We start from the raw sequence: 71,753 nt of genomic DNA on the forward strand, positions 1-71,753 counted from the left end.
GTGTTGGTGGTCCTCTTTGGCACTCCCTGGTTTATAGCCACATCCACCTGGTCTCAGCCTCCCTCTTCCTGTGGTTGTTGTCTTCCCTGTGTCCCTGAATGTATCTTTTCTTACCAGGACACTAGTCACATTGGATTAAGATCCTCCCTGACTAAAGTATGAGATGACACTCCAGCACACTACATCTGTAAAAGTCCTGTTTCCTAGCAAATTCATATTCTGAGGTTCTGAGCTCAGAATTTGGGGTGGGTACCATCTGCAATGTTTTTTTCATTGTTGGAAAAGAAACAGGGGGTAAGGGAAAAGACGAAAGAAGCACACCTTTGATTTTAATGGGTTTATTGAGAATGCCAAGCTACCACACACACCTACAATCCCAGTTACTCAGGAGGCAGACACAGGAGGATCACAAATTCAAAGCAAGCCTGGACAAATGAATGAGACTTTGTCTCAAAATAATAAATAAAATAAAAAGGGCCATGGAGGTATGTCGGTGGTAGAGCATTCCTGATTTAATCCCACATAGTGGGGGGGAAAATGAGAAAATCAAGAAAGGACTGGGGTTGAGGAGGGCCTCAGAGGAAACTGGAGATTTCTGCTTTCACACCAGCCTTTATATTCTCTCTCCAACCTCCTCTTGGGATTCCTGGACCACCTGAAAGAAGGGACAGAGCTACTCATTTCTGTCACTGCTGGAAAACTGTCCTCAGTCTTCCCCCACCTGGGGAAAGCAGCCACCAGAAAACCAGGAGAGGCCTGGAGGAAGCGGCAAGCAAAGGGACTTGTACTTCGTGCCCTTTCGGTCTCCTTCTGTTTCTGTGCCATTTCCTTCTCATGGGAGGAGCAGTGTGCCAACAGTGCTGTCCATTCTCACAGCTCAGGATGCAAACCAGGGCTAACAAACCTAGCTCTTCTAGTTTTCAAAAGAAACCTGAAGTCTAAATATTTAGAAAGGTCTTCAAATAAAATTTAAACAATTTAATCAAAACATCCCCCACCCAATGATAGAGGCCAAAAAGAACTTGTGGCCAGAGGTTACTCTTGACTGTACCTCTTGCGTTGTGCAATTCCTTCCTTAGTCTTCAAGAATCTGAAACTCTCAAGCCATGAGGATCAGAGCAAGGTAGAACTCTGGTCTGTAAACTCAGGCCAAATTTATTGAACCCCCTAAAAAGGTTTAAAAAAAATGTGTCTGGCTGAACCATCCAGAACACCTTTATCCCCTTGTCCAACATGGCCCTAGTAAAGATAACGGATTCTTAACCCCAGTTATATCTCCCATCCTCTCCAAACATTTGCATAAGTTAGAGACAGAGAGAAGGGAGATCTGGGCAGAAGGACCATGGTTAAAATACCAGACAGGATTCCAGTCTGGGCCAATCTCTCTCTAAAACTATTTTTTTTCCAATAGTTAAGGTTAGAACTAGATCACTTCCAACTTTGAATGAAACTGGCACAAATTAAAGAAACATACATTTTTTCCCCCCAGCATAGCTTTAAATTAAGACACACAATTTGGTGAGCACAGGAAAGGTGACTTCTGCTGGATGCCCTTGTTCAGTAGACCCACTTGGGCATCGGAATGGCCTCTCCCTTGTGAGCTCATTGTGAGAATTAAATGAGATGTCATTTGAAAATTCTTAACAAGAATTGCTGGTAAATAATACTAGTAATTCATTTTTTACATGAAAATGTTTTTACACGAAAATGTTATTTAAAAACCCTACATTACATCAAGTCTGGGGGTCCACAAGTGATTTTTTGGAAGTGTGAGAACAGAGAATTAAATGAACTCTGAGTAGTACAAAACATCCTTTCCCTCTGAGATTCATTATTTAACCCCTCCAGTACTTGCTAATGACACATGCATGCACTTGAACCCCTATCAGTCCTTCCCAAGCAAGCGTGGGTGTTTAGCTATTTATATTTTAGAATGTCTTTTTGTAGTAACAGCCATTTGTCGATTGACAGTCGCAATATAGTTATACCAAATTTTCTTTCTAAAAACGTGTATTTGAGTTTCTAAAATGACTTAATTTAAGGGAAATCCTTAAATCAACAGTATAGAGGTGGAAGTAGAAGGCTCCAAATTTGGGAAGCTCGGCGCCAGACAATTCTACATAGGACCAAATCTTTACATTTTGCTTTGGAACTAGAAGTTCTGGGCTTCTCTAATGTATTAGTAGGAAGGGAGGAAGATTAGTGCAAATGTTGCTGATCAAGAGGTCTTCCATGTGGCTGTGTCTAGAACCTGGGCTCAAGGCTCTTTCTTGTGCGTTCCCTGGAACTCAACTCAGAGTTTGCCCCCTGACTTTCATGAGTCTTCAGCATTTTGCGAGGCAAGTCTGGGTAGTCTTATGAGCTCCCCTGACCTTGGCGAGGAACCTCTGCTCTCCACTGACCAAGGCGATTCTGTCCTTCCTGTAAAACCCAGAAGCCAGCGTGCCCCCGACTGCCCAGGACCTGACTGCAACCCTCCTAGGCCGAGGGACATAAGTGCGCCTTCCAAGATTAATGAGGAGCCAGCGGGGCAGGGTACATAATGCGGCCGTGTTTGATCCCGCGACGTGTCGCTGGGAATCGCAAACAATTTATCGCCATTCGACTACGTCCTCAGGCACTAATTTCCTGGTGGCGCCCCATCTCAGGGCAGGGCTCAGAGGCCGGTAGGTAGTGGACACTGAGTAACTTCAGCGAGCCAGCGAGCGAGGCAGGGGTTCCTGTAACAAGGTTCTCATGAAGGAAGCACGACCAGCCTTTGTGGAGAAGCGGGGAAGGCAGAGGCCCGGTCCTGCCCTAGGCGAGGTCATTTCCTCCCCAGAGGTCTAGAATCTGTGCGTCCCTTGAGAGGTGGCTGCTGGACCCTGCGCCCACTTCAGGTTGTCCTGGGCCCTTACCACCCTCCCCCGCTCCAAACTGCTGCAGGAAACGCAGCATTTCCATGCAACAATGCAAACGCGCTCATTACCATATCCTCAATATGCATGAAGAAAATGCGCGACGCTGACCGTGCCCCATCACCCAGCTCTAGCCTAGGCATCCAATAAGGCGACGTATTTATCTCCCAAGACGGACAAGGTGGGGGGAGGGCTCAGGGAGGCCGATCCAAGGGGTGCGGGGCAGACCATGGAAAGGGGAAGAAGAGGAAAGCCTGAGAGACACCAAGGAATCCAGGAAGGAACTAGGAAAGGGTTGGGACGAGAGAGACAGACAGAGACAGACAGAGACAGAGACAGAGAGAGACAGAGACAGAGACAGACACAGACAGAGACACAGACAGAGACAAAGACAGAGACAGAGGCAGAGACAGTTGCAGGTGAAGGGGAAGGGACACTATATAAAAGTGGGAGAGGGATAAAAGGACATAAAATAAGAGAAGGACGGAGCAGAACTGATAAAAATGAGCTAAATAATAGTCCTGAGAAAAAGTATAAAACAGAATTAGGGAGCAGAGGACGGAAAAATGAATGAAGTAGAAACCGAATTTACGGAAAGCGCGAGGGACAGGCAGATGGACAGAGAGTAACAAAGGAAGCCAAGGCAGCGAAACTGCTCGGCAGGTGGGAAGGGGTAAAGGATGAAATCCTGCGCGCTAAGGGTCTGGATTTTCCATCCAGGCCATTGTTCCGGGCGCTGCGCGCGCTCCGAGACCCCGGGTAGCGAGCCTGGCGCGGGAGTCGCGGGGACAGAGCAGGGGAGCGGCCGGTGTCTCGCGGGGCGCCCTGCCGCTGCCCGGTGCACAGGCCTGGCTCGGATCCCTCCCTGGGCCTCCTGGTCCGCGGTCCTAGCAACCACTTGGGCTGCCGGCCTCTTCCGCGCAGAACACGAAGTTGCCAAAGTTTACCCCAAAGTTTCCCGTCACTTGTCCGGACCCAGGGGAGGTCTCCCAAGACCTGGCGTCTGGCTTGAAGCAGCGGCGCGTTCCCGGGGGCTCGGCCGGCCCCTGGCCCGCGCCTCGTAGGATGCTGCGAGTCTGGATTCCCGGCCAAGTCTGAATCCCTCCCTGGGCGTCTGCGAGGCCACGCAAATGGGAGCCCGCGCCGCTGCTAATAGCGGAGAGACAGATCGAGAAAGGGAGAAAGAGGGAGAGAGAAAGCGAGAGGAGGAAAAAATATTCTCAGCTCAATTTAAGTCTCATGGAAAGGGCTTACAACTGTAATTAAATCATTAAATTCTTGTCTACGCTTCACAGAGCGGAGAGAAATTAACTTCCCACCAACCTCATTTTCTATTTGAACATGAAATAATGATTTTCTGCCCGTCTAATTACAAAGCCAACATCTGATCAAGCCAGCATCCAGGGGGGATTATCGCATGCACGAGTATTAGACCTCATTACCAGCTTGAGTGCAAAATTATTACATCTTGTAATTGGATGGTGAGATTTATATACAGATCGGCCCGGTTTCTGTAAGATTGTAATTACAAGCTTCGTTGGTTAGCTACTTATCAGAACTTTGCAGGAAAACAAAACAAATGACTGAGGAAAACGAGCATTTCATTAACCTGTAACCCGAGCGGGGGGAGGGGGGAGCGCGCCTCAGCGCCTGCAGGAAGCCAAGGGATAGCTAACCTGCACCGCCGCCGGGGACGCGGGGCCTCGGAGGAAAGGATCCAAGGTGGGCCTGGCTAGGAGAAGGAGAGCTTCAGCGGCTCTCCACCCCAACTCCCAGCAGGGACGTGCACTCCGCAGGGCTGGGCAAAAGGATCGAAAGGGGGCCTGCGGGCTCCGGGTTTGCGTGCAGCGCGCCATGCGCCTCCTGAACCTGTCGGGCCTTGGGCCCTGAGAACACGTCGGGTGGCGGCTCCTTGTGCGCGTTGAGCGCGCTCTGTGTGCGCCACGCGTGTTCGGCGGACAGCGTTTGTGCACGCTCCCTGAGCCCTGGCCGCGTTCAGAGAGCGTCCACAGCGAGTCTCCAAGGTGCTTTGTGCGCTGGGAATGTTGGAAGGGGAAACGCTAAGAATAGCTGCGTGCAACGCGTTGGGGCGCGCAAGCCTTCCCCAAACCAACTTCCAGTGCACCTGTTTTACCACGCTGGAAGAGCCGGTCACTTTGACCTAATCTTTCGGATTAAAACTCCATGGAAATGGTGCGGCTGCTGGCGGGCCCGGGAGTTCAGTTCAGAGTCGGGTTCTCCTGGCTGGGTCCTGTTGGGGGACTAGCACCACATCGGGGCTTGGCTCCCCCGGACGCCGAGTCCAGACTTGGGGTTTGGATCTCGGGACCAGGCGGAGGCCGTTCCCAGCGGGAGGTTAGGTTAGGGGAGAGTGCTTCTGCTTGGGGCCTAGGGAGCCTGGAGGGATCTAATCAAGTGAGGTTCGAGAGTTCGAGCCTGGGTCTGGAGGTTTACACTCCGAGCCAGGGGCGGCCCCCAGCTGGCTTGACTGGTTCCTGAGTGCAGCTCAGCCCTTTTCCAGTCTCTTTCCCGCCTCCTGTAATCCTCCGCAGCCAGGTCGATAAACTGGTTAATGCAGAAGGAGCATCTCGTTGACTCGTGATTTGTTTTCTGTTTTGTTTTTTTTTTCTTTCCTTCTCTTTTCTTTGCTTCCCACCCCCTTCTCCTTCTGGAAGAACTGAATCTTTTCAGTTTTACCCAAGTATTTACAGCAGCGAAGCCTCTGTCCTCCCATCCTATAATCTGGCTCTCATCCCCCCCACCCCTCGTCTGGTGCTACCATTTTGTACAAATTTTAGGACTGCAGGGCTGTCGAAGCTTAAGGGACACGCCTAGAAAAACATCCTGGGAAGTAATGTCACCTAGAATTTTTCAATTCAGATTATTCCAAGATGAGCCTAAGATTCTCTAGGTCATGTTCTGAGAGGTTTGCCTAGAAACGAAATCAAGCTCTGGGGACACATTTCAAGGCCAGAGCTGCCCCTGAAGTCGCCTCCTATAGCTGGGTTCGCCTAAAGCCAATGCCCAGCGTCAGGTGGAGGCAAGTGTACAGAGGAGAGCAAATCAGCTCAGACACAATTTGGGGAGATTCCTTTCCCCCCCGACCCTAAACCTGGTCGTTTCCAAACTTGCTTTGACATACACACACCCTTAGTTTTCTCCAGTTCAAATCTGCTGGAGCCACAGATCAGAGAGGAGAAAGTGGCAAGAAGGGGGTTCGATTAAAACTGAGTGTTCAAGGTAGGAGCGGAAGAAACTTTTTTTTTTACGCCCGAACTGTGCTCCCCCCCAGCAGCTGTGATCAGACAGCCGGGGCCAGGACCCTTGGATTTCTCCACTCTGGTGGAATTCAGATTCAATTCCTCCATCAATCAGTGCTGGGTGCCCGGTTTCCGCCTCTGAGCTGGAGCAGGTCACTCTACGGAAGAGTCGCCGCCCCGGATCTGTCCCCAGAGCAGGCCTGACACAGGCCAGGTCCGCGCGTGGGTCCTCAAGCCGGCCTAAAAGCGCTTGGCCCTGATCCACAGCAATTCCCGGGGATTTCAATGCCGCTCTCAACAGCACGCTGTAATCCGCGAAGGTGGGCGCTTAGATACTAATAACTTCAAGTACGATTTAGAAAATTTTCTAGCATAAAACCAAAAGTCTTGCTTCCATGCCCCCCTCCCCTGGCAGTGGGAGGATCCTTGCAGAAGTAAAACGGGTTAGCACCAGAAACTGGGAGCAGAGAAAGAGGTTGCGAGAGAAAAGAGCGCAGCAGAGGAAAGGCCACTATGGAAACTTCTCCCTGCGCTCTCGGAAAGTTACTCGGGCCTCCGCCGTCCCGCTCCCTGCTGCTCCCTGCTCTCCCTCATTGCAAGCTCACAGTGTTTACTAACTCTTCCCTGCTCCCCAAGACCTCCGGAGCCTTCACCCTTTGGTCCCCAAGCTGAGATCCCCTTTTCTAATACAGGCATCGCTCCCGGACACAGGGGAGGCGTCACATATGGTAAACTGCCCAGTTAGGCTCTCCAGGGCAGGACACTGTCACCCCACGTTCTGGGCAGTGAAATGGCCTTTTAAAAGGCCATTCGGGACACACTCCCTCACCCCTGTTCACTCTTCCAGCTCCGTCCTTTAGTCACAGAGAGTGGCCCGTGGTCGCGAGGTGCGAAGGGAAAAGGGCTCCGAGACGCAGAGGAGCCCCGAGCCTGCCATAGCCCGAGGTCCGGGCCGATCCCGGCCTGTCGCCGAGGCCAGAGCAGAGGCTCAGAGGAGCGGGAAGCAGGGAGGGGCGAGCTGACCCAGTCCTAAACAGCGTGCCCGCGCCTCTCCTCCCCCCTCCGGGCGCGGGCAGGAGGAGGCGGGCAGGGACTCGCTGCGCCCGGCCCCCGCCCCGCCGCGCCCCGCCCGGCGCGCGTTATCCGCGGGGGTGGGCGGCCTCGCCGGGAAGGCGCCCCGGCGATTGGCGACTCCGGGAGGAGACGCGAGGAAAAGTCGAATAAGAGGGCGCGACGTCAGACCTGAGATTTAGGGAAGGGCGAGGGAGGGGTGGAAGGGCGGGGACGGACAAACAGACCGGGACACACACCCCCCGCGCAGCGCCCTAAGTGTCCACAACTTTAGGCCGCCCAAGCCCAGGGCACAGAGGGCAGGAAGGTGGAAGGAGGAAGAAAGTATTGTGAGTAAAAAGAGGGACTGAAAAGAGGCGTGAGAGAAGAAAAAGTGAAGAGAACAAAAAAGAGGACAAAAGGCAATAGTGAGAAAGAAGGAAAAAAGGAGAGTTTCCTAGTGTCCAGGACGGGGACAGCGCCCGAGGAGCGGAAGCCATCCTGGGGGGCCAGAGGGACGCGGCGAGGGGAGGGGAGAGGAAGGGAGAGGAGGGGGCGTGAAAAGTAGAGGAGGGCGAGAGGAAGCGAGGCGCGACAGTGCTGGGCGAGGAGGGCAGTGCGGAGCGCGGCGCGGGCGCAGGCCGTCCGGCTGCGGAGAGGAGGGAGCGCGGCGCCGAGAGGAGGGGCTTCGGCCCGTGGAAATGTCAATCAGAGCCCGGAGCCCGGGGAATCTCCGCCAATCTGTTCGGACCTGACCTGGCTCCTCGCCGCCGCCGCCGCCGCCGCCGCCGCCGCCGCGGAGCAGATCAATAGGCGAACGCGGAGAGCAGCGCCGCGCAGCAGGCAGCGCGGCCCCAGCTCGGCCCAGCCCCCGATGCGCGCCGGAGCCCGCGGGCGGCGCTGAGTAGGGCGGCCCCGGGGTCCGGGCCCCCTCTCCGTCGGTGCCCCGCGGGCCACCATGTCCTTCCCCCAGCTCGGATACCAGTACATCCGCCCGCTCTACCCGCCCGAGCGCCCCGCAGGCGGGGGCGGCAGCGCGGGGGCCCGAGGCGGCCCGGGAGCCGGAGCCTCGGAGCTGGCGGCCTCCGGGTCCTTATCCAACGTGCTCTCGTCCGTGTACGGGGCGCCCTACGCCGCGGCCGCGGCGGCGGCGGCTGCTGCCCAGGGCTACGGCGCCTTCCTGCCCTACGCCGCGGAGCTGCCCATCTTCCCGCAGCTGGTAAGAGCAGGAGCAATTCGGGAAGGAGGGTTTGGAGCCGGGGCGCTGGGCGAGGTGAGCGCGCGGGAGGAGACTCTGAGGGTCCGGGCCAAGAGGGTGGAGGCAGCGACGGCTGAAGCTCACCCGCGCTCCCTCCACGCGTGTCCCCTTCCTTTCCCATGTGCGTACAGGGCGCGCAGTATGAGCTGAAAGACAGTCCCGGGGTGCAGCATCCGGCCGCGGCCACCGCGTTTTCGCACCCGCACCCAGCCTTCTACCCCTATGGCCAGTACCAGTTCGGGGACCCGTCCCGTCCCAAGAACGCCACCCGCGAGAGCACCAGCACGCTCAAGGCCTGGCTCAACGAGCACCGCAAGAACCCCTACCCCACCAAAGGCGAGAAGATCATGCTGGCCATCATCACCAAGATGACCCTCACCCAGGTGTCCACCTGGTTCGCCAACGCGCGCCGGCGCCTCAAGAAGGAGAACAAGATGACGTGGGCGCCCCGCAGCCGCACCGACGAGGAGGGCAATGCTTATGGGAGCGAGCGGGAGGAGGAGGACGAAGAGGAGGACGAGGAGGACGGCAAACGCGAGCTGGAGCTGGAGGAGGAGCTCGCGGGGGAGGAGGAGGACACGGGGGGCGAGGGCCTAGCAGACGACGACGAGGACGAGGAGATCGATTTGGAAAATTTAGATGGCACGACTGCTGGGCCTGAGATGGCCTTGTCTGGGGCGGCACGGAGGGACGGCGACCTCGGCTTAGGACCCGTTTCGGACTCCAAAAATAGCGACTCCGAAGACAGCTCCGAGGGCTTGGAAGAGCGGCCGCTGCCCGTCCTGAGTCTGGCCCCTGCGCCACCGCCGGTAGCCGCGGCTCCGCCGTCTCCGCCCTCGCCTCCCTCTGGCTTGGACCCCTGCGTTCCAGCACCAGCTCCTTCCTCCACCCTGCAGAAACCCAAAATCTGGTCCCTGGCCGAGACGGCCACGAGCCCGGACAACCCGCGTCGCTCGCCTCCTGGCGCAAGGGGCTCTCCTCCCGGGGCGGCCGTCGCGCCCCCAGCTCTGCAGCTCTCTCCGGCCGCCGCCGCCGCCGCAGCTCACAGACTCGTCTCGGCGCCGCTGGGCAAATTCCCCGCTTGGACCAACCGCCCGTTCCCAGGTCCGCCGCCCGGCCCGCGCCCGCACCCGCTCTCCCTGCTCGGTTCCGCCCCTCAGCACCTGCTGGGACTTCCCGGAGCTGCGGGCCACCCGGCAGCAGCCGCCTACGCTCGACCCTCCGAGCCCGAGGGCGGAACAGGTGATTGCAGTGCGCAGGGCGCAGAGGGAGGAGGTCGGGGGTCGCGCTTGGGTTTGGGGGGATGAACCGGGTGTTTTCCTCTTAGCTTCTGCAACCCGCGCCTGAGCCAAGCTTTCTAAGGGCCCCTCTGTTTCTTTCCTTCGCTTCCTCCAGATCGCTGTAGTGCCTTGGAAGTGGAGAAAAAGTTACTCAAGACAGCTTTCCAGCCCGTGCCCAGGCGGTAAGCCACCCTGAACCTGGGGAGGAGACGGGGAGATCGGGCAGAAGGGAGCAGTTTAAGAACGCGAAGCCAGACCCGTGGTGTTTTGCCCCAAGGGGGAACATAGATGGGAAGCATTTTTAAAAGGGAGAGAAAACTCACTCCATCACGTCTTGGATCCAGAAACTAATTGCTCTCCCAAGCCTGACGGGGCCAACAGGCCCTGAAGCAAGTGGCAGCTCTGTGACGCCCACCGCCTTCCAGTCCTGGACCTTGGGTCCTGACCTCTACTGCCCATCCTGTGGTTAACCGTCAACGCGAATATCCACACCTGAACACTGTTTTGCTTTGAGAGGAGCTTCCCTGCCCCTGGCCCCAGTCCCAGGAATGGTCTCCCGGCCCTAGGTGGCCTTGGCCTCCCTAAATCTCACCTTCTGTGCTACCACTGTCTCTCTCTTCCAGGGCCCAGAACCACCTGGATGCCGCTCTGGTCTTATCGGCTCTCTCCTCATCCTAGTTTGTTTTTTTAAAAAACAATTTTTAAATCGTTGTAATAATTGTAAAACAAACAAAAAAGCAAAGCAAAAAATCCCTCTGTATAGTTAACGACGTGTAAGCATGTCCATGTATGAATAACCCAAAAAGAGAACTTAAAGAAATAAAACCAGCCCCCCTCAGACCTCCCCAAGTCGCTTCTGTGCCACCCCACCTTGGCTGCGATTGTGAGGTGTGTTTGGTTGATGGGGATGGGGAGGGTTCCGTGAGAATAAGCCTATCTGACATTTTTGTATATACAGATAAATGTACATATGTGTGAACCAAATTGTACAAGAAAGTATCTATTTTTGGCTAAATAAATGAGCTGTTGCCACTTTGACTACACAACCGGCCTGTCTTCCCCGGGACGCCTGTTTGGTGGTTCTTTTGGCGATAGTTTTGGTTTCTGTTGTTGTTTTCCCTTCTGAGTTGAAGAATTTCCCAAGCCAATACGAAAAGACAGGACGAATGAGAGCCGACGATCCTGTGATCAGGGGGACAGCAATGGCGGAGGAGGCACAGAAGTGGCAGGACTGGGAGCGCCTCTGGGGTGAAACGGTGGGAACAGTTTCAGGTGTCTCAGAAATGAGGCGGAGATAGATTCCCTGCTAGGAACCGGAAGACTGGGTCCCACTCGCCAATCCGAGGGTGCCACTGTGAGGCCTTGGGCCTTCTCTAGCGATGCCACAGAAACACAGGAAAGCGTCTGGTGCTTGGGAGGTTCCGCTCCTATTCTATGATGCGCACAGTTGAGGTCTACCCCTTATGTGGAAGGGGCTGTGCAGGCCCAGCTTCCAGGCCCCTTCGACCCACGCTGCACCCAGATGCATGGCTGCAGGGTGGCGGTATGGGGGGGGGGCGGTGCGGGCCGAAAGGAGCCTGGGGTACCCATCCTTCCCGACGAGAGGCGCGTGCCTGCTGTCGTGGAGAGGTGGCGGCCCCAGGTGCGCTCTCCCTTGCGTGCCCGTCTGCCCTAGAAGGGACAGCTCTTGAGGTCTCTGCTCCGGGGTTCGCGATGTCCGGCTGCACCTTTGCAGCCGGGATTCGGACTAGATGGGGGGGGGGGGGGTAGGCGGCCTAGGGGAGGGAACCGGGAAATTTGGGGCTGGAGCTCCCTCTACAGGACGAAAGGGACGCCCGGCGCCTAGCCTCCGCGGCCTCTGCAGCCAGGCTCCGCAGGCGAGCGTCGCGCCGTCTCCCCATCCTCCTATTCCTCTTTCAGTTCGCCAGCCAGTAGTGCCCACCTTTGACTTGAAGACGTTGTGGGGATGCTTGCCAGAGCGACGCCCAGGGGTTCCATATGGGGCATCTTTTTGCACCTTCTTCCCCACGTTAGTAAATAGAGAGGCTGGAGCCACGGAGCAAGGCACGGAGTTATACCGCCCGCCTTCACCTTCAAGGCTCGGCGGGAGCTGGGCAGTCTAGCAAGGTCAGGCCCACGCAGGCACAGCTGCCGGTGCCGCAGTCCTGGGGACCCGCACAGAGGCTGGGGCCTTCGGAGCATGGCAACCAGGGGTGAGGGGGACGAGGGTGTCGGTCCGTGGGTCCCTCTAGAGCGCGCACAGGACTGGCAAAGAAGAGAGGGCCCCCTGGCATGGGTACCCTGCAGCCAGGCTCCTGCTCCTCTGGTCCCTTCCCAGTGGCAGGAGACGCCTAGAAGGTCCCGTCCTCTTTCCCCTTGTTGTTAAAGGTGTTATGGAGGCTCAGCTCCTTTGGGTTTCATGGTATCCATGCACACAGCAAGCCCCAAAAGTGGAGCTGGCTCTGCAGGCGGTGAGAAAATTTCAACTGAGTCAGGACTCTGCAGCGGGGACTCTGGGACCAGGCTGGGACTTCCGGTTAGAAAAGTGATTATCTTGACAAGATCCACAGCCCAGACACTCCCCAGTGCACACCCAGCTTCCCCCTCTTTACCTTCTTTGAAACTGTGGGCAGATAATTAAGTTTTCTGTGCCCTTACTTTCTCTTCTAAAGGGTGAGGGCAAGGCTGCCTGCCTGGTAGGTGATGGCTGTGGCAGTAAGAGCACAGCATGCCCCATGCTGGGTCTGCCCCAGCCTTCCAAATCCCAGACCCCACTGCATACCCTCCCAGCTGTATTCCCAACAGCCTCCTGCTAGCCAGAAAGCTGAGGTGTCCGCCTTAGGGCTGCTCGGGACTCTCTGCAGAACCAGATCCACCCAGGGAGAAGGCGGTGAACAGGGTCCTGTCCGCAGAAGGCAGGCAGCCTGGCTCACCAAACACCCACCCAGGGACCAGACAGGCATGGAGATCAGGTGGAAGTTGGAGAGGTCTGATTAAAGTCCTCAAAGACTCTTGCCAGGGGAGACCATCTCTGACCATCACATTCTAGGGATAATGATCCTTAGAAGAGATCGATTCTAGCTTCTACCCCAACGCAAGAGCAGCAAATGTAGGTACCAGAGAAGAGCTGACATAACTCTGGGGTGACTCAGGGGATATCTTCTCTTATCCCACACAATATTTGGGTTCTTCCAATGGCACTAAGTTGATCCCAATAAAATCATCTCATCAAAACAAGGCGGTCTTGGCTTTTCAGCAATGAAAGATGAGCAGACAGCTCTGCTGCGTAGCTTTTGCATCTCACCAGGGACAGCAGCCTCATTTCTTGTTTTCCCAGGATCTCCCCCTCAGCCCTCACCTTCTCAGGGTGCCTCTGTCTCTTTTTGTTAGTTCTTCAAATGTAAAAGGAAAGTGGTGGGGGGATGAATATAGGTATATATGGGCCTGATTAAGCTTCAATTAGAAATAAAATATGTCAATCATCTGCCAGGAAGGGGTTTCTGCTGTCGGGGTTGGTTATGCAAAGCACTCAAGGTGTGTAGGGATAATCAATTAGGTCAGAGGAAGGAGTCTGTGGCTCTGTTTCCCTCATTATCTGCACAGAACTGGGAGAGGAGACAACTGCATCATAGGGCCAGGGAGGCAAAGAAGGTCCCTGGGTGACCATCCACCTAGGGGACCAGTGCGTTAATGGTTTCCATTTGAATTTGTTTCCAGGGGTAGAAGGTACTGTGGAAGGGAGGCCCAGGAACTGGGCACAGAGGGCCACTCACTACCAGGTGAGAAGTCAGAGGTGGCAGCCTCACCTACCCTACTGATGTTCTCTAGGGACCTGGAGACCAGGCAAGCCCAAGGCCCCACTGGCCAGAATGATTGAATGCTTGCCTAGGAAGGAAGTGGACCTCATTTTCTATTTGTTCACTGGTTGGTATGATTTGGTTTGGTTTCATTTCATTTCGTTTTGTTTTGTTTATTGAGAATTTTGGCAGTGACTGGATCTGGGTCTAAATGTTTGTATTAGAAATGTCCTCTATATTCTATAATTATTATTCCTTCCTATCCAGCAAAAGTGGGTCATTGCAGGTGTATAAAATTTATTATCTGTGTTTTGCAAATACTTCAGTGTGAGTGTGGATAAGTCTCTGTACTCTCTCTAGGCCTCACTTTTTTTTTTTTTTTTTTTTTTTTTTTTTTTTTGTCTTTTTCCTTTTTATCGGTACCAGGGATCGAGCTCACAAACTGCCTGCTTGCAAGGCAGGTGTTTATGCCACTGAGCTAAATCCTCCGTCCCTAAGCCTCACTTTTAATGTCTAAAAAAATGGAGGCGGTGTATTAGATGAATTTATAGAAACGCTCATACAAATCCAGTGTTATCCAGGACCAAGCATACAGATGAGTGTGTTCAGAGATGATTATGAGGGTAAAGGGCCCCCTATGCCCTCTGAATATTCCTCTTGGTTATAATTGGCTACTGTCATCTGACCCAGCAAGCCAGTGTGACCACATTAAAAATGTACACCTGTTGTGTGATCAACCTAGCTTTTATGTGGCTGTTGCTTCCTTGAGGAAGCCCCAGCCTCTCTGAAGGGCTTCTCCTCGGTATGAGTGGAAAACCACTGTAAGAACAGCTGGGAGAGGTCTTGGGAATAGTGTGGTCCTCAGCTAGGCAGTGCTGTCTGCCCTTTCACCCTGGAAACATTGACAATGTCTGGAGATGACTAGCATCAGGGTGCCACTGACATCTCGTGGGTCAAGGCCAGTGACACTGCTCAAGGTCTCAGAACACACCAGACGCTGTTCCACCACAAAGAATAATCCAATCCAGCAACCACTTTGAACCCACTTGATGTCCCCAGCCATCAGGTCAGGCATGGTGAGTACTTAGGCTGAAAAATCATCCAGCCCAAGGTGTCAGTAGTGCTGAGGTTGAGGAACTCCAGACTCAAGAAAAGACAGGTGTCTGGGACAATCAACAAGTGGGTTCTCCCAGAAGCCACAGCTCTATTTAGAGAAATATTAGAGCAGAGCGCTAAGCGTAATGTTTTTGTTCTTTAAAACCTTGGCCTTGGAAGGAGGTGGTGCAAGACAGCCAACAGGAAGCTCTGCAAGCCTGGGGAAATGATGGAACCTTTCTGTCGGTGGAACCTTCTCCAGCTGCAGTGAAAGGGAGAACCTCAGCCCAAAGAGGATGCGGGTCTGCAGAGCTTTCTCCCTTGGACATTGACTTCAGGGCTCAGTGATAGGAAGGTCTTGAAGATAGAAGTTGGAGTCCAGTGGTTTTTGTGTTATATTTACCTCCAGCCCTAGACTGTTGCCAGCTTTTCTCTGCACATGAATTGTTATATTTATTTACTTGCCTGCTTGTTTTATCTAAGCGTGTGTGTGTGTGTGTGATGTGTGTGTGTGTGTGTGTGTCCCATATCAGGGAGCAGGAGGGAGACAAAGGCAGGGTCAGGTCTGACCCGCCGGCCTGGCTGGGAAGGCTGTGATTTCATGGCTTTTGTGCTGGGTGGCGAGCCCTGCATTCTCTCACTGCACTAGGCCGCTAACAAGTGGCCCGCAGCCCTCCAGGCCTTTGGAGTGCACTCATCTGGCAGATTGTGCTTCTCTCAGCCGCTCAGATTTATTTTGCCAAAGTTACAGGGCAATTATGGAAATGCGCCCTTTGAAGCTGGGCTGATTTCTCTTTATTTTCTTCTCCCTGACAAAGCAGCAAAGCAGAGCTTCCCTGCCTCTTGTGGATCTCTCTCTCTCTCTCTCTCTCTCTCTCTCTCTCTCTCTCCTTCCCCCCCTCTTTTTCTCTCTCCCTCTCCTTTCCTATCTTTTTCTGATTATTTTTAGATAGTGAGAGTTTCCAAGGATAACGTCAAAAAAGATCTTTTGAATGGTGGTAAAAATGTGTGTAAATTAAAATATTACTATTATTGTAATGTTATTTTTTTAAATGGGATTTTTGATGGCCAGGCATCCTCCCTGGATCATGGGTCCCTGGAACGCTCACCAGGCTGAGGCCTATGCTGGGTGAGGTCCATGCAGCCTCCCCAATCCTCTGCTACACCCCCAGAATCATAGCTCCACACATCTAGCAATTGAGCTTTGTTCCCTTACACCTCAAGAATAAGAGGCCCATACTCAACAGAGCCATTTCACTGGGCTTTGTATATTATTTATCACTGTAGTATGAAATCTGGAAGCTCTGTGTAAGCCAGCCCCACATACTTTTCTCTGGTCCCACCTTTTCTCTGGTCCACTGGGGTGTCCAGGAAAGTTGTTTGAAGCCAGAGGATGTTGACCTCTGTTGAGATCAGTGGAGGGGGTGAGTCAACAACCTGGATTGCTTGACAGAAGCAAGACTCAGTTTCTAATTTTTAAGGTGGCTTTGAAGTTTTCTTTGCCCATATTTTTGCTTGCTCCTGCCTTCCTCACATCCTGTATTGGGGGTGAGTGGTTCTTGACTCTAGACAAATACTGACAGGAAATTTTGTCCCCTGAGGAGATGGTGTCAGCCTCCGTGGCCTGTGGAGGCCATTTTAGTTCCTACTTCCTTGCCCTGCTTAAAATAAAATGGAGTTAAGTAAGTGCTTATGATTTGATAGCTCCTATGCTAAGCACTTTTCCTGCATTTTGTTTCATGTTCACAGCCCCCTGGGGCTGTCTCTCACAAATGAGGAACCAGAGCATAGAGAAGGGGGCAAAGAAAATGGAGGGTGTTGAGAAACTTCTAGAAACATGGAACAACATCCATTCCATAGAGTGGGCGGGGGGGAGCAGAAGCCTCCTTCTAGTGTGCTACATTTGTTTGTGTGAGAAACTAGTAAGAGTGGTTACCTCAAAGGAAGGATCCTGTAGCTTCGGATCCACAGCAGGTGGAATGCTCCTTTTAGACCATGTTAATGTAGTAGCTCTTCAAAACCCTTTTTCTCATTTGTTTTATGTAACTAAAATGCATGTGAGAGAAGAAAAAGGCAGATAGCAACTTTTCCAGTGTTAAAAATGATTCATTCACTGGATACCCAATACTCACTGTTAGCTTTGTATCAAGATTCTCAAGTTAAATAACTTAAAAGGGAGAGAGATTTATTTTAAGTCATGGTTTCAGAGATTCAACCTGTAATTGATTGGCTCCATTGTTTTGGGGCAACATCTCACAGTGGGGTCAGATAGTGGGACAAAGCTACTCACCTAACGGCAGACGGGGTGAGGATCTGCATCCCCTTCCAGGTCAAACCTCCAGTGATCTCGCTTCCTCCCACCAGGCCCCTCCTCTTGAAAAGTCTTTTTTTTTAAGAGCACAATATATTTATTCAGAGAAAGAAAGCTTCTGTCTAAGAGAGAGACAGAAGGGGTCCAGAGTAGGTTGTCTGCCTCGTGAAAATTCTGCCAGTTCTCAATAAAACCATCATCTGAGGACCAAACTTTTAGTTCATGAACATTTCAGCAGACACTTAAATTCCAGACTGTCACACTCACAGAGCATTTGTATGTGCCTGACCACACACTTCATGCAGGAAGCAAGACCCAGACTTTCCTGGTTCAAATCCTGGCTCCATCACTTCTTAACTGTGTGACCTTAGAGAACTACCTGCAACACGCTGATTTGTTCTTTCCCAAAGCAGGAAGAGTAATTATTATATTATCTCCCTCCTAGGCCATTGAGAGAATTATGGAAGTTTATTCATACTAAGAACAATGCATCCTGCGTAACAATTTGCCTTGTACTTAATAATGACCTAACAAACTATATTTAATAACCATAGTGACCACCTTAGGTGACAGACATTATTGTCCCCATTTTTATGGATGGGTAAATCTGGGTTCATCCACTTGCTTAACAGAATTAGTAAGTGGTACAGCCAACAGTCTGACTCAAGTCTGCCTGACCCCAGATGTATCCCATGCATTTATCTGCACTGAACTCTCTCACCATGTTATGAGTCTGGATTTGGAACAGATGGTCCTGCCTCATTCCCATGCACCCTGATATCTGACTTACCTATGTTCATGGGCCTGATCCTCGGATAAGCCAAGGTCATGGGCAGCTGCAGTCATGGACAGGTTCTCACTGCATCCTACTCAATTCTACTGTGGCCATGGCCGAGGAGTAACCTTGAATTTGTTAGGGTTTGGTTTTATTTTGTTTTATTGTTTTTGTTTTTATTTGTTCGTGATACTGGGATTGAAGCCAGGGTCATCAGAGTGAGCGCAATCCTTTTTTATTTTAAGACTAAATGTCTCAGGCTGGTCTTGAACTTGCAATCTTCCTTCCCCAACCTCCTACGGTTCTGGAATTACAAACACGCACCACTGGACATGTGTGCTTTTTTGCTTGCTTGTTTTATAAGGACAGGACAGGTTGAGGAGCTTTGTCTCTCCAAAATTGCTCCTCATCTTCAATCTTCATGGAAGGATCGTCATTCCAGGGTGTGTGCATTGAGGTTTTACTGTGCATGGCCATCTGTGTCAGCAGCAAAGCCTGCTTCTACTTCTGCATCTTTGCTATTCAACATGTTGTCCCTGGACCACCATCAGCAGTGTGGAGAGTTTGTTAGAAACACAGACACTTGAATCTCTCTCCAGACGCATGAGTCAGAATCTTCATTTCTGAAGGAATGTGACCAACACAGCTACAGATAAAAGTATGAGATGCCCTGTCCTCAGGATGTCCCACTGAAATATGTGGCCCCACCAAGATGGAGCCAGAATTGTCTTTGAGACGTGGGCCACCACACGAAATGCTGATGGAGCTGGGGAACGGTGAGCTGGGGAGATGAGGGGATGAAAGAGTGATGGAGGTCAAGCAGAAGGTATCAAGAACCAACTGATTAGGCAAGACGCAAGATATATTCTGCCTCCTTCACCACCTTTAAGCATGCTTATGTTTGGCTGTTAGGAACACTGAGGGAGGAAAGAAGGAAGGGAAGAGGGAGAAAGGGAAAGAGGGACGGAGGGGATTGCTATTTGAAATGGCACAAAATGAGTAGGATCCCCAGAGGGCCAAGACTCCAGTCACTTCTTTATATTCATTCACTCTTAGTCTATTGGAAACAAATTATTTAATAATATAATAATAATAATGTGTTGCATTTGCTGGATTAAAAGAAAATAGAATGCTATAAACATGCAATAAAGAGGAATCTAACCTAGTTTGGGGTGGGGTGAGGAAGGCAGCAGGTAAGGTGAGGCCACAAACCCATGTGCTGGTTTCCCAGGAGGCCTGCGGCACAGCAGGAAATTGGCAGATTCTGGACCTGGGCTACCGAATACAATAGCCATTAGCCATCCATGACTACATTACTGGGACAAAGTGAGATATGACATAAATGCAGAATATACTTTGAAATTCATAAATTTAGTATATTGGAAAAAAGAATGTAAAATATCCTAATAATTTTGTCTTTATACATGGAAGTAATATTTTGGACACATCTTGTTAAGTAAGATGTTTTATTAAGCTCAGTTTTACCTGTGTTTACATAGTGAGTAAATTTTTGACATAAATGGCTCATGCATATTTTTTCTTGGCAGTGCCACCCTCAGGAGCCTGAGATTCCAGAAGGCTGGCATTCCAGGGCCACTGCTTGCCAACTATGGCACCTTGAGCAAATCACCTTAGCTGCTCTGAGCCTCGTTGTCCACCTTTCTATCCTCTGTCACTTATTGAGCAGATTAAGAATGCTGAGCACATGCAGAAATTCATTCAATTTTTGTAAGTTCCTGGGAGATAGTCACTGCTGTTGTCCTCATTTTGCAGCTGGAGAAACTGATGCTCACTCAGATGTGACTCACTCAAATCTATATCCTCAACAAAGTGAGGGAAACAGATTTGGTCCCAGGTCATGTGGTTCCGGAGCCTGTTACAAAATCTCTGCATTTCTAGGAATATAGCCATGGAACCTGCTCCACAAGGCCACAAGTGTGTTAATGAGTTCCATGTCACAATAGCAAACACAAGACAATCAGCCTATAATGAGAAAAAATTTATTTTGCATCATAGTTTTGGAGGTTTCTGCCCATGGTCAGCTGGCCTCATTACTTTTGAGACTGTGGTTGGGAGCACATGATAAAGTGGAACTACTGATTAATGACCAGGACACAAATGAAAGAGGAAAGGGTCTGAAGTCCCACTGTCCCCTTTAGGGACCGGAAGTCCTCCTACTCGATCCACCTCATAAAAGTTTCCCTGTCTCCCATAGTGCCTTTCTGGGGACAAGGCTGTCACCACACAGTCCTTTGGAAGACACTGGAAGAACAAACTATAGCATATAGAGGGTTTTCATTGAGGTGATAACATATGCAAAGCCCTAGGCATAGTGCCTACACCATGTAAGTGCTCAGTAAATGATAGCGGCCTTCATAAAGAACTTTTTACCAAAAATAAAATAATAATAATCAAATAATGGCCTGCTTTTAGCAGGAGTCACATTAAGACACTTCACTAATTGTCTATTGCTCCACATGAAATTACCCCAAATTCTAGATGTATAAAACAACAAATGGTAATTAATCTCACAGTTTCTGTGCACTGGAAATTCAAGAGCACCTTAGCCAGGTCGTTCTGGCTCAGGGTTTTTCAAGAGTGGGCAGTCATGATGTCAACTGGCTGCTGTTAGCTGGAGGCTCCAACTGTTAGTTGGAGGAGCTTTCGCACTTCCAAGATGGCACTCACATAGCTGTAGTAGGAGCCCCCAGTTCTGCACACAAGGACCTCTCCACAGAGCTCCTTGAGTGACCTCACAACATGGCTGCTGGCTGCCCCCAGAGCAAGTGATCTGAGAGGAGGCAAGATAGAAGCCGTAATGCCACCATAAACCAGACGGGAAAGTCACATGTCATCATTTCTGCAACATCCTATTGTAGTAATACAAGTCAACTCTGGTCAGTGTGGGAGGGGATCATACTAGGGCACGAATGTGGAGAGCAGGAGTCACTGGGGTCATCTTGGAGATTGGCTACTTCAGTCATGGGCATATATGTGTGATTTAAGGTCTAGTTTGCACTCTAAGAAGGAATAATCTTAAGATGCTGAGAGTTGGGGTGCTTGGATGCAAATAACAGAAGCCCAACTCAAACTGCCTTTCCTGAAGATGGGTTTATTAATCCTTGTAGCCAAAGAAAACAATGGCAGAATTAATAATAATAATAATAACATCTAGCCTTTATTGAGCATTATTGTGTGCTAAGCACATGGTTTAACTCGATCCTCACAAAGACTTAATAAGGTAGTTACTGAATGTAAAGCAGAAAGCAACCCAGGGATCTGAGAATATCATTGGTACTTTCTTGTTCTTTCTAGCTTCCGCTTCAGTGTTCATCTTCTCTCAGATTTCTCTGGGTGACAAGCACACAGTCACCATGGTGTTTATGGCCATGGCCTTAGAGCTAGTGATTCAAAAGTAAAGAAGTAGTGTTTTCTCTCGTTCAGTGTCTATTATCAAGTTCTACCAAAGTCCTTCAATTGGTGAAGCTTAGGCGTTTATTGTGACACTAATCACAATGGCCATGGGCGTGACAAGAAGAGGCATTTCCTTGGAGAGATTAAGGGTGCTTAGACCATCATAAATGCGTAGGGGACATAATCATAGGCATCTACTCCAGTGCAGGAGGAGACTGGTGGTGGAAAGCTGAGGGAGAAAATCGATGATGAGGTTGGGAGGCAAGTGAGAATAGGGACGTAATCCATCATCTCACTAAAGACTGGCCATGCAGGTGTAGGGATGGAACAGCAGCCAATCTCATAACCTACAGTCTCTGTTAGATCACACACTGGGATGTACATGGAATGTACCATAACTTCTCAAGAGTACACTTCTTACTACCTCTATCTAGGAGAGACCCATACCCTGAAGAATCTGAGATAAGACTCAAAGTAGCTGTTCAGTTCAGTGGATCCTAAATACACAGGAAATTTTTGCTTCCTCTGCTTGCTTATAATAAAATCAGTTTTTACTCCAAGAGCTGCAGATAAAATGGATAATTCAAGACCCGAGTTATCCTGTGGCTTTGATACTTGCTGTGATGCTGTTAGGTACCTGAAGCTCTTAGTGTACTGATTCAAGAAGCTTGGGGCATAGTCAGTGGGCAAACACTGGACCCCAGTGGAGGCTGCAAAGGAAAGAAGGACCAGGATAGAGGGGGGAGTCCGAGGAGACCCAGGCGTTTCTTGCAATCACCAGAACTTCAGAACTTAACATTTTCCTCTCTCTTCACTGTCTTTTCAGCTGTCTTTCTCTTTTACACTTGAGCCTGAGCACTGATGCATGTCAGTGCTGGGGACTAGCTTGGCACTGGTTCATGTATCAGTATATATTCAGTAAATGTTCACTAAAAGTCCTGCTGCTTTGGAATTCAACAGTGAAGTTAAACTTTTCCTGAAGACCACTTGCAAGTATTTTATAAAATAAGGACAATTAAATATAATTACAAACATAATTTTATTAAAATATTTTAAAGTTATTGAATATTGCTAACTGCCAAGATTCAGTGACAAAAATGGAGTAATTTCAAAAGAGAGCAGGAGTTTTCCTGTGTTCGGGTTTGCTGTATGACAAGGGCTTGTCATCGTGTTTTCCCATACAAAGCCAGCACAGGAGTGTGCTTTGAACCAGCAGTCACTCTATTTTTAGTTGTCTGGTAACCTCTTCCTGCCACACCTGAGCACTCTAAATATATACTCAGCCTGTCCTGACTCCCACAAAAATATTAAGGCACAGTTGGGGCCATTTATGAGGTCAGCCAGTGAGGTTTGGGCAGGAACATGTGTCATATGCTCTCCGTAATTTTCCTAAGATGCTCCTTTTTATTTTGGCCATATAACACTCATGCCAGGAGGTCTCCACCCCAGATCTGTCCTCCCGGTAGGGCCCCTGACCTTTTGTGTCCTGGAATACAGCAGAAGAACAGGATGGCATGGCCCAGCTGGAAATAGTACTTGGGAAGAGGCCACCAACTTGACTGCTTGCTCCACAGCACGCACAAGAGCCATTGCCAAAAATATAATTATCCAGAAATGTGGAACCAAGACACTACAGGAGAGAGGGGCTGAACAGGGTGGATGGGGGAGGGAGGAGACAGAAGGCTGGTGAAAGCAGAGTTAGAACTAATAAGCAGGCAGAGAACTTTTCAGTGGCCCAGTGAGCTGCACCTGGGGAATAGAGGGCCCAAGGAAGACTGATCTGCAAACTACATACTTCTAAGGAAGCCTGACAGTCAAGAAACTATTCAGTTTCCCTGAAAGAGAGAGGTCCCTTTTATACTACAAAACTTATTTTTCAAAGGGATAGTCAGGCCATCTCCCCAAGGGTCACAGAGTAGGGATCCATCCCCATCTCCTGCATTCGTTCTGTGTAAGTCAAATCCCCTACTCTCCACAAATGGTCCCCAGGATTTTTGTGATAGGAGCAAAAGGTGGATGACAGTTTGGCCAATGGAGAACCTGCAGTGGAATATTTTTTTCTTGCAGCCTCTGAGGTCTTTGGCTCAGAAGCTCCTGAACAACTGCTATGTTCATTCTGGGTTAACATGCACTATTCTTTCTGTCCTCGCTGATGTGGTAGTTACAAAAGTACTGGCATTTCTCCTTACATTAGTAATGTCCCCTGAATGTACGTAACATGCTTATTAGTAACAAGTTATGGGATGTCTCTGACTTGATATCAGCACTTAGATCCCTGAGAATATGCCATAAAACACAACACATAAGTGTGGCATTTAAAAGATTTAACACCTGGGTCCTCACCAGGACCATAACTGGCAGGGTCCTGAGACCTCCAGTAATACCAGGCACTGACAAGTAAGCTTATGAGAAATGGAAATGTCCACAAGGCCCCAAGGGAAAACCAGAGCAGAAAAGGAAATTTAGGGTCCTCAAAGCAGCACAATGGTGTGGACATTCTAAAAACAGAGATATACAATAGAATGAAGTTTAATTCCTTCCTCACACCACACACAAATGTTAATTCAAAATGTATCATAAACTTAACTGAAAGGGCTAAATCTACAAAAAATCATTAGAAGAAACTGTAGGTATAAATTTTTGTGACTTGGGTCAACTAAACTCTTCTTAAGCATGACACTGAAAGCAAAAAGAGGACCCCTGAGAAGCCCACAGCTGCCTGCATCCCACCTCATGAGCCAAATATGTGTGCAGTGATTTCCAGCCTATAAGGAAGCTTTGGTGCATTGCTCCTAGCCAGATAAGATCCCCACCACCACCATCCCACATCACCAGATGACACACTGGCCTATTTGAGCCTAGCCCTGCCCAGTGTCCCACATTATTGGAGAATGCACCAGAAGTCCCTGTGGGCCTATTTGGGCCCTGCCCAGTGACCCCAAGTGGCTTGAAACTGCCTGCATTCCACCTTGTGAGCTGAAAGTGTGTGCAGCAAATTCTATTCCATGGGGAAGCTTTGGTGCATCACCCCAAGATGGGTAAGGCTCCGCTTAGCGACCCCAAGTAACTAGGAGTCATCTGGTAAAGTCTGTCTGAGGACCTCCAGTCACTTGGGGAAACTCCCTGAAATAGGGATAGATATTCTCAACCTAAAAAATAACTGACACCTTATCTTAGGGTTCCCTTTGGGAATACAGGAAAATGACAAAATGAAAGAGTAAAATGCAATTTCAAGCCTCCAACCCATCCAAAGCAAACCTAAGAGACATGGACCCAGAAGCAAATATAAGCCATACACCTGAAACTCCTGAAATGATAGCAATTGAAGTAAAGAAACAACTCCAGGAAGCTATAAAAGAACTCAGATCAGAAATAGTCTCCCAGGTAAAAGAAAAAATAATAAATGTAATGAAAGAAATGCTGAACATATCTGAAGAAGACATAGTAAAAAACAATTAAAGGAAAAATGTAAAGAGATGGAAATCTTGAGTGAACAATATAAGAAACAAACAATGTGTGAAGCAGATTCAAGGAGATAGACAGGAAATCAAAAATTCCATTGAAAGTTGGCAAAACCATCTCAGTGAAAGTGAAGATAGACTTTCAGACCTCAAAGACAAGTGGTAGTGAATCAGAAAGGAAAGATCTTTTAAAAATAACAAGGAATCAGGAAATAACAATTCAACAGCTGCAAGATGATGCAACGAAAAGCAACATAAGATTGAAAGGATAAACAAAAAACAAAGTGACAACACAAATGATATCAAGAGGCTATTTTCAGAAGTAATAGCTGAAAATTTCCCAAACATGAGACTGGAAACTGAGATACAGATTAGTGAAGCATATAGAACTCCCAATAGCCATAACCAAAATAAAACTACACCCAGACCTATAATAATCAACATCCCAGAAATCTAACATAAGTACAGAATATTAAAAGCTGTTAGAGAGAAAAGACAGATCACCTATAAAAGAATGCCTATTAGAATCACAGAACACTTCCCAACACAAACAATGAAGTCAAGAAGAGCATGGAGTGAAGTATTTCTAATCCTAAAGGAAAACGACATCTAACCCATAATGATGTACACTGCAAAACTGTCATTCAAAATGAATGGAGAATAAGATACTTCTATGACAAAGAACAGCTGAAGAACTTCATGACCACCAAATCAACCCTGCAAAGAATGCTAAAAGACATTCTAGATAGACATAGGAAAAAACCACTAATGTGAACAATTAAACACAGTGGAAAGTAAAGAAGCAACAGCAAAAAGATAACATGTCAGAAATAAACATATATATATTATAATCATTAATGTAAATAGCCTCAATTCACCAATTAAAAGAAACAGATTGGTAGAATGGATCAAGAAACAACATCCAATCATATGCTGTCTACAAGAAATCCATCTAACCCAAAAGGAAACTTACAGACTGAAAGTCAAAGGTTGGAAAACAGTACTTCACACAACAGGAACCACCCCCCAAAAAGCAGTGGTAGCTATTCTGTTTACAGACAATGCGAACTTCAAAACAAAAATGATCAAAAGAGATAAAGAAGGTCACTACATACTAGTTAGGGGAACTTCAAGAGAAAGAGATAACAATCTTAAATATCTATGCACCAAATTTGGGAGCAACCAGCTATACAAAATAAATACTAACAGAAATGAAAAATTAAATAAGTAATAACACAATCATAATGGGAGACTTTAGATCCCATTGACACAAAGAGACAGATCAACTAGACAGAAAATCAGCAAAGAAATAAGAGAACTGAATCACACCTACAAACAAATGGGCTTGGTAGACATAAACAGTGTTCCTCCCAACATCAGAATACACATTCTTCTTAGCAGCACATAGGACATTCTCAAAAATGGACCATGTACTAGCCCATAGAAAATACTTAAGTAAATGCAAAAAAAATCGAAATTATCCTATGCATGTAATTGGATCATAGCACCATAAAACTAGAAATTAATGACAAAAGAAACAGCAAAGCCCCCACAAACACATGGAAATTGAATAATACACTCCTGAGCAATCAGCGGGTCGCATAGGAAATTAAAGAAGAAATTAAACAATATCTACAAGCAAATGAAAATACAAATACATCTTACTGGAACCCGTGGGCTGCAATGAAAGCATTCCTCAGAGGAAAATTTATTGTGGTGAATTCCCACATCAGGAAAATAGAATCACACAAATAAACACCCTGATGCTACACCGCAAACATCTAGAAAATGAAGAGAAAATCAATCCCAAAGCCAAAAGAAAGGAGGAAATTATAAAGGTTAGAACAGAAATCAATGCAATGGAGACTAAGAAAACAATACAAACAATCAAAGAGTTGGTCCTTTGAAGGAATAAAGTTGATAAGCCCCTAGCCAACCTTATTTTAAAAGGGAAAAAAACCTTTAAATTCATGCAATAAAGAACAAAAAGGGTGAAATCACTACAGACCTTGTGGAAATACAGAAGATCATCAATACCTATTTCAAAAACCTCTACTCTCGTAGGCTTGATGACACAGAAGAAATGGACAGATTCCTAGAAACATATGAATTACCAAAGCTGGATCAAGAAAATGTAAAACTGCTGAATAACCCAATTTCAGTTAATGAAATTGAAAATGTAGTTAAAACCTTACCAACAAAGAAAAGCCAAGGTCCAGACAGATTCACTGAAGAATTCTACAAGAAATTCAAAAACTTAATGCTGACACTCCTCAAAGTCTGCAATGAAATTGAAAGGGAAGCAATTTTCCCTAACTCATTCCTGGAAGCAAGTATTACTCTAATACCAAAGCCAGAGAAAGACCCAACTAAAACAGAGAACTACAGGCCAATCTCCCTAGTGAACATAGATGAAAAAAATTCTCAATAGAATACTGGCAAACACAATGCAGCAAACCATCAAGAAGATTATACACCACGACCAAGTGGGATTCATCCCAGGAATTCAGGGATGGTTCAACATACACAAATCAATAAATGTAATATACCATATCAATAGATCCAAAAATAAGGATCACATGATCATTTCTATAGATGCAGATAAAGCTTTTGATAAGGTTCAACACTCATTCTTGGTAAGAAGCTTACAAAAAATTGGAATAGACAGTCTTTACCTCAATATGATAAAAGCTATCTATAACAAACCAACAGCCAGTATCATACTAAATGGCCAAAAACTGAAAGTGTTTACTCTAAAATCAGGAACAACACAAGGATGTCCATTCTCACCACTCCTATTCAATATAGCGCTGGTAATACTATCAGAGCAATTAGACAAGACAGAGAAATGAAAGTAATAAGGATAAGAAAAGAAGAAGTCAAATTATCATTATGTGTAGATGACATAACACTCTACCTAGAAGATCCCAAAAATGCCCATGAAAGACTAGGTATAATACAAAATCCTCAATAAATACAGTGAAAGGATAAGAATCTGCTCAAAGGGGAAAAATAGTATCTCAGGAAAAAGGAGGAAAAAGAAAAAGGAAGGGGAAAATATCTAAATTTGTATAAACACACTTAGGATAGCTAAAGTGATGGTGCTACAAAATCTGTAAATTCTTGGAACAAAACAGTTAACACTGATAGAATTGGAACACTTCTGCATGTTTGTGTCTGGTGACCTGAGGAACTCTTGAAGATCATTGTGTAAAATAACAACCCTAGTTATGTTCCTACCACCTTATTTGGAAGGCCTATATGTCATCATTTTGGGCTTTTTGCTATTATTATTTATTCATATTTTTTGTTCCTTGTTTTTCTAGTATTCTGTTTTGTTTTGTCTTCTTTTGTTTTTCCCTCTAATACAGAAAGGGTAGGTGTACGTGTAGAGGCTTATACATGCATAGAACTTCTCCTAAACAGTTTACACAAATCGATTATATAACGCATGATGCAACGAACAGCTGCTTTGAAGAAAAAGAGACATTATGGTATCCATTGCTGATTCTGTATTGTCATGCTGTGAAGTCCAGTAACGCTTTTATTGTTTGTTCAGAGCGGTTTTAGTCTGTTTTGTATTGTTTAATTTCAACATCCATGAAGGTATGGACACGTGTTTTAAAGAGAACAAGAAACATTATGGCAACCATTGTTGATTTTCCTATTGTCTGGTTTTGAAGGCCTGTAGTGCCCTCATTATTCTGTTCTGATCAGTTTAATACTATTTTGTTTTGTATGAATTCATTGTGGGTGAAGACACAGTCAACTATTTAGAAGAAAATAAGAAACCTTATGGTAGCCACTGTAGATCTCCTGTTGTCTTGCTTTGAAATCTGTGCCACTCACATTGTTTTCTTCTGATCTACTTTGTGCTGTTTTATGTTTAGTTTTACCCTCTTTAAAATAAAAAAGCAAAAGGAACAAAAGAAATTGATCAAAATGTAAAATGTGTGTACTACAAAAGATATCATCGAGAAAGTAAAAGAACAGCCAACAGAATGCAAACAAAAATTTGCAAATTACATACTTATAAAGGAATTATATCTAAAAAGAGAGAAATCCAGTTCAACTCATTAGTAAAATGTAAATAACCCAACTTAAAAATAGGAAAATTATATGAATAGAAATTTCTACAAAAATGATATACAAATGGACAATCAGAGAAATGCAAATCAAACCCACAATGAGATACCACTTCATGTCCATTTGTTTGGTTTTTGCTAGGTTTGTTTTGTTGTTGTTGTTGTTGTTGTTGTTGTTGTTGTTGTTGTTTTGTATCAAGGATTGAACTCACTACCTCGCATTTTCCAGGTAGGCGCTTGTGCTGCTCAGCTAAACCCCTGGCTACTTGTTTAGGTATAATAAATCACAAAGAAATCAGAAAATAACAAGAGTTGACAAAGAGAAGAAAGTCCACTCCTAGATATGTACTAAAAGAATGAAAGCACACATCCACATGAAATATTAAATGTAAGTATTCAGGCCAGGGATTTAGCTCAGTGACATAAGTGCCTGCCTGGCAAGTGCTAGGTCATGAGTTTGACTCCTGGTACCATAAAAAAGAAAAAGAAAAAACATAAGTATTCATAGCAACATTGTTCACAATAGTCAAAAAGTGGACACAACCCAATTGTTCTTCAACTAATAAATGATAAACTCTATGCAAAATAGCTGTAGAATAGATTATTTAGTTATAAAAATCAAAGTACTACTATATGCTACAGCATAGATAAGACATGCTAAGTGAAAGAATTCAGTCATAAAGATCACTTATTATCTGATTCAATTTATGTGAAATGTCCAAAACAGGCAAATCTACAGAGACAGAAGAAAATTAGTGGTTGTTTTGGGTCAAAAAGGAGGTACAGTGACTTGCTGATTGGCACATGATCTCTTTTTGGAGTGATGAAAATGTTCTAAAATTGATTGTGCTGATGGTCACATAACCTGAATATGCTAAATGCCATTGAACTGTATCACCCACAATGGGATGAGTTGTGTAATTATATCCCCAAAAAAACTGTTGTATGTGCCACACTGGTCAGTACACACTATCTAAAAACTCAGAATGAACACACACACACACACACACACACACACACACACACACACACACAACCATGCAGGCAAACACAAGAAACCAGGTCAACATAAATAGCTATGAGTATTTTGTCAAGATTAATAATGCATACTTTTGACATAGAAAGTCCATTGAAAATGCTTATGTTTAATTCTATCATCTGAAAAGAATAATAAAAACCTTTGTAGCATAAAATAATTATATATATATATGCATATATATATATGTGTGTGTGTGTGTGTGTGTGTGTGTGTGTGTGTGTGTGTGTGTGTTTCTTATTTGGAATACTGGAAATTTGCTCCACCTACTCATTATTACAGTAATAGAAATTCAAATGGCAGTATTTGAGGGGAAGCCTGGTGCTATTTACTCCACAAAGAGTTGATGCTTCTCTCTCTCCACGTCAGCAAATTCCTTCTGTCTGACTCCAACTAAAGAGAGGTGAGGGGAAAGGATGCACTCTGGGAAATTTCAGTGCAATGATGCCGTTTGTTCAGGAAGAAGGAGGATTTGCCCAGGACAGGTACTATTCAGGGAAACTTGGGAATATCTGGGCACCAGGCAGAGTAACCCCATGTTTTTATGAAGAGAGTCACTCACTGGTTAAATGCAACCCCATGGGACATGACTTCAGGCTCAGAAAACCAATATAGTGTCAAAGAGTCATTTCACTGCATCTCTGCTCTTGACTCCAGAGCAGCTGTACTGATGTCTCCCAGTTTTTGAGCACTATATTACTGAAGAGGATAACACTGGGTTCCATAAACACATACTTTACTTTTCTTGTATAAATTTTTACTTTGGTGGAATAATAACCATCTCAGTAGCTGCAGTGGGGAATACAAAATGCAATCCTTGTGTTTATCCACTTCATATAATGAAAGGTTAGATGTATGCATGTGTGCAAAAATGTCAAACCAGGATTTACACCCATGTGATGATCCATCTAACAGAGTTCACATATGTTTAGCTGAGTATCACAAGGATATAATACACCCACATCACTCTAAGACTTGTTCAAAAAAGTTTTCTGTTGATTTTTCTGGTAGAGGTAGTCCAGTTCAGTACAATGGCACATGAAAAACCAGATTTGCAAGTTTTAGAAGAGGTCAAAAGGGAATCATCAGATTATTCATGCATGGATGATGAAGATGAACCATTATGGTAAAAATACAAGTTTTCATAACATAAGAATGGTTTGGATGGATGGATGATGATGATGATGATGATGATGATGATGATGATGGTCATATGAGCCAAAGTTCCTGTGAGTGTGAAGTGGAGCAAGAGTCAACTGATACAGGGAATGCAGACCTCCTTGAGTCTGATGAGGAAAAAAACCAGCAATGTGAGTGCATATCTCACTAATTTAAATGGTGCAAAATGTTGCACAACCAAATGAAATGATCTGATGCTAGAACTAGTTCCAAAAATATAATAGTGGTCTTGGCAGGGATGAAACATTGTGGACAGAATGCCAGCAGTGCCATTCAACGTTGGAAATTGTAACAAACAAAATGCTAAAATATGCTATGAAACACACAAAGGCTGAAATGAAAGTACAATATTCTGTATGCACCAGTAGCCATATTAAAAATGTGGCCATATTTTAATATGGCAGTAGCCATATTAAAACTGTGATACCTTACTAGCTGAACTGAAAGCATTCACAGATCTGTTGTACTTATCAGGGGTTTCTCATGGTAATCATGGGAATGTAAAAGACCTATGGAAAAATGATGGAGCAAAAGATGACATAACATTTATGTCCTTGTAGTTGTGAAGACTTATGTTTTCTAAATTGAAATTTATCTGGAACTCAGTCATTAGGTCTTTATTTGTATAATAATAAACTGAATGATGTTATGAACAGATTTGTTGCTCCCATCTCCCAAACTAATGGAAATGTGACATTCAACAATTAGTTTGCAGGTTTCCAGTTGATGTTACACTTGCTAACAGGGTACAGTTGACCAGCACAAGAACTGTACACAGGAATAAAACAGGAATCCCAAAAGAAATGTTGCAATTTCAAAACAGGAAATTGTATAGTAAAATCTTTGGATTTTAGAAAGGTTTATATTGGCCTTATATATGGCAAAGAAAAGCAAACTGGTACTTCTCATGTCAACATTTCATCATGATGTAAATATTGATGGGGAAACCTTGACAAAATAGAAGCCTGAGATAGAAAATTTCTACAACAAAACCAGAAGCAGAGTAGATGTTGCTGATGAGTTATTCAGCAACTATAATGTCACTTGATATGCAAAGCATTGGCAAATGGTTGTGTTTTACTTGATTCTAAACATGTGTGGCATAAATTATTTGATATTTTACAAAAAAATAACAAGTGAAAATACCACAGAGAATTTTCTTGCAGGATTGGAACTAGTGCTCACTAGAGATGATTTACAGCAGAGGAAAACCAAATGTTTCTGCCCAGAGAACTATACAAAAAAATTGTGTACCAAAATGGTGAGCTGAAAGGTGAACAGGCAGATGCAGCATCACAAAGACCTACTACAACAACAGGGAAACTAAAAAGTGTCCACTGTGCCCTACATGAAAAGATAGGAAAACAAAGCACACGTGTTATCAGTGTAAGTAATACCAGTATATGGAACATGCAATTTTCATGTGTGATATCTGCCTTGAGTACGACAATTGAAGCAAAAATTATTTTTGTTGTAGAGTTCTATTGGTAATTTCACTGTAGTTAACATAGGTTTTTTAATATCCGATGTTACTAACACTTAGGTTCTGTAAGCAAACGAACAGTTGATAGGAAAATATTGATGTCTATTTGAAACACTCATTGCATATTTGCTATTGTATTTTATCGATATCTTATTTCCCTGCTAAGTGTACATTGTACAACATAGTAGGAAGCTCCTGGCAAAACAGGAAGAGAAAAGAGGTGAAAAGACTGGCCTGCCACATAGGAAAGAAAAGGTGCTGTCAGTGTACACGAGATGTGCTGTGGAACACATAGTTGTCATGTGTGACAACTGCCTTGGGTGTGGCAGTTGAAGCAAATATTATTTCTGTGGTAGACTTTTATTTCTGCTTACTATAGTTCACATAAGTTTTTATTTCCAGTGTTGTCCCTCAGGGTTTTTTTTAGCAAGTACACAACTGATGTGAAAATGTTGATGTCTATTCTAAGCATTATTACATATATAATACTTTATTTTATTGATGTCTTATTTTCTTATTACTTTGGTGTGATAATTGAACACCCTTTTGTAGAGTGCTATTGGTGTTTTCATTGTAGTTCATATAGGAATTTATTTTTGAAATGTAACATTTTATTTTTTGATATTTGTTCTTATTAAGCACTTATTGTTTAATATAGTAAAACTCAAAATTAAAATTAATAATTCATTAATACAAATATTCTAAAGAATAAATGAGGGTTTGACATACCCATTGTTATAGGCCTTTATGACAAAAAATGTGTTATGCTCCGTTAAGCACCTACTTGCTTAGCTCCTCGAATTTTCAAAGCCATTTAGTAGAATCAGGGTTATTATCATGGGCATTGTGCAGATGGGAACTGAGGTCCAAGGCCAAGTGAAGTTCTGAGCCCAGCTCTGCCTAATCACTTATGCTTCTAGAGTAGGAATACTAAACACAAGCTCACATAAGACAGGAAAAGCAACAGAGGAGGGGAGCAGCACAGTCCTCTTGTCCTTTGGCTGTTGTGTGGAATCATCCTTGAAGCTCCTGAGAACCAACATTTCAATCTTTTCTTAAAAAGAGTAAACAACCACGTTCCCATCATAAACATATTTATTACGTTTCACAAATATATACTAATAAGAAAAAAGTCCCCTCTGTCCTTGTAGTACTTTGGAACAATTTGGGGAGCATTCTCCCAGCACTGAGCCAGTTAGGAGCCGCTTCTTTTGGGGTTCTGAGGGGACCCTGGCTCTAAGGGAGAAAGCAGCCACATTGGCATTGGCTCCACCCATGGCTCCACCTAGGGTGTCCGGGACCTCTGGCAGCTGGCTCAGACCTGCCCTTCTGTGAGCCCCATAGGATTCCCACAGCTCCCTGCTCCTTACCAGAAGGAATGCAGACCTCTGAGCACCCTTATAGTGCCTTGGGGGTGGAGAAAAAGAGGGGAGATGGATCCTCAAGACACTGAGGATCTAAAGACCTCCCTCACGCACCTCCAGTTCAGATAACTTAGCTTTCAGGGCTGAAGACATTTTAAAAAGCAATAGTTCTCTAAGATACATAAGTCTCAGAAATACTATATGTCAGGATCTACCCCCAAAGTATACAAAATATAGCAACACCTTATAGGCCTGATAAATCCTGCATAAAAGAAATCTTTTTTTTTTTTTTTTTTGAATTCTGTTTATTTTTGCTTGAGTGAATGCCTCCCAAACTTACTGGCTATAAAGTATCCATTTCCTAGAACACCATGGTTGTTGAGTATATTTGGGAAAACATCATCCTTACTCTAAAGAAAAGAAATCATCATTCATAATTCTTTAGAAAAAGTCAGCTTTGGTGCCCTGTGACACACCATTTTAATGACCAGTTCCAAGACTTCAGAATCTATAAGTGAGGAACCTATTTTTAAGGTACCAAGAAGCTTGCTTTGCCTCTTCTAAGTGGGCAGTTTTTTGTTCTTTGAGTTTATCAACAAATTCTATGAAAGAAGTACCATATTTTTTAATTACATGGATACGTAACCTTACTGCAGGTCACTAAGAAAGCTCAAGCACAGCCCATTGTATAAATGCGTCTAACCCAGCTGATACAGCCAGAAGCAGTTGCCTAAGTGGGAGCTAGTCTATGTAACAGAAACTTTCCGTATTGCTCTCTACTGGAATTACAGTTTGCTTTTCATAAAAAAGAAAAGCTTGGGATTTCATTTGGTAAGTACTAAGTCTATTGACCAGTCAGCTATTTCTCATCTTTACTCTGCATTTTGAGTTGTCCTGTGATCACTTTGGAATACACAGTTTCTTTTTATTAAAATTCATTCCCTGACTAAAAAGTACCATGAAGTAGGTAAAATTTGTAATTAGTTCTATGAACTTGCGTTAAAGGACAATTGAAATAAATAAAATAAAAGTGACAGGGAAACTGACATCAACTAATTTTAGAGCCACACCCTCAAGATTTCATATCCTGTTCCCATGGTCTCTCAAAGTCAGTACTCCCAACTCAATTTGGTAACAGAACATCATGCTCTGGAACAATGCACTGTCCTCCCAGGCCCAGGGCATTTTCTTCACCCTCCACTCATTAATCCTCTTCTCTATCCTCTGTTCCCTGCATCAGGGTGGCCCGGGGTTTAATTAATTACCAAGCTCTTTAGATTTTATCTCTGTGATGTCTTTCAGCCCTTCCCGCCCCGGCACCCTCCCACTATGACTAAGCTGGCCTCCTGCCCCTCCTTGGTCCCTCCATCTCCCACACCTTTGGGACTGGTGACTATTCACCTGCTCACATCCAGGCACCTGTCTTGTCCTCATTCTTGTAATATTATGTTTAGCTGGCATATAAAGAAATTAAGGCACAGGAGGGGAGGTCACTTGCCATTATATTTAACAACAAGGGCAGGAGCACTTGCTTTGGGGCAGTATGGCACTTACAGGTTAGTGCTTTGCGCCCATGTGGCTCTGCCTCCCTTCCCAGTCCTGGCCTTGCTGCCCAGTTACCTCCTCACAGTACCAGCCAGTGGGTATCTGAAGTCTTGCTCAGCCGTGCCAGGCCGCCCCCTCTGGGCACCCCTCACCACAATCAACATCACTGTGACATCTCTGCCCAAATAACCAAGGCACTGAATCTGAGCTGAGTCTGGACTTGAAACCCTTGCAGTCCAACTCCAAACCTGTGCTCCGAACCCTGGGGCTCCGTCAGATGCATTCATGGCTTAAGATCAAGTGAATGCCATCTAAACTTGGCTAAGGGTTGGGCAATGTCACAAAAGCGCTGGTCTAGGGACATAATGGATCAAGGAAAGGCTCAGGGGACTAGAAGGCAGCATTCAAGATGGGACCTAATGGATAAGGGGTTTCAACAGACAGTGTTCTGGGGCAGATGGGGAGGCTAGGAGGAGGGGCAGCAAGAGAGAAGGCCTGGGGCAGGGACAGGCAGGGGCTACCCCCACCAAGCATCATGAACACAGAAGAAGGGCATGGAGGAGGCACCAGCTGAGTGTTGGGGAGGCCTGGGGGAGGGCTTCACCCAGCTGGCTGTTGGCCAGGAAGGCTTCTCATGGGACAGTGTGGGCACCAGGACCCACTGCGTCTAGCAGCTGTTCACATCTGCTGGAGCCAGCCCTTGCCCTTTCCCATTGGAGAAACAGCAGGGAACCAGGCAAGGATGACAGTTGGACCTTGCTCTGTGTGTGTTTTGCCTGAAAGTGTGACCCAGAAAAATCCAGCAAGCCTCAAGACTTAGGCAGAGTCCTAGGGGAGGACATATGCAGTGGCATTGCAGGGCAGATTCCTGGGCTTTTAGAGAGGTGACATCAGGTGGCAGGTATGCAGAGGAGGCTCCCTCACCTGCACGTAGTGACAGAAAGGGGCCGTCTCTCCCTCCCCTCTTGGGGTGAAAGCCATCTTGACTTTCATCATCCTAAAACACATGGCAACTTCTGCTGAGGAGGACCAGAATGCTCAGGTCAAGGAAAACAGGATCTTTTGCAGTTATTTGTGTCCAGATCACCCTTCTGTGGATCATCTGCGGAAAATCGCTAATCCTTTAATGGGCTCCAGAGCCACCCAGCTCGTTTCCCAGCAAACTCCCCATCACACACTTGGCCTGGCCTCCCAGCATGGCTGTCTGGCCTCTCCTGACATCTGTGTCTTCAGCCTGCCGGCAGCCGAGGCCACACAACTGCCCTCTCAGTGCCCCTGCACAACCTGCCTGGGCCAGGTCCACCTGGAGCTTCCTTCCACCGAGCAGCCTGTGGCCACTGCCTACTTGGCTCCCTGTCTGGCACCTAGGAGGTGCTTAGTGAATGAACACTGGTTTAGCAAAGTGACAAATCATAATGGGCCCTAGGCTAAGGGCCCTTGCACTTGATACCATGGTCTTCTGGCCTTAGGTTCCCCTCAAAGGCATATACAGCCCCCAGGACTTCCAGCAGTACCCCCAATATCACTTCTTTATTATGTTAAAATACACTTAACAAAATTTGCTGCTTCAACCATCCTAAAGTTTATAAATTCAGTCTCATTCACTAAGTTCACAACGCTGTACAGATGTCTCCTTTATCTAGGTTCCAGAATATTTTCATCATCCCCAAAGGAAAACCCCGCACCCCTTAAGGTGATGCTCCCTGTTCCCTTTCTTCCAAGCCTTAGGCAACCTGCCTGTGCAGGGCATTTCATAAAAATGAAATCATGTAATACATGGCCTTCTATGTCTGTTAGATGTTTTGGAGTTCATCTCTTACATAGTGTGTTTCTGTATGCTATTTCTTTTCATTGCTAAATAGTATGCCATTTTATATGGCTAAACCACATATCATTTCTCCATTCAGCCACTAAAGGACATGCGAATTATTTTCACCCTTTGGTCTTTGTAAATAGTGACACTGTGTACTTTCATGTATAAGCTTTTGGTCGTACACTATTTTCAGCTCTTTCAGAAATACAGGAAGTAGAATTGCTGGGTCTATGGTAATCCAGTTTTGAATTTATTGAGGAATTTCCAAATCTAATTACCATTTTTCCCTAAAAAGTGTACATCTTTATCATAAAGCATTTAGGAAAACATAAACAGGCAAGAGAAATGGTTAAAAATGACCAACAGTCCTGGTACTCAATGATAAATATTGTCAACCTTTCTGAATGTTTCCCAGCAGGACACTTTTAGAATGCTTAAAATCATAAATACTATTCAGAAACTTTCCATTTAAAAGTCTATATAAAAATGAGATTGGGGAAGTGCCACTTAGTGCCATACTTGCATGCCACGTCTCAGTGACAAACCTTTATGAAACTGCACTCCAGGACTCTCTCTCCCCTTCCTTGCTTTGTTTTACTCCCGAGCGCTCACTATCACCTACCTCCACTTGGCTGTGCTTAGCCTAAGTCTGTGAGTACTAGGATTGCTGTTTTGGTCACTGCCCGGCACACAGTAGGAAGGCAACCAGGTTTTAATGAATACTTGTGCATGAAGAAAAATGCTTCCCACTTAAAATCCACACTGTATTTGCAATGTATTTGCTGGCATGTAGTAGAAATTGTTGCACATTGTTATTCCTGGTTGGAAATCACCCATGCTGGAATCTCTACATCAGCCCTACTCACCCCTGAAATGTTCCTCTCTGCACATGGACTAGTGCCTGGGGAACCCATTGGCTAGAACCGGGGCCCCACCCACCTTCCAGCTCTCTGACTTCCTTTGGCGGGAGGCCCCTCAATCTCCATTCCAGACTTCTGGAAAGGGGCTGGAGTGTTCTGAAAATCTCCAACAGCCCAGAGCCCATTTGGTCCTAATTTCGCCATGGGTTTCCTCCGAACTCCAAGCAAAGCCAAGATTCCCAGAGGGAGACCATGTCTCTGCCTCCACCTTCCTGTCCATGTCAGAGCAATTCTCCCATCTACCTTGTCACGAGCCCGCTGCGCTGCTCATATTAGTTACAGATGATGGCAATTAGAGGCTGAATCTCCCTGGCTCCTGGTAGAATATTGAGACAGAACTATAGCTATTTTAAGATTTTAAGCAGATTTATACTTGGTGCTTCAAAGAAAGCCAGCCAGCAAGGAAAATATGGTAACTGTTGCTTTAAATTATAGCTATCATTACTTCAAAAGGATATTCAATCAGAAACCACTGAAGACTAAAACTATTTACATCTCCTGACACTTAAAAGCAAGCAAGCAGTTTTAGCCTGTCAGCCTTGGACATGTTGGCTACAAAGAGAGAGGTACCTCACCGCCCTACGAGGAAAACATTTTCCAGGGAGTAGGAACTGATAAGATACCCTGAAGCCCTTGCATCTCTCACCCACAGTCTAGGAAGGGCTGGGGGCCTGGGGCATTCGGCCTGCTCTGGTCTGCAGGCAATAATCCCCACGGCCTCGGAAAAGCAAGCAGGCTGCCCTTCACTGCCTGGCCTCTGGCCTTTGGGGCCTTGCCTGGGGAAATTCTGTCTTATCCCATTAATATATGTTCCAGGACAGGACTGTCCCCTACTTCCTCACAAGCCCTACTTCATGAACTGGACAGGAAGGTTGAGATAGGAATCGATCAGAATCGGAGCCAACAGAACCCTTCATTAACAGATACAACGGTCAAAAGCAAGGGCTTTAGACAGACTCCGTAGGTTACAGTTCAGGCTATTTAATTCAGCTGTTGTGTGACTTCAGACAAGAGATTTGTCCAAATCTGAAATTCATCTTCTTCATTGGTAAAATTGGAGTGATTAGAGGGCCAATTTCATAGGATTTTTGAGAATCTTAAATGAGATGCATAAAGCACTTTATTAGTTAGGGTGATACTCTACAGAGTAAAAATGGCTACATTTTCAATAGCATGGCATACTGAAACTTTCTGCCATAATCACGTAACAGTTCAAGTTAAGCATTCCTGGTCAAAAAGCAGCTGTGAAGATCTTTAGGGTTCAAAATTCTTCCATCGTTTCCCAGGGTTCTCTGCTTCCAGAGATGCCCTTTCTTCATGTTAGCTCGCACCTGGGTCCACCTGTGTCAGCCGTATGCACTGGAATGTGAACTTTGAGAACAAAGCCACAGTCTCTGTTGACTGTAGCCATATTCCAGAAGAACTTAGTGCCAGGCACACAGAAGGGATCAATAAATATTGGCTAGATGAATTTAACAATAAAATCCAGAACTCTGCCACATACCTACACATGGTTGATGGAGGTTAGTAAATGTTACAGAATAAGTCATTCATAAATAGCACACAAATTCAGAAAAAGGATATATAGGCATTCTCATACCAGGGCCTATGAACCAAACTCAGCCCTGTCTTTACAAATACAGATCCACTTATATGCAAGGAGACTGGGAAATGTAGTCCTTGAGTGAGTTATAACTTTCCAGGGAGAACTTCACACAATGGCAGGAGGAGCTCAGATCTTCAGGTCAGCCAGCTCACGCGGTGAGGAAGCTATCATTTACTGAAAGCACTTAGTACAGTGTTGCTGATTAACAATAACATTTAGTATTATTTTAACTTAGAGTTGTTTAACCCAACCTTCTAGGTGTATAAATGACATCCAGAGAGTCCAGTGCAAGCTCAGTTAGTAAGTGATAGAACCAGCATTGAAATAAAAGCTCTTGGTCTCTGACTCACCCAGTGAGGTAGGAGAAAAAAATATTTGTACTTGGGCTATTTGCTTAAATGGAAAGGCAGTTTGAAAGCTTTGCTTCCCAGGTTTTAGGAAGCCAACATTTCAGGCCTCTCACAAATTTAAAGGATGGAGGAAGCTCTGCTTTTCTCCTGAGTTCTGGAACCAGATCTTCCAACCTGCACTGCTCATCACCAGCTTACTGTCATTGCCTGCCTTTTGGGTTCAGAGCCTTCTTCCAGAAAGGAAGAGTCACAATAGGCACCAAAGCTGAGCTGCGGTCCACAGTTTCTGGGTGGGAGCCGGTGACGAACCATCCTGACCAGGAAGCTGTTCAAAACTGCCACATTCTCCCTCTCCTGAGCTGATCTGCCTCCATCTTGTATGTAGGGCATGTCACTGGTTTTCTTGGACATATCCCAGCTCTCCTTTGCCAGGAAAGCCTTGGGTGACCTAAGCAAGGCACACAGTTTGTGAAACATGCGGGATGGCAAGGCAGGGTGGTGCACGACATGGAAAAGTCACTCTCCCCCACACCTTTACTCCTGCCACGAGGCAATTCCCACTTGTTTTACTCGGCGGAGATGCAGAACAGTGTGCTTAGAAGTCTGGAAGCAAGACTATCAATGTCTTTCATAATAGATGTTTGTTGATTTTCAACCTCCTCCAATGAGTTCTATTTTCTTTTAATAACAGCATGTAGATCTCCTTTGCTTCAATGTGTATAGTCCTGGTGTGACTGTCAGTCAAATCAGGATGCCCACCTGGCTGTCCAATGGATATGTATATGACCCTAACTCTTCCCTGAGACTTTACATCTTGAGTAAACTCATACAGTATGACAGAATAGCAGGAGTATTTCCCACAGTGGGGCAGCCCACTTCCACCAGCACACACACACACACACACACACACACACACACACACACACACACACAGAGGCATTGAATCTTACAACATCCACAACTCTCTGATAACAGTTCGCCTTGTTTTCTCAACAAAATCAACTCCTTGGAGCCAGGAATACTATCTTACTGTTCCTCCGGATGTTTCTTTCCCCCAGCTAGGCCTACAGAGTAGTAATGTAGGACATGGTGCTCCATGACACCAGTGTCAACAAAGAGCAGGCTCACACTCCCATGGTGACACGGAACTGTGTGGCCTTGGGCAAGTGTGTACACACTCAGTATTTCTCTCCTTATCTCCATTTCATAGAGCTGTTCTGAGGATCAAAAAGGGAAAACTTAAGTAAACAAGTAAAAATTTAAATAAATGGCTTAATGCATGGAAAGAGGTTATTGCAATTATTACAATTATTATTCACACAATTATTATGCATGTTTTTTAGTTATAAAATGAATTCAGTTCTTTTCAAGACATAATCAGTATCAAGGAAGATTTTACCAAGAGTTCAGAAATCATAAAAATGATTTTTAGTCCTGAAGTCCAGATTACCCTGACCATTTCTCTGCACCTACTGTGTGCCAGCCTGGGTACTGCCAAATAAGTGATGTTTTTTCTCTTGAGTGCTGTCAGATATTGTTTTTGGTTTTTGTTTTGCTTAGTTTTATTTAATTTGTTTTTGCTTGGATTGATTTGCTTGTTTGTTTGTCTTTAGAGCCAGAAAGTCTAAGTAATAAATAATTCCCTTTCCTTTCTGTGAAGAATTAGACATGTGAAAGAAAGATTCCATTTTCTAAACAGGTAGGATTTCCATCTCCTTTTATGAAGGAATCTTTCATGCTTAAGGTCAGTCTTCGTAGGCTACTAGAGTAAACCCTTAAAGGCAGGCACACCTCTCAAGATCCAGCAGCTTTCTCTGCAGAGTACCTGACCAATCAGGGTCCATCAGGGACTGTGAGACTCAGCTGCCCTGAGCCCCTAAAAGAGCCAAAGCTGAAGGAGAAAGCAGAGAACCAGGATGAGTGGCCTCAAATTGATGGGCTACTGGCTTTGCTGGAGCCCCTTGAGGACTGGTCCTTGCCCACTTATACGTATCTCAGTGCCCTAGGGGACAGAGGACAATGCAGAGCTTTGGCAGGTGGGTAAAACAAAAAAACTCTAGAAAGAACCTGATGGTGGGACCTGACCTGTGTGTCCCTCCCCAGACCTGCTCCTTGTGCTCCACCTCTGTTCTGTGCCAAGAGGTGATTCCAAAGGTCAGAATCAAAGAGTTCCTGTGTGCACCCCAGCCACCCTCATCCCTGTTCAGCACACAGAGTCAGCAGGAGAGTTGGCCCCCAGGGAGATCTGGCCAGAGAACAGAGAGGGCCAAAAACAGAAGAGGAGGGAGCAGGGTGTTTGGCCTCAAACTTTTTCCTTGTGGGGCACCAAAAACAGGCCATGGACCTCAGCAAATGGCTCAAGGTCAGAGAATTAAGGTCATGGCCCACTCTGCTCATCGTACTCTTCTGATAATCACTCCTTCCCCTTAACACTTGGGCCTAGGGGTGACAACATCTCCACGGTTACAACCGTGGATTTCCTCATAGGTATAAACTGTTTTATGAAGATCTTTTCAAACGATCTTGACTATCACTTACTGAGACCCTGCCTGCTGAACTGATACCAACATAGACCTCATGTACCATCAGCTCCAAAACTGGAATCCTCAGAGGATCCCAGAGGTTGCCGGGCCCCATGCAATCCCCTTGGGGAGGCAGCTGTGAAGCATGCTATCTCTAGCAGGTAGAGGGGGAACAGACTAAGAATGTGTCCCCTGCAGTTAACAAGCATGGGTCTTTCTAGTCAAGATGCTGGCAGTTTTGACCCCAGTGTGCACTGGGAGGAGGGTGCAGAGCAGAGCAGAGGACGAGGGCTGAAGAATGTAGCCAACCTTTACCTAATTATCCTTCTCTAGGGAATGCTCTCTCTGTCCACGGGATGGTAAAATACTCACCTGATTTAGGAGGAAATGGTGACACAAGACACTGCTCCATGAGCACTTTGCACTAGACAGTCCTCATGATAAGTCGTGGGGGACTTAAAAGGTTGCTGACATTTTCCGTTATGTATCTTTTCATTAGAGGTAACTATCACTTTAAGCAAATTGTTTCAGGGCCTGGAATGTAGCAATAAGTGATCTAATTAGTGTAGGTTGTAATTTAGGAAGGTTCATTATGTCACAGACATTATGACTCCTGGGTATTACTAAAGAACTCATTTGTAGCCCTTGAAATGATTTTCTCATGAACACATATAATGTCACCCATAAAGCTAGAGTGGAGCCCTAAGAAGATTTGACAGATATGAAACTGCAGCCTTCTTTGGGACTAGATTTTGAGACAGTCATAAACAAAGGCACACATAGTGTATGTGCTGGACTATGTCCAGCTAAAGTAACCCTGATTCTGAGTAGAATCTCACTGGATCTTCAACTCTGTTACTCAATACCAAGTAAATCATTTAAGACAAAGGTGACATAAAGGACACCAAGAAGCCTGTAATATCTAAGTATTTTCAATCATATGGAACCAGAAAGTCCAAGAAATGGCTGGATTTTTCTTTTTTCTTTTTTCTTTTCAGTCCCCAAAAGAAAGCTCACCTGGACACCAGCAAGCAAGCACAATCTGGGAACCAGAGCCGTGCACAGAGGCTGCCACCAGACTGGGAACAGACAGATCCCAGCCTCTCCCTGTGAGTCAGCACCATTTGCGGACTGAGGGTAGAGAGAACAAAGCCACACCAGCAAGCAAGCCCAGTCTGGGAACCAGTGCCATGCACAGGCTGCCGCTGGACTGGGAACCAGCAGATCTCAGCCCTTTCTGGCACACAGGCTGGAATACAAGAAGTTCCAACATACATACACCCAAAAGGCAGGCTTATCTTGAGAAACACAGGCTGTGATGGTAGCTAGGGAGGTGAAATGCAATTGGATGCCTGTGGTGCTTTGGTGTCTCACTAACATTGCAGGTCTAGGGCCAGTGGTCTGAGCATAGGTTCAGAGCGTAGCAGCACACAGTGTGACATCTAGGGGGGATCTCCTTCTGAGGGTTGCAGCCATTGTTGATTCCCTATGGTCTTCTTTTGCAGTCCTATATTGTTTCCATTGTTTTGTTTGGTTGGGTTTTATTCTCTTTTGTTTTGTTTGAATATGTCAAATGCAATGGCAAGAGCAGTGATTTCAAAGACAGCAAGATATATTATGGTAGCCATTTTGGATTTACTGTAGGCTTGTTTTGGAATCCTTTATTGCATTCATTGTCTTTATTTGTTTTTATTATTTGTATTCTATTCTGTTCTGTTTGATTTTTACTATGTCCAAAGTTATCTGCAGCTATTTGGAAGACATCAAGAGGCATTATGGTAACTATTTTTGACTTCATACTGTTTTGAAGTCCTGTGTCTCTTACTCTAGTTTGTTCTTACTCTATTGGTTTTATTCTGTTTTATCCTCTTTAAAATAAAAAAAAGCACACCTGTGATTCCTGTGGTCATAGAAAGCACACAACTATGTGCTTTCCACTTAGCCACCAACTTGTAATTGTGTTACTAGAGCATAGCAGAAGCTAGCTAGTTTTTGTTTACTAACATTGCTTCCCCTTTTCTTCCTATCAACCAGCTGGACTATATTTCCCATCCTCCCTTGCAGTTGGATGACCATGTGAATGAGTTCTGGCCAATAGCATGTGTGGACAGAACAGATGTGTACTACCACTCTCCTTCCCAACAAGAAGGAGTTTCTTAGCAAGAAACTCTATGCTTTCTTTTCCTACCTCCTCCTGTCAGAACACAAAATTCTAATGTATGGGCACTCAACAGCTATTGGAGGTCGTGGAACCACCAGATTGAAAGAGCCTGTACACCAAGTCACCTCTTACCAACTATCAAGAGGATCTCAACATGAATGAAAGCTAAAATGCTGTGCATGTTCTGAGCCATTAAATATTGAGAACTATATTTTACAGTAGCTATAAGTAAAAGTCTAGGAGGTTATCCATTAAATTGGTGCTTTTCTGTCCTACCAGCTAAGAGTTTGTGGGACTCTATGTTCTGTAGCTTGTCATAGAAAAGGAATGAGTTTCTTTCAAATATTTTTAAGAGTCTTACAGAAATTTAACCTCCAAAACTCCTGACTTACAAGCATTGCCACACATGGACCAAGTTGAGCACTAGAGTGAAAATGTATAGATCTGCTCCACACAAAAAACAGTCATTTAGGTGGTGCCAGGGAAGTGAGTTTCTTTGTTTTTGACTAGGTTTGAGTCTGTAGCTCAAGTTAGAAAGACACTTGAATTTCAGTTGGCAGTGGCTAGGTCACATGTCCGTTCTTAGACTTCGTCAGTCTCCCCCAAACCAAATAGACTGACAGTTGGGAGGGAAAACCAAGATGCTGTTACCAAAAGAAAGGGACAAGGGATGCTGGGCAGGTAAAAACTAGAGATAGCAATCACAACCAAACTTCATGGAAAACTAAAAAGGAAACCCTAGGGACTTTCTCAAGGGCAAACAGCTAGAAAGGACAATGGAAAGAGCCATACTCGCCATGGCCACGGCAGCACAGGACAACTTACCCAGTGAAAAACCAGTTTTGGTGTGATAACCCCCAAATTGCCAGCTACTATGCATAATTATAACCCCGAAGGAACCATGTTTCCCTAATGCATGGACTATAAACCCGTCACTTGTCCTGAGGCTGCAGAGGGATTTATAAAAGGCCATTCATCTCATTAATAATTGGTCTGCTGCCAACTTAAGTGGTTTGGTGCTGTTAACTGCAAGTATATTTTTAATGTAAGGAACTTACTCCCATTAGCTGTCTTCTCTTTGGAAAATATGGCCAAGTAAAAGGATGGGATTTCACAAGTTGAGAGAATCACCTGGCATTAGCCTACCTTTTAAGACTTTACCTGGCCAGCAAGTTCATTCCAACACCAGGCTCCGGAGGACAAAACTCCTTGTTCATGGAATAAATACAGAAGGAGAATCCACAGTGGTGCTGAACTTTCCCATTTTACTTTGTTCCAGGCCTCCCTGTGGAAGCATTGTCTAACTCCTAACATCAGGGGACAGATGTGGACAAAGGCCTTCAGGGTGGTATTTCCTGGGTCACAGTATTGCCTTCATTGATGACAGGACACCTAAATCCTCTGTGCTTCTTATTGCAGAGGAACGTCTTGCAGACATAATGTTTGAGAGACATTTACATCTTGGTTTAATAAATATTTTGACAGTCCCAAGAGGTAACTTGGTAAGTTTCTTTCCCATGTGCCAGTTAACCTACAGAGTAGCCTGAAGCCAAGACAAAAACAAAACTTTCCTTAGAGGATAATGGCAGTCATTCGTTTCACTAGCCTTGTTCTTGGTGAGACTCAGAAGAGCCTCAAGAATGTTCTTCTGGACCAGTCGCAAATCTGAATTCCTCCAGCTGATTATGATTTAAAAATATGAGTTAATGAAATATTTAATTTGGTCCAAAGTTTGCATCAGTTGCTTAATCCGATGGATTTGAAGCAAAAAGGGGAAAATATGTAAAAATCCTCAAAGGACTTTTCCAGACCTTTCTTGGCTTTTGCCAGGCTGTGATCTAATCCTAGAAACCTCCTCAGGACTGTTGGGACCTAGTTAGTTATTTAAGCAGGTCAGCTGCATGTTTTAGCAAGTAGCACTCAACACCTATCAGTAGTCAGATACCTGAGCCCTAGACAGTTATATTTCAATTGCAGTTGTATTTTATAACCTCAAGGTTGTTTAATCCACCCTATAAACATTTGGAAGTTGCAGGAAAGTCCATAGGGAGAATAGAACCAGTTTGGGGAGAATCAATTCTGATAAATCATCTCTCTAAATGTGAAATGGATTTATGAAGATGTTAAGCATATTAGACATTTTCCCTCCAATATTCAGACAGAACCAGATAGACTCCAAGGGAAAAGGTCCCCACATCTCCAGAAAACAGAAACAACCCTCTCTCCTGGCCCAGCAGGAGGGCACTAGGGTCTGCTTGCATAGTGAGCACTGTGTCACCTCACAGGTATGTGGTCAGCAGAGGTGACCGCACCTTTTCTGCAGATCAGCTACCCATGATCCTGTCTCACCCACTCTTGTGTATCTGCAGGCAGATCCAGATGTTAAGCAGATCCATGTATTCTTTATAGTTTCTGTACTCTTTAAGAAAGAAAACAAAAACACTCGTGTGTCATCCACATTCCCCTGCAGTGAAGCTAAGCAGGGCACAGGGAACTTACCGGAGAATATAGTCCAAAGAGTCAGAGCCTGACAGCAGATGATGACGGCTCTGCAGGGCTGGGAACATCTGGAGTGTGGAGATGAGGTTTGTCTCTCCTGGAGCTAGAAAAACACACACAGCTGAGCAGCTGCCAGGGCCCGGGGAGGGAGCTGAACTTCTAAGCTCCCCCACCCCTCCCGAGGTCAATATTCCAAAGGCAAGGACTTCATTTGAACACCATGTTCTGTCATAAGCCCTCACTTTGCTGAATTACTCACTGGATGCTGCTTCTGCAGTTCTGAAGCCAAGGTCAGCAAAAGACCTGCAAACGAATGATAGTAATGTTTTTACACAGCCATAGCATATCTACCTAGGCCAATGCTTCCAGATGTATTCTCTCAAGTGTTTTCTTCAGTAATGTTGCCCACAAAGTCAGGACAGGGGCTGGCACCCCCCATTTTATGGTTGAGAAACCTGACACATAGTGATCACAGACAGGACCCTAAGGAAAATCTCTTGCCCTGAGTCCATGTTCCCCATGTTACCATTGAGGCTGCTGGGCTACCAACTCATCTTGATCACCAATAGCTGTGTGACCTTAGATGAACATCTTTTGTTTACTGATTTCAACAAAATGGGGATAATAATCATACTTGCCTTATAAGGTTTCCGTAAAATAAAACTCCTAACAGTGCCCGGCATATAGAAAGCACTGAGTAATAATGATCTTGATGGTGGCGGTAGTGATGATTATGACATATAGTCTTAAACATATTTCTAGAAAAGACGAGATGTAACATAAGGTAAACAAAGATGGTAATGTTTAAATAACACAATCATGTTTCATTTCTTCCTGAAGTTAAATATTTATTTTTTTTTTAAATTTTATTTAAGGAGAAAAAGAAAAAAAGCAGAAAAAGAGTACAAGTTATACAGAATTTCAGAAGACAAAATGAACAGTAGGAAATCACTAGTTAATGGATTACATATTGTCATCTTAGAAATATTTGTTCAAGTTACAAAATTAAAGTATATAAAGTGGACATTCAAACAGTGAGACTGCAAACAGTTCTGTTCAATGATCCAACAAAACTCAGTCATATCATTGTCTATCTTATACACTTAAATATACATGCAGATATATCGTTTAGACCACTTTCTTTTCCTCTCTTTTGTACAATGACTATTACACATTTTGGGTTTTATTACTCCCACAGTTCTTATTACTTTTTTGGAAGAGAGTAAAACCAAATGTGACATAACAGAACAGAGTCGGTCAAATCAAAAGGGTGGACATAATAGATAATGTAAAAACATAATACAAGGTGATCAACAATGGTTACCATAATTCCTCCTGCTATCTCAAATAGAATTGCCTCTATCATCAGTTATAATAAAATTGAACAAAACAGTAAAGAACAAAACCAAAACATTGGAGACATTACAGGTCTTCAAAAGTAGATAATAGTCAACCAGAATGGGCGTCATAATGAATCCCACTATCTTCACAGCTGTTGCCTAAACTTTCAAACCTGGTACTATCAAGCAAAACAGAATAGAGGGACATCAGTCAAAACAAGATGGTGAGAGCAATACAGGGCTGAAGTTAAATATTTAAAGAGATCAGAACACAGACTCTTCCATTTTCATTCTGGAATAGTATCCTGGTCAGACATGAAAGGTTCTTGGATTGCTGACCACACCACCTTGACCCCCTGACTAGATTCACAGTTGCAGTTGGAGGTAACATAGATAACACATAGCTACCTGTTTAGGGAATAAACCCCACTTCTTTCTCTTGATATTTAATATCTCACTGTTTCTTTGTGAACAAAAACCATCTTTGAGCCCAGAAGCTAATGTAGTTGTCACTCTCGAAGGTCCGTGTCTCCACTCTTCCCCAGACACGCAGCCACCACCATTGTTGGGTCACATGACTGAGTCCTGACTAATGGGATGTGAGCAGATGTGATGTGCTCCACTTCCAGGCATCCCCCAATTCATCCTTATTTCTCTCTTGCCCAGATGCCAGCAGAACGGAGAGGATGCCCTGGACTGGAAGAGGGCTGAGTTTCAGGATGGAAGGAACTTTGATCCCTGAGTCACACATAGAGGAAAGATGTCCATCCATCAAGAGTCATGAATAAGAAACAAATGTGAATTCTGTTAAACACTGACATGTGGGAGCTATGCTTTCAAATGTTAACTGGCCCTAACTAATAAAGGTCGCAGTTGTAGCAAACTCTAAAGCTGTGACTTAGCCAGAATCAGACAGTTAGCTAGGAATGCAGGCTTCAACTTCTTGTTCATGGCATTCACCATTAAAAATGCATTTAAAATGTTATCTATCAGCTCCTGACACATAACAGGCTTTCCAGGCTTGATGGACGGAAGGGGTGGGATGGGATGAAAGGATGAATGGATGTGGATGAATGCATGAACAGATGTATGAGAATAGATGAGAGGGTGAGGGGGTAGATGGAAGAATGCACAGGGAAACAGGTGGATGGGTGATCAGTGTGCATTGACTATTAGGTTATTTTCTGCTAAATTGTCAGTGTTCACAGAGGAGGACCGGGATGGATTTGTTTCCCCTGATACGAGGGAAGGAGCAAAGTGATTGGCCGAGAATTCTCAGAGAGATGAGTGATCTCGTTTAGGGTTGTGAGGCTGATCCGGTGACTGGATACAGACTAAAATTACCAGGGAAATTAGAAATTGTCCTTGCGGACTCGCAGGGAGTCTCCATCTTCTGGTGGTCACTCAGCTCCCCAAGACAAGACTGAATGCAAGTCCAGGCAGCTGAAGCTGGATCTTTGCCCTTTGCAGCCTGCTCGATGGGGGCTGGCCAAACACAAAAGCAGGGTAAGCATCAGGAGAGAAAGGGCACATGAGCCAGCTGGGACGAGCCCCGCCCACAGCCACCTGCTTATCTCCTTCCATGCCTGTCCAGCGGGCTGAAGGGCTACAGGTCCCTCTTTCTGCTGGGCTGCAGGCTGAGCCAGGCTCCTCTCTGCTCTCTGTGGGGATGGAGGCGACTGCCGGCCTTCCCTCCTCCCAGGGCCTCGTGAGCATCTCTGCCTCTGGCAAGCAGGCCTCTTAAGCCCGTCTTTATGTCCTTATCAGTGCTCCACGGCAGGCCCAGGTGCCGGGCCTCATTCACTCAATTACCGTCTTCGCAGGACACAATGCTCTCTTCTGTGCGCAGAGAGAGACACTTTCATGGCAAGGGTTCAGAGCTAAATCCTCTTTTGATACTGTCAGAAACTCCCTGCCAAGCTGACACTGTATGTTAGAGGGAAAAGAGCTCACCAGCACAGAAAGCTGAAATTAAATTAAACAGGATATTAATACCTAGTAGTTAAGGAAATGATATTTCCTTTTTTTTTTTTAATTTCTCTCTCTCAGTGCCCAAGCCAAAAATGCATCCCTTCTTGGCTGAGCCAGTCAAGCTCCGAGTTTTCCAAAGCGAAACACCCGCATGATTTCTCTGAAAAGAGAGGCTTCCGCCAGACTCCTCTGCCCCCAGCTGGCCCCCAAGCCCCAGTTCTCCCAATTTCCCTCTGTTCTACTGAAATGCGGTCTGCTTAATCCTCTGCTCTAGAAGGAAATTGAAACTCAGTTCAAGTGGCCAGATGATCCATGGTGTTTTTTACTTCTTGATTTTCTAAATCGAAAAGATGAATATCGCATGACTGCTCATATTTTTTAAAAAGAAAAAGGCATCCCCCTCGTCCTTCCTTTGAGCTGGCAGCCTGTGAGTTTCTCTATCAAGTGTTTGGCTACAGATCACTTTTATTAATACCAGCCCTACTATCATTACATCATAAAGGGAAATATCCCCTCAACACTTTGTGAGACCTTGTGCTAAGCACATCATGTGAATCCTTTTACCTGATTTTTGTGACAATTGTATCATTTTCAAAGTGAGTGTCTACTCATGTTGTGCTGTTAGTCACAATAGTTACAAGGAGTGGGAAAAAAACCAAATGTCCATCAACAGATCTATGAATAAACAAAATGTGGTATGTCCATACAATGGAATAGTATTTAGCCTTTAAGAAGAAGGAAAATCTGACACAGGCTATGGCATGGATGAACCTTGGAAATAGTATGTTAAATGAAATAAGTCAGGCACAAAAAGACAAAAACCATATATACACATCTGGGGTCCCCAGAGCAATCAGATTCTTAGGAACAGACAGTAGAACCGTAAAGACCAGGGTTTGGAGAGAGGGAGGAGGAAATGGATGTTGGAAAAGCATGGAGTTTCAGTTTGGGGCACCACCTCGCCAGTGTACTTAGGGCCACTGATCTGTACGCTTAGCACGGGCTAAAACAGCCCCTGTTATGTTAGGCTTATTTTGCCACAGCTAAAATAAATAATAAAAAAAATGATCTAAGGCTCAAAGAGGTGAAATAAGTGGTCACAGGCAGGAGTCAGCAAGTGGCAGAACTGGCCCCACGTGGCAACGCCCTGCCAGCCTGTGACCCACACAGGGGCCGCTGGGTGCAGCCGGTCTTATGCACCAGGCCTTGCAGGGACCCCGTCACTGCCTGACCTACGACTAGGCTGCAATGCCACTCGTCGGTGCAGAGGTACAAGCTCCGATGTGTGTGGTCACATGGACGCGTCTCAAAACTGTGCTGCTCGACCAGAGAAGCTGATAGAAGAGCACAGGCTTCACAGCTCCCACGAATGTGGAACGTCCAGAAAAGCCAACGTCGAGACCATAGAGTAGATCAGTGGTTACCGGAGATGGGGGCTGACAGTAAGGGTACCCCAGGGAGCCTAGAGGATCGTGATGAACATGCTCAAAAATGGACTTTGGGTGATGGATGCACAACTTGGTGACTTTACTTTAAGCATTGAATTGTGCACTTGAAAAGGGTAAATTCTATGATATGGAAAATATGTCTCAAGAAAGTTTTTTTGAAAATATAACCCAAGTTCTTACACAGCCTTATATGTTGCTTTACAGGGGCTTCTCTGATTTCATTCTCCCATCTCTTCCTCTTGCTCCCTCCACTCAAGTCACTGTGGGCTTCTCCCAGTCCCTGAACAGACCAGAGGGATTTGTGCCTCAGGACCTTTGCATCTGCCATTTTCACTCACTCACTCCATCCAGGTTTTCTTTTTTTGTTTTGTTTTTGGTTTTTTTATCGGTACCAGGGATCAAACTCACGACATGTGCTTGCTCCATCCAGGTTTTCATATATGTTTCTCCTAAGTAGTGAAAAAACAGCTCCTTCCCTATTTCCCTTTCCAATAGCCACTGCCATGTCCCAATCACCCCCTCTCAGAAAGTCTTACAGAAATCATGGACTTTAGCTGCATGAGAGAGTCCCCATCTGATTACTAGGAGGCCTGACTTTCTGATGGGTGTTTTGCTTTCCTGTACACTCAAGTCCTTCTCATCCTCGTCAAAGCCCCCATTGTCAGACCTGAAAGTTCAGAGCTCCCAGGTTGGCAGCTGGAACCCTGGCCCTGCTGAGGAAGCCACTGTGTCCGCCAGGGATGCTCTGAGTCCTGTAGAACTCCTGACTGCCCTCCGCCTGCCCTGCCCTCTCAGGTCACTGGATGATGAGTTCAGTGAAATGGTGACCTGCTCCTGGGCCACCTCATCTGTCCCATCTAGGCACAGAGGCACTGTGGAGGGTATGTAATGGAGGTCAGCACTTCCCTTAGTGGCTTCCTTCTAATCGTGTTTCCAGGGTGAGCTTCAAGGCCAGAGATACTGGAAACGCAGCGCATGCAAGGCTCTGAGAAGTCCTGCAAGGGAACTTGGGTTCCACTGTGTATCCCAAGCCCTCCTGAACACGTATGGCCACAGACCGCTTCTTCCTCATCCCTTAGCCTTTTTGAAATCTAACACATATTGCCAACGCTAGAGTCCCAGGGCAAATGCTGAAAAATGCTGCTTCCAGGATAAGAAATCCGAGTCCCAGCAAGGGAAAGGGTCTCATCCAAAGTTATAAAGCTGGCAGAAGCTAGATGCCTGAGGCCCCCAATCTCCACCTTTCATTATTAACCTTGTTTTGCATGCTCAGCACAGTGCTAGATACAGAAATGAGTAATGTGACCCTCTTTCCTGGCATTCACCCTTGAAGAGGCAGGGGAAGAGGAGCATGTGATTCTTTCTGCAGCGCTGTGACCTTTGTGTATCAGCCCACATTCATTAAGCACCTTTTATATCATGCACCAGCCTAGGAGGACTTGAAACAGGACTCCCAGGGAAATTACCAAGTTCAGAGCCTACATTCTCAGCCTCTGCAGTGCTGTGCCTCCTCGGAACCAGCTTTCTCTTGCCACTCACCATTGGAACCTTCCTGTTGCCCTGAAGTTAAGAATTTTGCAAATCTTCCTTGGTAAGCTGTCCCTGAGGAAAAGTGCACCTGAAAACCTCAGGGACAACTTCTGCATGCTCCAGAAGAAAGTGGGCCCTGCAGGGCAGTCAGGTGACCTGAGGAAGAGCCAAGACTTGAAGAGCCCTGCCCGCACCTGTCTCTGTGTGTCTTTTCAGTAATGGAAGGTTTAGAAAGTGGAGGAAGAAAACTGTCCTTTGGCCTCCATGGCCACAAGCACACTCTCTCCGTTTGCCTCCAGTCCCCCAGCCCAGTGAGTGCCTCTGACAAGCTCCTGGCACGGGAGCCTCAGACAGAGACCAGCAGCAAGATTGATCCCCCATAAATCAGCACAGTTCGGGCTAACAAGTAATTATGTGATTGCAACAAGCGCTGTCAGAGGGGCAGCCTGCAGCCTGCGCCCAGCACATCAGATGGTTTATATTTTTTCAAACAAAAATAAATCATCAAAATTCATGAAAAATAAAATAAAGCCTCAACAGGAAGGAACAGATGGAAAAAGAAGGAGTAGCAATAATGATGGGTTCAAAAGGAAATGAAGGGGTGGGGGGGCGGTCTCCCTTGCCAGCTTTTCCCCCAACCCCTCCTGCACACCCCACACTCCCCACTGCACCCCACCCCATCCTGCATGCCTCACTCGTTTCAAACCCCCACACTCCTGTTGCTGCCTTTTCTGACGCGCTGATGTTCTGTCGATCCTGAGTTTGGAGCACTGATTTTGATTTTGTAAAATATTATTTTGCCTGATGACTGAGTCTTTTGGCACCCACTTAAATCTGGCTTCACTCATATCATCCTGATTGGCCCTGGCTGAGTGCACGAATGTACTTGCTGCAAGACTGGCAAATGCAGAGTACTTCAGGGTTAGAGCTAGAGTGAATTGCTTTGCTCCTCAGGGTGGTGGATGAAAGAAGCACTGCATGAAAAGTTAAAGCCATCGTGTTACAGAGATAGCTGCACACGCGAGTTTATAAAGCAGCCCAGTCCCAATAGTTAAATTGTGGAAGCAATCTATATCCCAACACTGGGGAGAGAATGAAGAAAAAAATGTGGTACAGATATACAGTAGAGTACTACTCAGCCATAAAAAGGATAAATTTGAGTCATTTGTGGGAAATGGAAGTATATTGAAATCGTAATGCTAAGTGAATCACAAGCCAAGTATCACCTGGTTTCTGTAATATGAGAAATCCAAAATATAAATGATTTAAAGAGCAAAGTAAAGAGATATGGTACAAAGCAGGGAGGTAGACATGTGGAGAAGGAAAGGGGACCTGGGAAAGGAGGGGAGAGGGGTGTGGAGGGAGAGGAAGCAAGAATGATCAAGATGGTCAGGTGCGTGTACTTAATAGGCATCGCAAAAAAATACTAATTTTAAAAAGGAAGAGCTGCCCAGGGGTTTTAGCCCTACTAAGGGCCAGTAGCCCTAGAAAGGGACGCCTGGGTAACTCCCCCAAGCAGCCCCCAGGATGTGTGGCCTCTTGCTGCTTTGCCAAAGGAAGGCATGAGGTCGGGAGGTGAGAACGTGAGTGGCCCACTGTGAGCCATCGTTTCTGATGGCTCCCTTCAGACAGCCGGGCCACAGGGAAAGGAACCACGATTGCATCTGAAGGACAGTTGGACCCTGTACTCCCCTGACTGTCCTGGCATTAGTGAGTGGAGGACATCTAGACAACATTCCTAACAAAACAGCCGCCATGGGCTGAAGTTTGCCATCTCCTCTCCTAACCTCTCAGAGATAACTGGACAGGCTGACCCCACACCAGGCCACTGACCCCAGCTCCAGGGTACATGAGCACAGCTGGGCACAGATCTATGGAGCCACTGGGACTAGTGTGCTCCGCAGCTGCAAAGATGCTGATCTGGAGCTGAACAGCAAAGCCAGGCATATGGACAGCATTTGAGCCTTAAGTGCAGAAGATTGCACTTTGGATGCTCTTTTCCTTATTACTGCTTTTAACTCTACCAGTTCAGCAGTGACAAATGGCAACCCATTCCCAAGAAGCCCACCTTCAGCCTCTGAGATGCACAAGAGAGTTGTAATAGTTAATTTTGTATTCCAACATGCCTGGGCCATGGGATGCCCAGATAGCTGGTTAATCTTAGTTCTGGGTATGTGGGAGAGGGGGTTTGCAGGAAAGATCGGAGCTGGAATCAGAGTTGGAATTGGAATTGGTGAGTAAAGCAGGTTGTTCTTCTCAACGCGCGGGCGGGTATTATTTAATCCAATGAAAGCCTACATAGAGCAAAAAGATAGGGGAAAGTCATCCTCTGACTGATAACATGACCTAGGACATCAGTCATCTACCCTCAGCATCCCTGGTTCTCAGGCCTTTGAACCAAATCACCAGATATCCTGGGTCTCCAGCCTGTAGGACTTAGACTCTGAAATTGCATGAGCCAATGTTGTATAATAAATATGTATGTGTATGTGTATGTGTATATCTGCAGCTTGTGAAGACTGAATATGTATTATATATGCAGTCATGTATTGCTTAATGTCAGGGACACATTAAGAAATGCATTGTGATTTTATCATTATTCAAACATCACAGAGTGTACAAACACAAAGCTAGATGATCTAGTTTATCGCTCCTACAGTAAAAATCTGTACATGTCACTATACTGAATACTAGAGCACTTATAACCCAATGGTATTTATGTATCTTAATGTAGAAAAGGTCCTTAAAAATATTAGGCAATAGCCATTTTTCATTTTCACTGTAATCTGATGGGACCACTGCCATATATGCAATCTGTTATTTGCCAAGCAGAGCTCGGCATGACTGTACACATCCTTGGACTCTTTGGCTGGAAGACTCTGACCAGTGCAGGATTTTGGCCATCACAGCCCCTACCCAGATGATTCAGGCTGGTGAGCACACAATTGTTCAAACTTTCTTTCCCTAGTGCCCAAGGGATATCGCCCACCAGTGCCCACCACTATTACCACTTCCGTAAACTCGAGGCTGCCCAGAAAACTGGAGCAAAACTGTCCCTCTGTAATGAGCCTTCTCTCCCCATCCTGTCCATGCCAGCAGGCGGATGAAATGAACAGGACTCAGAGAGTTAATATCTGAAGCTCCTTCCCTGGTAGCTACCAGCTCCCCACGTCTCTGTCTTTTGTGCAAGTTTAATAAAATAAATTTTGAATATCAATAAAGTGCGTTCTATTTTTCTTGGCATGTCCCAGCCCTGCTCCTTCCTTCGAGTGCAGAAGCCTTGCTACAGACAGATCACTTTTCCACAGATCATTGATGTGGTGCCACGAGGGCTGCAGATGATTTGCTAAAATGCTCCAAAGGTATTCAAATTTCTTTAAAGAAGAAATTCAATTTATGTGCATTTATATTACAATGTCTGTCAGGAAGAAAGGTTATAATCACCAGCATATTTTAGATTTACATTTTCTTCTGTACATGAGGTAATGGTATTAGAGAGAAACTATGAAGCCTAGAGTTGAATTGGATGCATGGTCCTATTTTCATTGCTGCTAAAAGCATGTTTTTGAAGTTCTGGAGGAAAGCATATGTTAGCATATGTTAGGGAAATATCAAGAACAGGAGGCAGGGTGGCTGAGAGTTTAAAACATTTGTCTTTCCTTCTGGCCTCTCCATGTGGGGCACAGATAGGCCATTCGTCAGCATCCAACCCCTCAGGAAAGCTTTTGAGGTTTCAGCACCTGACACGGACTCGGGAACAGAGCTCAGGCTAAATGAATGTGTCCCAAAAGCATTGCCTGTGCCCACCCTGAAGATGCTCTAAGAGCTAGCTTATGTCGGCCCAGTGAGGCTGGGAAGGAGTGAATCCACTAACTCATCCAGAACATAATCATTGGTCCTAGATATTTTAAAATTATACCCAGTCCTTTCTCCTGGAAAATGTATCAACCGTAGGTGCCTGGGAAGCTCTGACCACCTGAAGGGCCAGTAGCTTCACGTAAACAAAAGGCTGGATGCCTCCTTCCTTGCCCAGAGTTTAAAGACAAAATCACGATTCCAACCCAGCAGATCTGGTCTCATCACACAAGGTTCCTCAGCTGCCTGGGGCATCCAGAGGGAAACATGTTCATGTTTTCAGCTATGCTCTTCGACAAGGATCTGCAGGAATGTAAGTGGACAATGTCCTTCATGACATGTCCCTTCATGCAGGTTCCAGCATGCTGTGCCTCTGCTCCATGGTGAGGCCTTTGGAAGCTCACTGCTTCCAAATTATGCTTTACAATTTTTGGGAAAGGAAGGGGATCAACATTTCCCCACTTTCTCTCCTATTTAGATTTACAAGGTTACACGAAACTGCTATTTTTTTTTTTTTTATTGGTACCAGGGATCGAACTCACGACTGCCTGCTTGCAAGGCAGGAGCTTATGCCGCTGAGCTAAATCCCCAGCCCCTGAAACTGCTATTTTTAACTGTTCCACTACCTCTGGTATGTGTTTCCGCTATTATCAAAGCAGTAACTACTGAATGTAGAATATTTGGAAATAATGAGTGAACTGAAAAGAAAATTAAAATGAGTCTTAATTCTAGCCCACAGAGGTAACCATTCTTAACTTTTTGTTGTAAAATATTTCCATATATAAATCCATCATACATATAATTTCTATTTCATATAAATCTATTTTCCTAAAATGTAAATCTTGCCAAATTGCTTTATTAATATACTGGATAATAATAGGTTAGGGGCATCTCCATCACTGAATACTTTTCTTCAATATAATTTTAACAATTATATAGCATTCCTCTATAGCTGTACCTTCAAGCAATTAACCAAACCCCTGTTTAAGACCCTTAAGTTACTCTCAATTTTTCACTAGTACAATTAATATCATTCTGTGTACCTGCTCATATGCACAGCTACTTCAGAGTAAATCTCTAGGAGGGAAGTGTGGGAATTATGAGATGTGAACCTTTTCATACTTCGGTTTAGACTGCAAAATGGTGGCAGAAACCCTGTACCAATTGCTCTACCCACCAATAAGGTGTGATGTTCCATGTTTCATTGGTCTGAACCCCAAATTAATAGGTGAAGAAAACTTCTGATAAGTTATTGTTGAGCCTAAGTAAAGCATTGGCAATGGATTTACTAGGTCAGCTTGTTTGGGGACAATAGAAAAAAATCAACTTTGGTTAAAGGAGGAGCTGGGGAAAGTGAATTGGAGAGAGAGCCTATAGCTTGTAAATGGGATACCTATAAGCCTTTTCAGTGATACTAGGCCTAGGCATTTACCTCTGGTTTTATTTTTTGTTCTCTAGGAGTCTCTAACACCTGGCAGAATGAAAACTCCTGATTGAGAAATGACAGTGAAAAAAATCTTATAAAAGGAGGAGAATCATACCAAATAGAAGGAATTGGATGAGTTAAGAATATGTATCCCCATAGGCCAGGGATATACCTTAATAGCATAAGTGCCTGTCTAGCAAGCACAAGGTCCTGAGTTCAATTCCCAGTATATAAAAAAAAAAATGTGTCCCCTTCAAATTCATGAATACAACAGCAGGGAGATTAAGAAGAGCACCTGGGAAACAAGCAGGAAAGATGCATGAACTGATGCAAAACCACTGGGTTGCATTTGTTGTCTCCCATCATTCCGTGAGCAGGCTGGTGGCCCCTCTGTGGCTCTGTCTGGACTTGGTCGTGCAACTGAAGTGAGCTGCAGGGTGAGCTGGGTTGGAAAGTCCCACAGTCTCACTCCTGTCTGCTGCTGGTCTCTCTCCCTCTAGGGAGTGGCCTGGTTGCTTCACCTGGTAGCCCTGAGGCAGCTTTTCCAGGGGCCAAGTCAGAGCTTCAAGTCCTCTAATGGCTTTGCCTCCAAGCTCACTCATCTTTACTGCCTTCTCCAAATGTATTTTTCTTGTGGTAAAATATACATAACATGAATACATTTCAGTGGATTAAGGATATTCATAGTGTTATACACTCTTTGTATCATTTTGTTTACCCATTCATGATGGAAAAACATTGTTTTCCTGTTTAATCTAGGCTCATTTTTTGCCATTGTTCATGGGTTAAAGCAAGTTCTAACACTAGAGATGTCATGATTTATGTCAGTGGCCCCCAAGCTTCATGCAATTTTGTGTTTGTGACTGGTTCATTGTCTAGCACTTGGATTGCTGGTGTGAGTGCTACACCCACCTAGGGGTGGAGCCAGGATATGATGTAAGGGCGGGACAAAGATGTCTCCCTCTCTCCTGCTAGTTTCCACCTTGCTGTTTGCAGCTGCCATGAACTGTGGCCCTGCCACCCCACACTGCCTTGGAGCCAACTGAGTATGGACTGAAACCTCCAAGAACTGTAAGAAATAAACCTTGCCTTCCCAAACGTGGGACATCAGGTATTTTGTCTCAGCAATGGGTAAAAAGTAATTAAGACAAGGGAAAACTCAAAAAGGTGACAACATAGACTCAATCAATCAATGGAAGGAGCAGCAACATCAGGTTTTTAAGGAGCAGTGACACAGGAAGTCCTGGTTGGAGGTCCTTTAAAATCAAGATCTACTACTCAAGCAAATGACAACATTGTAACATCCACATCTGAGCAGAAGCATAATGAAATGCAAATGGCTGTGAGTCCAAAGTCCAGACTGCTGGTCCAAAGGGTAACTCTCACTGGAAGGGGAAAGAGCGTGGGTTTGGGGCCTGTAGATCTTGGGTGCAACAATTGTTGCTCCTTCTAATTCAGACATGTAATGTGTAGCACTATGTTTATGAGTTTAACACAAACAGGTTTGTGGAATGCAGTGGCTGATGTGTGCAGCAGATGGAATGGAATTCTTAGGTAAAAGGGCAGAAATGGAAATAAGATCTGATTTCTCATCTTCTCCAAGACTCAAAGAAACATTACCCATCTTGCAGTAAGTTCATTCCATACCTAAGTTTAAACTCTGTCAGCAGCAAATGGAAATCATGCTATCCATCTTGTTGCAAACAGACCAGATGATGAACTAATGTTTGTGCAAGTCATTTACAAAAGGGAAGAACCTTACTATGCTCTGCTTCTTCCTTCTGCCTGGATGATCTCTTTCAAGTATCCACATGCTTTTTTCTGGTGTCCAGTTTTCTCTTTTCTTCCCTTCTGGGGTCACTGACAATGGTCTAGTCTTTCCTTTATCTGATTTCTTTCTGAAGTACAGCCAGGTGTCCCCAGAAGACAACAGAGCTAAGTTTACCAGGATGCTTCCTGGTACACTTCAATTTCAAAGTACACTGCGGGTTCTTAATGCATGTTAAACAGTAATGACGACCGCAGGGATAGCCAGCTGTCCCCCTTTCCTGCCCCTCCCTCAATGGCTGGATAAACAGAGGCCCACAGAAAAACACTCAGAGCAGAAAGAAGGCAGCCTGCCTCATCGCGGCAGTCCCATCCTGTCACCAGGTTCCTGCAGTGCCCCCATGAGCTTCACAGTTATTCATCTGTAAAATGGGGAGATGACACAGGACCAGGATTAGGGCATGATGGGTAATGCTAAGTCCTGCAAGTTGAGAAAAGAATGGTGCCTTTCATTCAAATGTTGGTAATTTATTCAACATGGGAGTTTTTGCATTAACTTTGATTTTTTAAATTGTAGTGAAATATTACCTTGATTTTGAAGGTCTTGGTGCCCCATTAAATTTTGTGCCTGAAGCAAGAACCTCCCTCACCTCACCCTCATCTTGGCCCTGGATGGTGATGCTGATCTCATGGCGGAGTGTAGAGGGTGAAATGAGGTGAGCCCCAGGCAGGTAGGGAGCAGATATCCAATGCTGATGAGCCCCAGGTATGATTACTGCATTCATCTCAACCATCCTTTGGCCAAGACAGGGAAACTGAGGCTGAGCAAGGCTACGTATTCTACCTGGAGGTCCCCAGCTGGTAGCCACCGGTCTGCCTTGCTGCAGAGAAGTCCTTCAAACACACTTTGCCCTATGCAGACCGAGCCACGGTTGCTGGGGGCTCTGACAGTGCTGTTAGGAAAACAGCATAGAGAGGTCGCTCACGCCCGTCTCGCTTTGCTGGGACAGTTCTCCTGCACAGTGGCCTTCCCTGCACACTTCTGCATACTCTGGTCAGGCCTGGCCACCCATGTTCCTTCTCACGGTATTAATTGTTGGTTCTCCGTAGTTGTCACCACATGGCTTTCTGATCAGCTCCGCCTTGTTCCACTGGATTGGAACTAGGACGCTTTTCACCTTGCTATCACTCCATTCCTGCTGCCTAGAATAGAGCCTGGTCAGCACAGACCCACCAATGGTGGTGATGGAAGGAACACAAAGTACAGGACAGCTTCTTCACAATGAGCCTGTGCCTAAATCGCCTCTGTCTTTGGGGTAGCCGGCTTCTCTTCTGCTCCCAGTCACAGCGCGGGTTGCTATAAGGGTTAAATATGTCAGACCACAAACCCAATACCTGGCACATAGAAAATGCTTAATACAAATAAATTGGGTTTTTTCTTTCAAATCTTAGAACCCTAAGCAAACAGCCAGGGCTTCTCAACAACAGCACTATGGACATTTTGGGCTGGATAAATTTTTCGTACCCCGGCTGTCCTACCCAGTGTAGGATGACTAGCAGAACCTGTGGCCTCTACTTACTGAATGCCAACAGCTGTTCACAATGTGATAATCAACATTAAAATGCCTAACTAAACTAAACTAAAATTCTCAAACACCCTTGAAGAGCAAAATCAAACGCTGTTTCTCACTACTGAAGGAGCCTGCTGGCTCGTATTTTTTAAAGAGAAAAAAGTGTGACTCTTGTGGTGTGTTTACTTTGTTAGTACTCTGTAACATGAACAGATATTAAGGCTGGGTGCGTAAATATTAAAATAATGAGCAAAATAATGACAACAACATTAGGATAATAGATGATATTGATTGAGAAGCTACCAAGTTCCAATCTGTGCCTGATATTGGTGGCACCTCTGCAGGATAATTATGGTTGCCCATTTTCCAGATGAAGAGACTGAGGGTTAGAAGGCCCTGAGCAGTTCACTTGCTCAGGGCCACACAAAATCAGTGAGCACCAGAGTTCCACCCTGGTGAGTCTGGCTGCAGAACATGCATCTTTCCCACAATTCTGTTTTTGTATCTTTCAAAAATCCTTCCATCTGCATTCCTGTCCCTAGTTGAATAATCTCCATCTGACTCCGTCTGTCTCCACCTCTTAGCCTCCATCCCCCACCAGATGTTCAAGAATGAAAATATCTGAGAAAATAAGCTGAATTTCTAAAAACGTACATCCAAACGTCTGGAAGGCCCTAGCGAGGGTGATTCAATTAAGAGAAAGTATGCTTAAACAGAAAGCGCCCCTGCCAAATTGAATTCTTGCTTGCCCTGTTGTTTTTGGATGAAGGATAGGGCCTCGATGTAAGGCTATACCACAGATAAATCTGTCCCCAAGAGAAGGACCACGGTTCTCCCAGGCCCAGCCCATGGGACACTTGCTCTGCCTGGCCTTTCTGAAACCCCTCAGGAAAACATCCCCACGAGGCCATCCACATGTCCATGTTGGGCTGGCTCTGGATCTCACCATGGAAGACAAAGGAAAAGGAGCTGAAGACACCAAGAGTCTTGTCCCTTCCACTTGCCAAGTGATCCCTGGACCTGCGGCACCTCAGAATGTATTAGAAATCCTTGTTTTCAGGCCCTAGGGTGGGGGCCAGCGATCTGTTGTCAAGAGCGCTCCCAAGAACTTGGCTGACATTGGCCTTCAGCATTTTCCTCTGATGGGTTTCGTTACTTGAAGGAAAGGGCTCTTTCCACTTTTGACCAAGATGGCCAAGAAGGAGAGGGGGATATTTGAATTCTGAATGGAAAGGGAAGAGTAGGAGAAAAGGAAGGAGACAGACCCAGGAGGAGACACTCCTGCAGTGTCACTGGTTTTGGCAGTTAAGCAAAGAAAGAAATGTCAGCACTGAAAGGAACCAACCAGGGTCTCTTCCTTGGTCTCTGTCACTTTACTCCTGCCTGCAGAGCTGTCAATGAGACATTATTAAGTCACAAATCAAATAACACCAGTCCTTTGGAGGCTTGCCACAGACTTCAGGTTGAAGTCTACAACTCTCTAGCACAGACTCTCATGACCTGGCCACTGCTGTCCTCCAGCCTCAGCCTCCCATCTGACACAGAGGGCCCCATATGAGGCATTCCTGCCCCCCACTGCAACCAGTCTTTCTAAACTCAGGTCTTGTTTTTATCACTGATAATAATTTTTACCTTCTGCCCAACTGGATTATCTATAGATATGAGTACTTGTTCCCAAGAGGTCGCCATAGTAGCTAATGACTATACCCACCCTACACACAACTTGCTGCAAAAAAGTCCTCCTTAAAAAAAATCCACTTGCCTATGGCTCTTTGACTTTAAAGTTTAAAGATCCAAGGTCATTCATCCTAACTAACAATAGTGAGTGAATTATTGGAGCCTGAGACCTTGTACAAAGAAAGAATGAGCACCCTGAGTCCCATCACTTCAGGCTTCTCTGAAGCATCCATGGGGCTTGTCTCAATTTTTAACTCCAAAGAATTCCCTGTGGTTTCTAGACTGACTTTACCAACTGCCAACCATGTTGGCCTGTGTATGGGCTCAGTTTCACTACCAAGAAGCTACAACTGAGTTTCTAGAAATAAAACTTCAGAGATTTTTATCGGAGTCCTTCTTCACACATAAAGATGTCTGGTAATTATCACAAAAGTTTGATTTAAAATTCAGTGCCTGGGTCACAGAGCACTCATGTTTCACTGGGTTTTAGCTGGTCCCCCACAATCTAACATGACTATGCCATGTCTTCTTCCAGTTTTTCAAACCAGAGTGGGTATGTGCTTTGCAAAGTCTATTCATTGTACCCCAAAGCTAGAGCTAAGCAGTGCTGGGAAACACCCAAAGCAGAAAAGGGGACATTTGGCAGCTGAGGGACTCCACGAGAAAAGCCTCATGTAGAGAAGAAGGAGGAGGACAAAAACTGAGAGAAAGCATTGGCAGAGCCAAAGCAGTTAAGTGGCGTGGGGGTACGCTGCACCCCGTGCCAACTTCTGCTGAAGTGACACGTGTTTCTGCTTTAAGCGATCAGTTCTTACTTTTAACATTGAAGATTAAAATTAAGTGCATTACCATAGATCAGTTTACAGGGATTTGGTACATCTGTTTTGGAGATGTAAAACAAAACGAAGTAACATCATTATGTGTATTACCAGAATTGGAGTAAAGGATTGGTACCAGGCTGGACCGCCCCACGCCACCTCAGAATGGCGGCATTCCTCACACTTGGTGGGAAGAGATTTGGCCTTCCAAATGCAAGAAGGCACCGAGACACAGTTCCCGTCCCCTGGTGGTGAGCTAGGAAATACCAGCCTCCTTCTTACCCTCCCCTGGGGCGGGAGCTGGGGAGGCCAACGGGCTTAGGGCTGTTGCTAGAACTTAGTAGAGGCCCACACTGTTGGCCCCGAGGCCCGGCTTGACACCCCACAGCATTGCGCTTGCCAGGCTCTTACACTGACCTCCAAGGTCCAGCCCGAAGGGAGAAGACTGGCAAGTTAGATTATTGTGCCAATAACGAGCGAATAGTCTCCGGTTTGCTATTTACACTGCTTTCTGGGAGAGAAAACAAGTCTTCCAACTGAAGTACTCCAATTTCTACTATTTATCCAAGATTACACATATAATCCCATAATAAAACACCGTTCCTGCCCAGAACACAGTGATTGCCTACAGATGTGCCCAAACCAAAACATCTGCACATCCAAAATGGCCACCGGCATGATATTTTATCTACTCTGGGTTGATAACCAAAACAGCTAATTAACTTCTGAAATTTTCAGAGTGGAAATTCCATATAGGGAAGGAAAAGGCATGCTGGTCGTGGGACCATAGCATCTGGGATGTGCTGCCCAAGATGGAAAGCTACACTGTGCCTGACATCAAGTAACACCTTGTAGTCGGATGAAGTTTGGCCCCAACAGCATGCCGTCACTAACACATGAAAATAAAATGCTCTCCTAATGGTGCCTGGCACAGCATCAGGAAAATACCTCATCTGAATTTTTATTCAGCTGACAAATGATGTGCGTCTCTGCCTTTATCTGGCTGCTTATATTAAATATCTGAGTGCAGCAAAGATTTCTTAATTTGCTCATTTCTCTTGAAACCAATAGAATAGGAGCTTAGAATAAAAATGTGTGGATAGGCAAGAAAGATGTCTACCTGCTCAGGCAAACCCCTGAAAATTGCTGGGCCCCACTGGATCATATCACATAATCATCCCAGTTCTACTTTGATTTGTCTCTCAATACACTGTTTAAAAATGTAACCCAATCACCAAATCCAACAAGCAGTCTGTTTATTATTACTTTTGATAGAAAGGTTCATAACATCCTGTAATGCGTGTGCATTTTTTATGCTGTTTGGCTACTAGGCACTGAAACCATTTGGGACATTTATTAAAATGCATTCAGCCGCTCTTTAGGATGAGGTTAATGTGGGATTTATGCCTCTGTGGTGTACCGTGCACAAAGCGGTGATAATGCTTATTTAGTACTTAGTTCACGTACAAAATGGTTGGCTATAAAAATCGAAGGCATACAAAGATGGGCTAGAGAAGGCACAGAATAAGGAGTGATTTCTTCAAGCTGAGGGCTTAGAGATGAGAGCAGATGAGGAAGAGAAATTTTTTGTAATTGAGGAGCTAATTCTCTGGTTGCATGAGGCAGGAAGCTGGAGGGTGGGGGCTCCTAGAACCCTACCTCAATCAATCTATGCCTGACAATCTACCAGTGGGGTTTGGTGCTGCCCAGGTAGAGCAAGAGATGCTTTCTGCATAGCCATACTTCCTCCTGGTACCTCCGTAATTCCTTTTTACTGCAAAGGCCCATGGCTTTCAGATAGACCCAAGACTTCAAGAGGGCCAGAGAGCTGCAGGGCAGAGCCAGTCACACATCTGGGCTCTGCTCCTCTGGTATCCAAAGCAGATGGACTCAACAAGATGGCCATAAAAATGCCAAGCAACTTCCTAACGGTTGGCCAGGCATCTGGGCATCAGGCACAGTGTGCATATTTCCTACACATGTTGGTGAAATGTTTATTTCCAAGAACAGAAGTGGTCCAGAAAAACCCCTGGAAGCCACCCAGCACCATATCCAGGAAAATCTACCCATTCCAGGAGCTGCTTCCTACTCAGGGTATCTGAAGGCTGGTGTCCCACTTCCCCAGGGCAAAGTGGAGACTTGGGGAACTATAAACCAGCAGGATCTCCCCCTTCTCTTGCATCTCAGCTGGTTTCACTGAGCCAGGATGATGCATAACCAGGAAGATCCAAGTAATTCTCCAGCTGCTGCAGTAGGTGAAGAGGGATCACATCAGGTGCATTGTTCTCTGCAAGCAGAAGTGGACAAAACACTGCTGCCAGGTCCATAGCAACCTCAGGGATTGTCTCAAAATAGAAATCAAAAAAATAAAGAAGAAGAAAAAGAGGAGGAGGAAGAGGAGGAGGAAGAGGAGGAGGAAGAGAAAAGAAAGAATTCAAACAAGTCATGGTCTCACCTGCTCAAGCCCTCCAAGGGCTTCTTACCTCACTCAGAGCATTGAAAGCCCTTTCAGAACCCACAAGCCCTACATCAGTTGGTCCCCTCTCCTTTGGACTGATTTCTGCCTCTCCATCTCCCTGAGGTCTTTTCTTCTTCTTCCTTTTTATCGGTACCAGGGATCGAACTCACGACTGCCTGCTTGCAAGGCAGGCACTTATGCCACTGAGCTAAATCCCCAGCCCCCCTGAGGTCTTTTCTGCTGCAGCCACCCTGGCCACTTTCTTGCACACTCCAGACTCAGGGCCTTTGCACATGCTGTTCCCTTTGTCTGGGATATTGTTGCTTCAGATATTTGTAGGGCCGTTTCTGCATTTTACAGAGCTCAGCTTTCACGTCCCCTCCTCGTGGTGACCCCGTGGGAATGGCCTCCATCACTTTCTTTGACATCCTGTTTTGATGATCAATATAGCATCTGTGTTCATTTAGGTTGTTTACTCAGCCTCTCCATACAAGGATATAACCCTTCTGAGGGTCGGTGTGTTGCCTGCCTTGTTCAGCCTTGTGTGCTCAATTCCTGAAGAAGGGTCAAATGCCCAGCAAGGTTCGAAGAATCAGTCACTCTTAGATGGATGAAGGTGAGCAGCTACCATGTACCAGGTGATATGTGAAGTTCTTTTCAAGCATAGCCTCCTTAAATCTTTGTGATAATCCTGCCCTGTCATACTATTCCTATACCCATTTCCCAGATAAGGAAACAAAGTTAACAGGGCAAAGCACTTACCCAATGACACATAACCTGGCAAGAGGTGGCAGGCAGGACTCAAGTGCAGAGTTGTTCCTGACCCCAAGCTGGCGTTCTCCATGGGAAGATTAGCTGACCTCAGCTGTGGGTAACCCACGGGGAGTGAAAGGCAAGATGGTCTGTTTTAAAAGAGCTTCTTAGGCAGCTGACCTTGTAAACACTTCCCTGTCTTCCACAGCCTGAGATTCATCCGGATTGCTGGTCAGGGTGTTTGCCGCATATATATTTAGCTTATATGAGGCCTAACAGGGCTAATCTTTTTCCCCACGCTCTCCCTGGGAGCCCCAGATTCATGCCAATCCACCTTCCTTCACCAGCCCAGGGCCTTCCTGCACTGCTTTGCACCTCATTCACCACTTTACACACTTCGTGCAGACTCACCCATGCACACACAGTCTCCTTCTTCCACTTACTGCCCCTCCCAACACTTCCCCGCACTCCCATCTGAAGATGAAGAATTTTATTTTTTTAAATACACACAGCACAAACCACAGAGGGTCATGAGAGGGCTATGGAACGAGCAGTAAACTTGACTGCCAATCAAATGTTTCAAAATGGCTCCTCTGGCCTCCTCCAGCTTGCCCTACGTGCCTGCTGCTCACTTGGGGAATTATTCTCGGGTACCATTTGCATTGCTGGCACCGCCCCACCAGCCTGTGTATTAGACACGTCCCAGGGTGGGGTGCTGCACTTAGTTACACCGAATGACGAATGTTTCCACAGCTGCAAACAAGAAACTTTTGCTAAGAAGTTGGGGCTGCAGGAGGAGGCTACTGACCTGGTTATTGGTGTTTGAATGAGGAAAGAGAAGAGAGGCGGTAAGGATTCCTCCAGATGGCAAATGGTAGGTCTCAGAAAGCCGAGTAAACCTCTGCCGGTATCTTAACAGGCAAGGAATTTAGCTGGAAATATACCAAGCAATTAAATTAAAATGGGCCAATCCCCACCACATACACCACTCTCAGAACAACGCTGAAAGCGAGCTTGTACCCAGGGCTGCGGCTCGCCAGGCATCTGTCTAACCTCACTTGATCCTCACTCCACTCTGAGTTAGATATTCTTATCATTATAGATGAGGACACAAGGTGCAGGAAGATTAATGAATTTGTCAGTGCCGCGAGCAGAGCGGAGTGCCAAACACCAGCTGTCAGGCTCTTAGCGTCTGTACTAAACGCTTCCATCCTCCATTCTTCCCGTGCAGATTCAGGAAAGGGGTCTTGAATCCGGCAGCCTGACACAATCACTTGGGGTGCTCCTTAGAAAACCACCAAGACCCAGACCCAACTCAGATCAATGAGGTGCCCTCCAGACATTGGTATTTTTCAAAATGTGATTTTTTTTAACAGTACTGAGGATTAAACTCAGGGACTTCCCACTGAGCTGTGTTTCCAGCCCCCTATTTTCACTCATTGTTTTGAGACTAAGTGTCACATAATAAATTGCCCCGGTTGGCCTTGAACTTGCAACCTTCCTGCCTCAGTGTCCTAGAGTGCTAGCATTACAGGTAGGCACTACTACACCCAGCTGAAAAGAGATTCTAATGTGCAACCTGATTTGAGAACCACAGTGGTCAACTTCAAAGTCAAGTTCCCTGATCCAACAGCATTAGCAACATCTGAGGATGCATTAGGAATGCAAACTCCTGTAGACCTACTGGGTCAGAAATTCAGGGGGTTGAGCCTGGGTTCATATTTTAACAATTCAGAAAACCGTTACTTGAAAACTAATATCCTGGGGGCTGAGGGTTTAGCTCAGTGGCATAAGCACCTGCTTGGCAAGCATAAGGTTGTGAGTTCAATCCCCAGTACCAAAAAACAAACAAAACTAATGTCCTTTCCAGAAATACAAATCCTGTGAAGGCAGGGATTTTATATGCTCCATTCATTCTCAATACCTGCCACCAAAATACTTACAAAAAAGAAAAACTATACTATGGAAACTGTTTCCAATACAGTAAGAATATCTGAACTGGTGGGCATTTAAAACCTCTACTTCCCACAGTTAGTTAAGGATTCAATTTCCATTAGTTAGTTAGATTAAAATCTTTGCAGTCTAAAAGTATTTAACCAGTCTGCTCATTTTTTCCCCCAAAATGATGAAATTAATAGCAACCACAGCGGTAATTGCTGGCCTGGCCCCTGCTATGATTAGTGCAGGTAGCTAATGTGCAAGGCTGTTGTAGTTTCTGAACTTTCAGCCCCAGAAGGTCAAGGGCAGCCCATTTTTGACAAAGACAGGAAATTTTTCCTAGCAGTTGAGTCAGTCTATGTTCTTCAGCCCCGCTCAGCAGCCAGGCAGCACCGTAGCATAATCAGAGAAAATTAACCATCCCTGCAACTCTGCTCATTAAAAGACGGCGACTCACGGTGGTTCCGTACCAGCCGGCTTGTCTCACAATTTTCCTCTCCACATCTTCTAAAAAATGACCTGGAATCACAGCCATCCTGCAAGTGACCAGTGATTAAATTTGTCCCCACAATTAATGTGTCTGTGACTGGCAGTGGGGAAGTGGTGTTATAGAGCAATCAACAATCAATGGTGAGAAGGTGACCTGACACCACAATCTTCTACAGTCGTAATCAATACCACTCTGGCCAGGCAGAGCCCCTCTCAATCTGCCCTGCCTTCATCTCGATACAGTTTATTCTTGTATAAAATACCTTAAATAAATAGTGCACAGAGAACACTCAGGGATACTTTAAATTACATCCATATCGTGCAAAGGCAAAAGCGAGTTCCACTGGGGAGAATCTGTCTCTCAGAACCAAACAAGCCTTTCTTTTAAAAACCTCATAATTGGTTATTTACACACTCCGCAACTTCACATTGATGCTGCATCCCGATTATCATAAGCATTTCCAACTTGACAGAGCCCGGCCACAGTGAATATGCAAGCTTTTCTAATTTCCCCTGCGACTAATGGGGATGGTGAGAAAGGATGATTTATTTGTTTGTGATTTGAATAGGATAATGGCCACACCATCTCAAATTCAGGGCTATGTTCCAGCCACTTGTGTTGCTTTGAAAACCCTGCCTGACACCCTCCAGAAATTATAAAAATTACAGGGCCCAAGATTTTTCTTGTTGTGCCTGGGCAGTGGTGATGTTGCCCCCCACCCTGCCATCTCTGGGTCTGGGAGGAGAGCAGGGAAGGACTTTGTGCGGCAGAAAACGCTATCCCATGAATGTGGGTCCAGTTTTCAGGCTGGCGAAGAGCGACATCAGTTACATGTGGATCAATTTAATCACAGGGAGCAGATCAGACTGAACACAAAGGCTGCGCTGCCAACTCCCAGACTGCCAGGCCTATGGCTCTGGGCCTGTGGACGCTAAAGAGAGAGGGGAGGTGGCCACCCTGAAGGGTGCCAGTGGATACCACCACTGCAGGAGAGGCTCCTGCACACCCTGCTACTCTAATACTAAGTGGACTCCTAATCTACCATTCTCCCATTGCTGCCACCAAACCTGTGTCACCTCAACATGGCTGACTCTGGGATCCTCAGGGAGCGTCCTGGTCATCCCCTGTTTCTTCCACTCTTGCCCACCCCAGTTAATTCCTCATGGGACAATCAAGTGATCTTTTAAAAATGATCCACCGTGTCTTCAGTCACCTTTGCCTTTGTCCTTGGAACCACCAGGCTCTGCAGGAGGTGGCCCAGCTGTGTCCTTCCACTGAGCTATGCCGACAATATGTTCTTCTTTCTGTGCCCCCACACAAGCTTACTCCGACCCCAGGGCCTTTACCAAGGTTGTTCTCTCTGCTTGAACTGCCCTTGACACTTTCCCTGTGGCTGACAATGTAATGTACATGTAACATGCACGTGATCTACTATGTATAATCTAAAAGTATGTATCTATTGATAACCATCTCACCCTCCCTTAGACGTATGCCACATCTTCAAAGAAGCCCTCCCTGTCTTCCTCCCAATGTCGCTTCCCGTGTTTTCT

General features: G+C 45.5%; 1 protein-coding gene and 2 long non-coding RNA genes across 5 annotated transcripts; 1 reads left to right on the top strand and 2 right to left on the bottom strand.

Moving 5' to 3' along the window:
- Positions 1–322: 322 nt before the first annotated feature.
- LOC134475716 (uncharacterized) lies at positions 323–7,430 on the bottom strand. The gene is made up of 2 exons (XR_010046922.1): positions 3,845–7,430; positions 323–655 (listed from the first exon to the last, which is right to left on the bottom strand). It is a non-coding gene; the product is annotated as an uncharacterized LOC134475716 (long non-coding RNA).
- A 346-nt stretch (positions 7,431–7,776) lies between these two features.
- On the top strand, positions 7,777–49,412 carry Irx3 (iroquois homeobox 3). 3 transcript variants are annotated; one of them, XM_063247093.1, is made up of 4 exons: positions 7,777–8,426; positions 8,597–9,727; positions 9,861–9,927; positions 10,369–10,850. In XM_063247093.1, exons 1-4 carry the CDS (start codon positions 8,166–8,168, stop codon positions 10,434–10,436), a joined length of 1,527 nt encoding a protein of 508 aa, XP_063103163.1. In that variant the 5' UTR covers positions 7,777–8,165; the 3' UTR covers positions 10,437–10,850. The 3 variants fall into 3 exon arrangements, with proteins under 3 accessions (XP_063103163.1, XP_012996710.3, XP_063103162.1); XM_013141256.3 differs by lacking the exon at positions 10,369–10,850 and adding an exon at positions 49,168–49,412 and having other exon boundaries at positions 7,780–8,426; positions 8,597–9,707; XM_063247092.1 differs by having other exon boundaries at positions 7,783–8,426; positions 8,597–9,707; positions 10,369–10,791.
- A 17,132-nt stretch (positions 49,413–66,544) lies between these two features.
- LOC134475602 (uncharacterized) lies at positions 66,545–68,793 on the bottom strand. Its single transcript, XR_010046784.1, has 3 exons — positions 68,584–68,793; positions 67,785–67,887; positions 66,545–66,851 (listed from the first exon to the last, which is right to left on the bottom strand). It is a non-coding gene; the product is annotated as an uncharacterized LOC134475602 (long non-coding RNA).
- Positions 68,794–71,753: the final 2,960 nt, after the last annotated feature.

This window comes from Cavia porcellus, unplaced genomic scaffold (genome assembly GCF_034190915.1).
Source record: "Cavia porcellus strain 051 isolate PalLab524CR breed Dunkin Hartley unplaced genomic scaffold, mCavPor4.1 scaffold_4, whole genome shotgun sequence".
Classification (NCBI taxonomy): Eukaryota; Metazoa; Chordata; class Mammalia; order Rodentia; family Caviidae; genus Cavia; species Cavia porcellus.

Coding starts and splice junctions, on each gene's coding strand:
- Irx3 (XM_063247093.1), top strand. CDS start 8,166: ATGTCCTTCCCCCAGCTCGGATACCAGTACATCCGCCCGCTCTACCCG. Junction 8,427..8,596: donor TGCCCATCTTCCCGCAGCTG/GTAAGAGCAGGA, acceptor ATGTGCGTACAG/GGCGCGCAGTATGAGCTGAA. Junction 9,928..10,368: donor TTCCAGCCCGTGCCCAGGCG/GTAAGCCACCCT, acceptor TCTCTCTTCCAG/GGCCCAGAACCACCTGGATG.